A 70,538-nucleotide genomic window follows, 5' to 3' on the forward strand; every position below is an offset into this window, starting at 1 on the left:
TCTCAAATCAAAAGTTACATTTCCCATTTAAAAATCACATTAATCTGATAGTCGGGGCTTTTACACAGACATGTTTCCTGCTGGGTTTTTAACTAGCAACCAGCATTACGTTAGATATTTTAGTGTCTGTGTACAACTTATAAACTGCAGCAGAATCTTACTGAAATATATAATGAAGTTATTTTTTTATTTAAATACCTAGTTGTCTGTTAAGTGACAACCACTTAACCAGACTCAGATTAATACATCAATATCAGTCGTTTGTTAGCGCTCAGACTTTTTGTTTATGATCGTCCATAATTTTGACCTTATTGCTTAAACTGTTTATTCTGACTCTGTCTCGTGTACAGGAGCAAAAACGTCTACTTTTACTCATGTAGGCTTTGAAGGTGACATTTGTCAATCTCAGAAACTAGGTACATTTTGAGCCCTACTCGTTGGCTTAGTCCAGGTTAACATTGTCATGCAACATGTGCTGCACAGCCAGTAAAGACAGTGGTTCCTGTTAGATTGCTGTGTAGTGAACTGTTACGGAGCGACCGCTGAGCTGCTGGAATCGCTGGAGGACCACTGCAAAAACGATTATCCAGACACCAATGGGCGCCTGGCTGCTCCCACTAGCAAAGCAATCACTGTGTTATTTGGTAGAGAATGAATTACTGAACATTTTGAGATTTGATGCTTAATCCCCAAATGAATGGCTCAGAGTATTAACGTGCTGCACTACTGTTTGTGTGTTGCACCTTTTTTGTTTGTCATTTATTCTCCCCAACCTGCCATTCTGTGTTTTTTAATCTTATATTATATGGATTTTATAGGTACAAGCAGGAACTGTTTGTTATAACAGTCCCTACAGTGGTGGCATCAAAGGATTGTCGTCTCCTTGGCTTTGTTCTTTGTAGTTGATCCAACTCTTTGCTTTTACTCATCTCCTGTGGCCATGTTTGATTTGCTGTAGCCTTGACCAAGGCTCGGTACTCAGCAGTGTCACCCCTGATTACCAAGAAGCACAGATCTCTACAGAGCCCTGCAGAGGGCAAAAAAAAAGAAAAAAGCATCAGAGATCGCAATGGGTAATCACGTTTTTTTTTTTTTTTTTAAAAAAAAAAAAAAGGGGCTGCAAAGGATATGAGAATCTTTGTACAAAGAGGTGTACTCTAGCAATATGAATGAGTTGGAAAGGCTGTGCCCTGCAGGGATTTCTATCATCTCTCTCAGAACTTGATACCAGGTTGAAGACGAAGCTTGCACCAGCTTCTTTTATCTAGCCTGAGATTGGTGATTAGATTGAGGAGCCCGGCAGAGGAGACGCAAGTCCTCTCCTCCACACCAAGAGGAAAAGCAATGTTCCACAAGACTACACATTCATTACTCAAAATAAATCTCCATTAAACAAATGCCACAAGCATAATTAGGCTATAGGAATAATTATAATTGTGATTAGTTTCTCCATGGGCCGACCTATGTAAATTGTGATTGACACTCGGCAAATAGGGAATGCGTAAATCTGGCATTGGAGATACACAGACACATATGGCAGCAGAATACTGAGGAGACAAAGGGATTGAGGGCATGGGTGGCTGTAAACATGCCTCCGCTGCACATTCACAATCCAAGCTTTACAAGGCTACACAACCAGCATGTGTTTTGTATAAGAAATAAATCCTCAAAGAAAGGATTACATGCACTCGGCTGCAAAGGCATCGTACCACAGCAGTCCAGCAACAAATCCAGCCATTATGAGGGTGATAATCTTTACATTTTATTTAAAGCTGTAGGCCTCTATTGAAATAAACACTCCATTTGAAATGATACAAAACAACAGCACCACAATGTACAGTCCCATATAGCAGTGGCATAATATTCAGATTGTATGCCTGCGTGTGTGTGTGTGTGTGTGTGTGTGTGTGTGTGTGTGTGTGTGTGTGTGTGTGTGTGTGTGTGTGTGTGTGTATTTTTGTTTTTGTCCTTTTTTTTTTTTTTTTTTTTTTTAGATAAAACAGGAAAAATTATTAGTTTAGTGCAAGTAAATTTGACATATGATGCCGAATAAGTTATTTTGGGTCTATTAGAAAAACAACGTAAGATTAAATTATGAGCCAATTATGGCATACAGTATGTAAGGCATAACCGTGTCCTGTCATTTAATAACAAAGGGACGACTTAATTAAAATGGCGAGATTCAAAACAGACTTGAACTGTGTCTCAGTTCCATAGTGAGACATCATAGGAAGGACTTTGTTTATAACACAAGAAATCAAAAAATTAAAGGAGAAGTCTGCCACTAAAATAAAAGACATGGATTTGTTTGGGAACAGCACTATCCTATGGCAGTAGTCTCTCCCAGCAGGACAAGATGCCCCAAAAAATGCTCAGAAACTCAAAGTATGAACCCCAAAGTCTGGCCTTCAAGTTTACCAAACCCAGTCAGATCCAGTGTCCACCGAGGGTGACCACGTCGCAAGAAACTAAATGAGAGGCAAAGCGTAAGTTTGTCAACTAGTAAACTCAGTGCATTTTACAAAAAAAAAAAAAAAAAAAAAAAATATATATATATATATATATATATATATATATATATATATATATATATATATATATATAATAATAATAATAATAATAATACACATATGCAAAACTACACTGTTCAAAGATTTAGCATTGATCACACAAAGAACCTTAATTGACTAATTAAACTTAACTAATTCAATTAAATACATTACTTGAGCACCATTTCCTGATCAGCTTAAACAGAAGCTTAAATTTATTTTATTTTTTTTTATGGTCTGAAGCAAAAGTCTCTGTAGACTTGAGTATTTCTATTTCTAGCACAATGTAATATAAACTGTAATTCCACTGCTGCTCTGTCTGGTAATTAGTGTGAATGCTTGAAAAGCATTCACAGTATTGTTCTTCTAATCTTTATTATTAGTGTGAATGCTTGAAAAGCATTCACAGTATTGTTCTTCTAATCTTTATTATTATATTTTATCTATTCCGTACGTTTTTTGAAAGCCTACTCCTTCAAAACCGTTCAACTTAGAAAAACCATTCAAACACCGTTAGATTCCTATTCTTTTGGACATGACTGCTTCTACTTTTCTCATTTTTAACATTTATATTTTTAATTTTATTCAACTTTATTCAACAAAAATTTCCCATGTATTTCAATGGGGAGACCCTTCAAATTCTCATTCAACTTACTCATTTTTAAACTCTTACTACTTCCACATACATTGACATAGAGCCACCATTCAAACTTTAAAACGAAGACAAGACATTCAACTATTCAACTTGTATTTATCTTTTCAATATCTATTATACTTTTTCTTCAGTTCCAGTTTAAGTTTCATGATGTTTTTTCACCCGTTTCAGAGTTTATAATGGGTGTGTATGGGACGGAATGTTGGGGCTAGAGTGAGGCAGCTCAACTGCTAGAGTGAGAGGAGCAAAAAAATTAATCTTAAAATCTTTTTTAAAACTGCTGCTGTGTCCGCAGCGTTTGCTCTACAGGTATGATTTTACCCTCAAAACGTAGCCATCGCTGTCCTCTTTCGTCCAATGTGTTTACTATTGTACTAGGTGTTATGGTTCTTTCATAAATGCCACCAATGCACAGCCTCCTCCCTCCAACTCTTCCATAGACACTAATGTTAAAATCACTCAGAAGGTTCGTTTGAAAATCAGAAGAGCATGGTGTCTTTCCACTGTCACCACGTCCATATAATAAGCTCCACAGGCATGAAAACTGAGAATTAGGTAGACTAGACATTGCTGTCGCTCACGGTGAAAGAATTTTGTCAATACGACTTTTACTTTTCATTTGGGAGCGATTTGTTTCGGCCTGACTTTTCTGTTCATTTTAAGCAGCAAAAGTGAGGCGCATGTCTGTGTACGTGTGTATGGAGCCCTTGGGTGCAGTCACTATAGCAACCAGGCTCACACCTGCCTGCTTAACGAGCTCTCTCTCTCACTCTGCCAAGATTCATCTTAAACACTTCTCTTTCAACTGCTGCTGTCTCCACAGTGTTACAGCCATCATTTTACCCTCAAAACGTCGCCATCGTTGTTCTCTTTCCAACATCTTGTCTTTCAAAGCTCAGAGATGTAAACTTTTTAAACTGTGTGGATCCAAGTGGAGGGATCACATTTTAGTCATTCAGTGATTCAAAGAATATGACCTTTTAATATTCTTTCAGATGTTTTCTGACTCTAAATGTTCTTTTCTCATTTCTTAGGTTTTTCTAATTTACAATTAAAACATTTTCAGCTTTTTTCCAACTTCTTCTTTGTAACCTTCAGCTTTTAGCAGTTCAGCACTTTTGTTTTCAGGTTAAATTCGGTTTTTTTTTTTTTTTTATCTCATTCAAAATTTTTAACTTAAATTCAGCAATTAATTCATTTCAGTGCATACATTCAGATTCAAGCATTCACACTGCAGTTTCTTCAGAAAATGCACTTTCTAGTTATATTTTATTATCTATTCCGTACGTTTTTTGTAATCCCACTACTTCAAAACCATTCAACTTAGAAAAACCATTCAAACACCGTTAGATTCCTATTCTTTTGGACAACACTGCTTCTATTTTTCTCATTTTTAACATTTATATTTTTTATTTTATTCAACTTTATTTAACAAAAATTTATAATGTATTTCAATGGAGAGACCCTTCAAATTCTCATTCAAATTCATCCTCTTTAAACTGTATCTACTTCCACATACATTGACATAGAGCCACCATTCAAACTTTAAAACGAAGACAAGACATTCAACTATTCAACTTGTATTTATCTTTTCAATATCTATTATACTTTTTCTTCAGTTCCAGTTTAAGTTTCATGATGTTTTTTCACCCGTTTCAGAGTTTATAATGGGTGTGTATGGGACGGAATGTTGGGGCTAGAGTGAGACAGCTCAACTGCTAGAGTGAGAGGAGCAAAAAAATTAATCTTAAAATCTTTTTTAAAACTGCTGCTGTGTCCACAGCGTTTGCTCTACAGGTATGATTTTACCCTCAAAACGTAGCCATCGCTGTCCTCTTTCATCCAATGTGTTTACTATTGTCCTAGGTGTTATGGTTCTTTCATAAATGTCACCAATGCACAGCCTCCTCCCTCCAACTCTTCCATAGACTCTAATGTTAAAATGGCTCAGAAGGTTGGTTTGAAAATCAGAAGAGCATGGTGTCTTTCCACTGTCACCACGTCCATATAATAAACTCCACAGGCATGAAAACTGAGAATTCAATAGACTAGAAGCTGCTGTCGCTTACGGTGAAAGAATTTCGTCAATACAACTTGGACTTTTCATTTGGGAGCGATTTGTTTCGGGCTGACTTTTCTGTTCATTTTAAGCAGCAAAAGTGAGGCGCATGTCTGTGTCCGTGTGTATGGAGCCATTGGGTGCAGTCACTATAGCAACCAGGCTCACACCTGCCTGCTTAACGAGCTCTCTCTCACTCTGCCAAGATTCATCTTAAACACTTCTCTTTCAACTGCTGCTGTGTCCACAGTGTTTGCTCTACAGCCATCATTTTACCCTCAAAATGTCGCCATCGTTGTTCTCTTTCCAACACCGTGTCTTTCAAAGCTCACACGTTTAAAGTTTTTTAAACTGTGTGGATCCAAGCGGAGGGATCACATTTTAGTCATTCAGTGATTCAAAGAATATGAACTTTTAATATTCATTCAGATGTTTTCTGACTCTAAATGTTCTTTTCTCATTTCTTAGGTTTTTCTAATTTACAATTAAAACATTTTCAGCTTTTTTCCAACTTCTTCTTCTGTGTAACCTTCAGCTTTTAGCAGTTCAGCACTTTTATTTTCAGGTTAAATTCGTTTTTTTTTTGTTTTTTTTTTATCTCATTCAACATTTTTAACTTAGAATTCAGCAATTAATTCATTTCAGTGCATACATTCAGATTCAAGCATTCACACTGCAGTTTCTTCAGAAAATGCACTTTCTAGTTATCTTTGTTTCCCTTGGGATGCGACCATACATTTGCACATTTTTATTTCAAGTTGACCTTTGTAAACTGGAGCCAATCAAAATTTAAGACTTCGTCAAAACCCAAACCAAAAGATCTGTTACCAACATTCTGGTGCTAGACAACATTAGGTACCCCCAGAGGTCGCACCATTACAAAGTGTCCCCAAGCACTAGGCAGATGGTTCTACTGTCCAGGCTACCTGTGCTGCTTTCTGAAATGCTGATTGTTTCTTTGTGACTGTAACTAATTATATTTTATTTAACAAATTCAGTATAAAACTATTACCTTTATAAAGCCAGAAGAGTTTAGAAAGATGGTTCTAGTCCGCATGCACACTGACCATAAAAGCAGCCATCGTTTTTGTTTTTACAGACACGTTTAACACCTGATGCAATAGGACAGAGGATGCCTGTAAACTTTGATATGCTTAATCTCCACAAACAGCAGTCAATCAGTCACATAGCACAGAGTCCCCGTCTAGCTCTTCAAAAGGAAATGATTACAGCCTGGGCCTTGATCCGTCCAAACTGCTGCAGGATCCTGCTGGCGGAGCAGTCCAGATATTTGTGTGGAGATAGCAGAGCCTATTATTACCAGGCTGCGGTTGCTGCTGAGGTTCCACTTTATGCGCACCTTTGATCTCCAAAGATATCTTTTAGAGAAACAATACCCAGCCCAACCCATCCTTTTGAACTCACCAGGTGGGGGCAGCAGTGCTGATATCAACTGAACAGGTGACTGGTGGAGGGAGGTGGTGTCTAGTGTTTTGTATCTTATCTGCTAATACACTGTGTGACTGCTTTGTCAATACATATGGTAACACTAGTGTCAGCAGCTTTGCAATATATTCAAAAAAGGGCCACCCAGCTTGCACTTGGTTCTTTCCATTTTAATGGACCAGCTAACAATAGCAGATAAAGGCATTGATAGAGAAAGAAAAACCATCCAACACTTCTACAACCACAAGGAGACATTTTCAGGCTATAGGATCTAATCCTGCCCTTTGGAAACCAATTTCCCCAGAGACACTTGGATTCACACAACCAGAAAAACAACATTAAAAGACCACAAGATAATCAGTTATGATATGTTCACATTTATTGTGCAGTGACTTTTATATACATACATTTTATACACCTAATTTACATGAACAGAAATAAATTAATCTGCTAATGTTCTTTAACTCATCTGGCTTTAGTGTTGCCATTGACTGGACACAGCAATCGTTGAAGGAGAAAAAGCACAATAATTCCAAGTGACACATGAGTGACAAGGCAGTAATATGAGTCAATGTAGTCTAAGTTTCAGTAGTGTTATATTTTTTACGCACATAAAAGAAGCAGTTGGTAAGAGTTTTAGTGTTGTGAGTTTGAACGAATGGAGAGGCCAGCATGGAGCTTTGCTTCCACAACTGGATGGAGACAAATGAACAGATGTTAAAAAACTTGTTTAAAACGACACTGTCACACTTGTCTGAAGCACCAACATTTGGTTTTATCTTTTAAATATAGATTAAACACTTTCCATAGTGCTGGTCCTCTGATTTTAGCTTTTAACTATATCAAAGTGTTATTTAAGAGACTAAGTCAGAAAACTAATAACGTCAGTCGTTAGCTTAAATCATTTTTTAAAAATGGCTTTATCTTAGAGAAAAGATGTGCATTATTTTGCACCAATGCATTTAAGGGGGTTTAATGTTCCATAAAATATATTTATCTTTTATATATTAATGAATTAAAGATATTTCAGACACAATTTTAACTCTGGATTCCTTTTACATTATTATGTGTTGTCATTTACTTGTGGCGATGCATTTGATGTGAAACTATTTTTTATACAACATGGTCAAACAGACGCCCCCTAGTGTCCAAAACATCTCACAAACTGCATCTTTAACATTAGATGACTATTACTATTGTGCTACATACAGTATTGTTCACTGACAGACACACAAGATAAAATACAACTCGGCTTAGTAGTGTGTTCTTTATAAAAACTAAATCTAAACGAGCTAATGTGAAAATCGTCTTAAATGTGTACACTGTAGTGTGTGAAAACGATAAAAAATACATTAACTGGAGCGGCCAGGTACCCACACACATTAAAGTCTGGCATAGGAAAAGAATAAAAATGTAAACCACTTAGAGATCATCTCTAGGTTTCCCTGTGACAAACTAAATACAGACATCAATTTGCTCTCAACTTTTCAGTGTTGAAGAACCTGACAGGAAGTCTAACTTTCTACTGCTAGCTTATGATAAACACTGACACTACCTAGAGTGACATGCCTATGTAACACGAAACAACACATCAGCTCCAGCCTCCTCTTTTACCATACAGAAACACAGAAAGAATTTACAGGATACACTGATGGCTCTTAAGCACTACAATGCTGCAAGCAGCAAAAACTCTAAGCTATCAAAACATGCAGCCTGTGGTGAGTTTCTACAGTACTATTCAGAAGTTGTTGGTGGTAAATGTCTTTGAGAAAACCCAGAGTTTGTAGATCGTTTTTATTACTATTATATCTATCATAATATAATGATTTTAAACATGGCTCTGTTGTTCCATTAGCCTCACTCAAAATCTTTTCAGACTCTCTCAAATAAAGTGAACAAATAATCGCATGGCAACCGCACTGGAACATCTGATTATTGCACACTAGCACTGAACTTGCAAATGTTCATGCAGAATGAATGAGAAACACACTCCACTCAAATCAGTGTTTGCTCACTATGTGACAGATGACCGTAGAGTTCTTTGGAAGACTGAAAATACATTGTTTGAGTCGGGGAGGGGGGTACATGACTACGTGGCACATCACCGAGACATCTAAAACTCTTTTGTTACAACCTAAGGTGAGAGAGAGAGAGATGCTGTGATGTTTTAGAAAATCAGTTTGGGGATCTGACACCAACCGACCACGAGTGGTTTACAGTACGGTCTTTAAAACAGTAGAAAAGGAGGCGTGCCGGAGATGATAATTGCACTGAGGGGTACGAGGGGACGAGAGCATATGTGTGAGGGAATTTATCAACCTCTTTTTCAAGCAAAATCTAGCATTGCATTTAAAATATAATACATCCATATTCAACATTCATGGCATTGTTTCTGTTAAAACACAAAAATATTAAAGACTCACAGGAGGAGTCCCGGCAAAGACAACATTTGATGCCAGGGGCTCATCTGTTTGGAGATGAGAGTTTAAAATTCTTGTATAAAGTAAAAGCCGAAAAAAAAATATAAATAAATGCAATCTTTTCAGACACACATTTTCCCCACAAACTACTCTGCACACTGTAGACTAAGTGACGAGACAAGTCGTAAGGCAGAAGGATGAAGAGAAGGACAAGTGAGAGTGAAACGGGGGCTGTTGTGATGGGTCCTGTGTTTAAAGGACAGTGTATCATCTGCACTCGAGCTCACGGGGACTGAGATCCTGACCTGTAGCTCTTGAAGCTGCCGAGCAGACTCTGCACGCCTTTCTTGACGCGGCGAGCCACAGAGTCGGCGGGAGGCGTGGGCAGGCAGGAGGCGAGGCTGGGCGGACGTGCATCCAAACATTTCTGGTAGCGAAGCTTGAAAGAGAACAAAACCACAAACATGGATGTCTAAGGTGACAAAGACAAGACTTAACACTGGATTCCACAACTGTGCCAAATTATCTTTCCACTTAAGGACAAACAGGAACTCTTATTTAGTTTAGTCTAATGCTGACTCATGGTGAGTGTTTCATGTGACTCACCATGCAGGCAGCCTGCACCGCCTCACTCAGACTGGCCGCATTGGGTTCACACCAAAACATGTGACAGGTGAAATCGTGGGGACCTTCCGCCATGATGAACGCAAAGGTGTGGACGTCCTTCCCCACACCCATGAAAGACAGGAAACGCACCCTGCACTCTGACAGCACCTCCTCATCCTAGAGTTTTAAAAAAAATAAAAAATACAAAGGTTGTCCAGTCAAAAAAAATTGTTTAAAATGTGGAAATCTTCCGCAGCCCACCCTAACCCTCAGACACAACTCTGATCATCACACGAGGAAAATCAAGTACTTTATAAGTTCTTTTCAACTAACAGCAATATACAAGATGAGTTCAGGAAAACAAATAGGTCAGAAAACAAAGTATAACACTTGGTATGTGGCTTTGCTTCATCTGTTCAGTTTCTCCTTACAAGCTAAATATTTCATGGTAATTTTAGAGTAAATCGCAAAATCCTAGTCATAGAAAAATCATTTGATTTTCAAAGCAATTCCAAAAGAAAAACCTTTAAGTTTATCCTCTAGGATGGTTACTGCAAGTGATATATATCAGAGTCCAGACTATGAGAATCACTGCTATTTCTCACAAAACTTTAAAAAGAAAAAAAGAAAAGAAAAGCGGACAAAAGCAAAAAGGACTGTTCTTACAAATATCTCTTGTGTGTGTAGCTTAATGCACCCAAATTAATTAAATTACTTTTAATTAAAGTAAAAAGTAAATAAAATGACTTATTCCCACAGAATAGAGTTAGGTTTAGGGTTATCACTGATGATGACTTCATCGCACATTTTAAACATACTGATGACAACTCAGAAAAGGATCAGTGAAGATGACAATCAGTCAGACTTTAATTCACCATACTGTTCTGTCATGTTCAGACTGTTTTCCAATACCTGTCGTGAAAGTATTGTGAGGGTGGCTGGTGCAACATTCACAAAGACAGGAGTCCAGTCATTTTTATCTCTGCCATTCATTGCCGTCTCTAGTGCTTCATTGACTATGTCCATACCTGAAAAGAACACACACAGAATATATGATCAGCACATCACAAACACGGTCAGCATGACAAAGTACAATAGAAGTATTTAGCACAGCAGTTACACACTTTAAGGCGTTTTCTTACCAACGGGTTTAGCCACAGGCTGATTGCCCAGGTAATAAACACGGAAGCGCTGGAAGAGTTCATTTTTTGGAGCTGGAAACTCTGTTAAGAAGTGAGGAAACATTATGCAACTTGTTCCTATGCTTTCAGAAATTAGGACATTCAAAGTGTCTAACTTTGCTTTACCTTCAACAGGGATGACCACAGGTTTGCCTGGGTCAGAGTTGAGCCTGCTCACCCCTGGCTTGGAGGCCTTTCTCTCCATCATTATCTGAAGTTAAATAAGGGAAAGAAACTGAATTTTAATAAAATAAAATAAAAATTAAAAAAAAACCTACCACAAAATCAGCTGAGACTCTTTGAATTTATAATGACAAATCTAATAAGAGCTAACCTTTGAACACATCTCATGTAAGCTGGTGGCAATGTTCTTGGCGGGTGAGTCGCAGCGGAAAACGTGACACTTCAGAACTTGGGTCAGGTTGTCTCGTGCGACATAAGCAAAATCCCTGCAGGAGAAAGATTATATACACATACCGAGTGGCTTATTAAATCTGCAGTTTTTAAAAAATACGGTTTTAAAAAATACGGTTTTAAAAATACAAGCTTACGTGAACATAAAACACAGACAGACACAGGGCTGGGCCATGTGTAATATGTAATGTAATGTGCAATGTAATGTGTATGTGTTAGTCCCCATAGGGAAATAGTTCCTCTGCATTTAACCCATTCACCCAGTGAAGCAGTGGGCAGCCACCAATGCAGCGCCCGGGGAGCAGTGTGTAGGGACGGTACCTTGCTCAGGGGTACCTCAGGGTAGCCGTTCAGTGGAGTCGAACCCCCGACCTTCCGATCATGGGGCCACCACTCTACCTACTGAGCTATCCCTGCCCTTTAAATCATATCATGTCGGCCACGGTAATACTGGTATAATGTTGGGCAACGATAAGAAAATGAAATATCGTGATAGAATATGGGTAAAACGCGCATGCGCAGTGCCTTTGTTTTCATACGCACATGGCAGAAAAAGCATGGAGGCGACGGAGAATGAGAAGGGCGAAAGCGGAACGCTGAATGAAACAGATGAACCAGAATTGGTTTGCAAAGCACTATTTTTGGTAGAGCATGCTACCGTGTTTTTTGGAAAATACGGCACACTAAAAATCAATCCTGTGATTTTTCTGAAAATCGACAGTGCCCCTTATAATCCCGTGTGCCTTATGTATGAATTCTGGTTGTGTTTACTGACCTCGAAACGATGTTATGTGGCACACGGCGCAAATCTGTCAAATGTTTTAGTACAACTTTGCTAAGCTACAAACCCGCACCGCTCGATGGTCGGAGCATTACGGCTATTGTAGGCAGGAGCCTCGCGGAGTGATATTTACTGTGCTTCAACATAATATTACCGTATTGTGTGTGTGTGTATATACAACATCTTTTTAGGTTTTGTGGATATTATACATGGTTATGCTGAGGATATGTCGGCCAATTTCCACTGGAAATGCCTTTTGGTTAAACTGTCAGCAAGGAATTTGCATTTGCACTGTTAAATTTTTATATAACTTTAATGCACATAAAAAACTGCTGCTTGTTTAAGTGAAAACACATTGATATTTTTTTGCACTAATAAAGTTGTTAGTTTTGCACTAATAAGGCTGGGGCGCACTGACAGAGGCGAGGCTGCTGGACACTGGCGCCACCGGACCCTCTGAACACCTCCAGTAGGCAACGTGTGAAGTGTCTTGCCCTATATCGTTATTGCAAATTTTCAAATGTATAGCGTGATAAATATTTTGGGTCACATTGCCCTGCTCTAGACAGACACACACGAAAATAACAACAAAATGGCACACAACAAGAATTATATACAGTTTTTAGAATAGTAATCATTAATGGATACCTTTCCCTGCTCATGATTGAAAATGCAGCATGAAAGAAAAGAAAGAAATACACAATTGTTAAGAAATCAGCAACAGGAGGCAATGTTATTAAAAATCCAGCAGAGGGCAGCAGCATGCTGCAAAATAAAGACTAACACAGCCACCATGCCAGACCTCAGAACTGCAGCGCATCATTTTAAGTCACTGAGTAAGGACTCAATGCAAAAAAACATTCAAATATGGAAAACAAAGCAGCTTATTCAGTCAGAAGTTATGAAGAATATTCAGCAACTCAACTAAACTAAATTTCACTCAATGCAAGAAGTCATCACAGCAAACTTCAGTTAATCTTAAACAGAGTAGGATTTCCACTCCATTTAAACATTTTGGCATCCATCAGGATAGTTATCAAGATTGTGATATGCAAGATATGATCTGCCCCCCTCCATTTATAAAGTGGTGTTAAATTTACTTAAGCTTAAAATACATTGTGCTTGTCACTATTCAAAGTAACTCAAAAATTGGGAAATGCAAAAAAAAAAAAAAAAAAAAAAATCCAATCACGTTTACATGCCCTCCAAAGGTAGATTTTAACCTAGGAAAAAGCCTGGAGATATATTTAATTTGAGATTTAAATAGCCTCATTAGAAACATGCTGTCACTGAGCACCTCAAACAAATTACAAATGCGAGCTACATTTTAATAGAAAGAAGAAAAAATGCATGTCCAATTAAAAAAAAAAAAAAAAAATTATATGAGCTTAAAGTTAAAAATTACATTTTTTAAGTATCATAAAAAACAGCAGAGCCAATGACATTACATTTGTTTTCAAAACTGACTGAAGAAGGCAGTTAAATACATTTTATAGTTCTGCCATTTTCAATTTGCCCTTGTGCTGTGGACACTGACCTGCCGTTGTCTCTGCCGACACCCCAGACCCGGATGCTGCCAATCGGCTGAGCATGAAGCAGAGTCTGGCCCAGCGGGTCGATCAACTTCATGGTGTCATTCTCCAGGACCATTAGCATGTCTTTACCCTGTCACAACACATGTTTCAGTTTGAGTAGTCAGACTAAGCACACATTTCTACAAAATGTTGTTACCCACGGTACTTCAAGTATTTCTCTTGAATTCAAAACACTATTTTAGAAATGGAAATGGAGCATTATCAATCATTTTCAATCAAATCATCAAAGACAAATTGTGGTTGGAACCAACCACTAAATGAAACATGTTTCTGCCCTGCACATTCAAAGAAATTCTTATTAAAAAGAACATTACATAAAATGTCATGAACATATCTGTGTGCGTGTGTCATTACAATCATCTTACCTCTCCCCAGATCCCAGCGGTGTCATGAAGGTTGTGTTTGTGATAAGAGAGCTGCCTGATGCAGTTGTTGACAGCGACGCTACTCTTGCCAGGTGCCATGTCGTCCTCAGACATCTCAACCCAGCCCAGAGAGCGCACTGCGAAACACTGACAGTACAAATGTGCTGCATATTAGTATAAACTAGGACACAAAAAACTCTTTAATATGCAGAAAACTATTAATCTTTGGTAGGTAGGTAAATAAATAGATAAATAATCAACGCCCCTACACATTTCATATGTCCTACATCTCTGAGACCCATTCCAATGCCAGTTTTCTGTGACAGCATTTCTAAAATGAAAACTGAGACCCAACTACTCTGAACATATTGAAAAAATCGAAAATTAAGCAGATGATTTACCTTAGTTTCTAAGTCTGTGCAGAGTGGAGCAAGCTTCTCTTCATCCTCAGATTGGGAGCAATTATAACTACAATGACAGAAAATAAAGTTAAACATCTCCAAAATTAACACTGACTAATTAGAAAGTTTTAACACCACATACTTCAGGTTGATAGATGCATAGCGTAAAGTTGCTCCTTCAAACTCCTTCAGACTTTGATCAGATGCAACTTCTCCCTCCTCCTAAAGACAAACATTTATGTGCAGATGGAGCCATTTGATCACAGAGCACATGTGCATGAAAGGTATGTAAATTCTGTCATATTGTCCAAAATACTGTAAGGCTTAGGGTTGTTCCTGGTGACTAACTTACTAGTCTTAAATGGGAGAATGCAAAAACTTTTAACTAGTGAGCTAGTCTTAAAGTTCAGAAAAAAAATGAAGTTCTAATTCATTCTAATGAATTAGGGTAAATAGTCTCCATTAATAGTCAGATCTTATTTTAAATGTCTGAAATGTGTGGCATAACACTGCACACCCTCTCTGTGAGAGGGCTGCTGCTACCTAATGTGATTGTTTACACCTGAGTTTACCAAGTGTCTTGGCAACCTGCTGCTTGATTGTTAGATACTGTGTTGTTATTTGTTTTTTATTGATTATTGCACTGTAGAGGCTGGTGAGAAACAACATTTCGTTTCAGCCTGTGTATTTCTGCAAATCCCATTCGAAATTACAATAAACTATCTTGAATCTAGGAACTATCTAGGTTTGTTAGCAGATTCTGAATAACATTAAATGTGCTAACCAACAACTTTCATTCTTCAGGGATGTAAGCATCCCACCTAGCGAATGTAGTTAAGCATTGATTTATTTGAGTATTACATACAACTATCCTTGTTCTAGATCAAAGTACTGTAGAACATCTGTCTAACTTTCCACCTTATAGATTGATAAACTGAAAAATTTGTCTAACTAAGCGATGACAGCAACATTTAATCTTCTAGGACTCGTTACGCACAACCCTACTAAATATACTCAAAAAGACATTTCAAAGAGGTGAGTTGAATAAAACTCTAGCCATGATTTTACCTTCCACAGTTCCCCGTCACCAACACCTTCATCAGTGCTGGACAGTTGGGCCCAAGATTCCTGGAAAAATGTGACAAGACTTACCGTTAACAACAGTTTGACTTGTCAGTGCCTCTGTCAAATTAGGATGCTGGTTAGACCTCACCTCAGGTTCCTCGCAGGGCGTAGTCTCCAGGGACATCGTGGAGGACATCATGGAGTCCCCAACTTTACCCAGGGGTGAAGGAGGCTCCCACTGAGTGGTGCCTGTGGGAATGTGCCAGTAGTACGTCCCCGATGTATCTCGCACCCTCATCCATCCCGAGGGCAGGTCTGTGTCCGTCTCAAAAGCGCTGGAATCCCAGAAAGACTCTGAAGGGCGGGAAGTAGGAGACTATAGGTAATTTCATCTCAACTAAATGCATGCAAATGTTAATTAGATAATTAATATGCAAAGTAAAAAAACATTTTACTTTTTTTGATTTGGTCAACACAACCAGCCTTTGGAGGCTTTGGTGAAGATGTAACAGCTGTTCTGCTTTCTAAATTTTGCCCCTGAGAACCCCCCCCCCCCTAATATTGCAGTATTTTTTTTTTTTTTAAAGAAAGGCTTAAACTAATAATAACTAAAAATAATCTTTCTTTAAGTAATAAAGTATAGCATCTGACAATCAAACTGGAATTTAAATAAAGAGATGATAATTCACTATTTCCAGGAGTCTATCTTCTTTACTGATATGTTTAGCAGCCAACTCATCCTGTGTTGCTTCTATTTTGACCGTTTTGGCTTTTCTTGTTAGCTCCAGTATGATGCTAATAAACAGGGTGTATTCTTCAGATTTTTTAATATCTGCACAAGCTACAACATATAAAGTTGTCTAAACACCTTGTGTGTTTTGTTTAGTTTTTACCTCTGTTGCCATTTGGAGAGCTGTCAGCTGTGTTGTCCTGAGACAGAGCAGGCCAGCTGGACTCTTCATCACTTGGTGTCCCGTTCATGTTGGAAAAAAGCAGGCAAGCGTTCCTCCCCACTCTCTGAGACTCCACATTACTCTCTTCTTCTGCCAGTTTCTCTCCTCTGGTGTCACCTGATGTTTCTTCATCGTCTTCCAATTTATTTTCCTTCTCTTTATCATCCTCTTCTCTCTCTTTATCTTTCTCTTCTGTGGGCTCCAGGGTGTCAATGAGAAGCGGCTCATTAAGGATGTTCTTTGACTCCTCCTGACTGAGACCAGGGGTCATTGCGATTTTGGGAGACTTGGTCTGCTCCTCGTTACCCTGTTGATCTTCCTGAGTGGTGTTCTGGTGAGGGAAGTCTTCCCTGTTCCCATTCTGATTGATATTGCAGTTGTGGTCTTGGTCCTGCTGGTTCTCCGCTACTTTCCGCAGCTGGTTTTGGCCTTCCTTGACCCACTTGGCATTGTTGCCGGTGGACTCCTGGTCGCACCAGTGGCTGCCGTCATTCAGTTTGTTCTTTAGCTCTTCGTCTTGCTTCTGTTTATTCACAACATATGTCATATCTTCATCATCATGACCACCCATGGTAACTGTCCATGTAGCTGCTCTGACAGAGAGAGGAAAAAATACATTAACATTGCCTTTAGCATACTAGTTAGCAGTGATTTTAGCAAAGATTCTCATCAAGGTTTCTTAAATATAGAACGACCACTTGATACAAATACATTCAAATATTTCACAGTGGCCATTAAATGTTGAATCAGCGAAGTAATAATGTTCAAATATGAAGGATGAAGTCCGTTTCTTGTTCGTGTATTCCGGGTTGGTCATTTTACTGGCAACTTTCACTGTTTGGTTTCAGGCGAATACAAAACGCACTTCAGCAGCTTCACCTTCCATTTGCCAACACGACCTTTTTCTTTTTAGATAAACGGGCGCTGTAAAGAGCCTGTATCAACCTGGGTCATTATTTAGGTTCACTCACATGATTGTTTAATAAAACCTAGGTAAATACCGTGTTTTTACTTGTTAGATAACATCGCCGCAGTTGGAAATAACGGGCACCGTCCGCCATCACCGACATCTTTGCTAGGCTAATGTTAGCTTCTCGGTTAGCTAGCTAACATTTCCAAACTGCAGAAGCAAAGTGACTGCAGCAGCACTGTTTTTATTAAACATTTTGACTCACCAGCTCACCAAACTCCTTTGTCGTCGAAATGCGCTAAAATGTGTAGCGTAACTACATATTTCCAAAGATCGTGAGGGCTCTCGCTCGGTTTCTAGGTGGTGTTTTCTGTCTGTGGGCTCGGCTAGTGATGGAGGGCGAACCTGCGTCACGGATTAACGTCACGGCCAGAGCCCACTGCTGCCACTCAGGCACAGAGCAGGAGGCAGACCCAATGAAGGAAAACCGGTCCTTCACACTGTTTTTGGAAATATTGATTAGACGCTGAGCGGGGGGGGCATACAGGTCGCAGGGTAAGCAGCTCCCGGTCTAACCAAGAAAGAAACCATAACAAGTAAAATAAGAAAAGAAGGCATGCAAAATAATCACAGGGAGATGAAGATGACATCAAAAAGAAGCAAAGGGTGGCCAAAAACAGGCTCAAATTGAATTTAACAACCACAGAGAGATGCAAAAGTGACCACAAAACACCTGAAATTAATAAAAATGACCAATGTTAGACGCAATAAAAGAATCAATAAAGAGCTGCAAAATCGCACCACAAGGAGACGGAAGGGTTCCAAAAAGGTGGAAAAATACAAAAAAAAAGAAGAAGAGGTTTTTTGTTTTTTTGCATCTGGGTGTGTTGATCCTTGGGGCCTTTTACATTTTTGTTGTCTCTGCATTATATGGGTTGATCCCAAATGCGTTAAATGTTCATATTCATATTAGCAGACCACTTTTTAATAAGCCCAGCTTTTATCTATATTAACGTCTTTGGCCAAAAAAGTACTAATGCAACACTGTAAAATACTTTGCTTTGTAGTAGCAGTAGTAAAAGCTTGAAACATATATATATATATATATTTAAAAAGTAAATTGTATTTCGGTGCCTCAACTCCACTTATATCATTGAAACTAATAATGTACTGCTACATGTCACTGGACACGTTTGGAAGAAAAACTGCCCTTAAATGAAGAAAGTACTGAAAACATTTCTCAGTGATTTTGGTCCATACTGACATGACACTGACATCACACACTTGTTGCAGGTTTGTCACTTGCACATCCATGATGCAAATCTCCTTCCACCACATTCAAAAGGTGCTCTTTTCCACTGACATCTGGTGACTGTGGAGGACATTTTGAGAACTCATTGTTGCATTCAAGAAACCAGTTTGAGCGTTTGTGACATGACGTTCTATCCTGCTAGATGCACTGCGGTGATAAAGGGATGAACATGGTCAGTAACAAGACTCAGGCAGGTGGTAATTGGCTTGAATATTGCAACAGAAATCAAGACTCATCAGAACTGTTATTGTCTAATTTTGGTTAGCCCATTTTGGTTGCTTGTTCTTAGCTGACAATAGTGGCACCAGATACGATCTTCTGCTGCTTTAGCCCATCTACTTCAAGGTTTGCTGTGCAATCACAAACCCTCTTCTGCACATCTTGCAGTGAATAGTTATTTCAGTTACTACTGCCTCCCTATCAGCTCCAAGCCATTGTCGTCTGACCTCATCAACAAGGCATTCTTGCCCAGAGAACTGCTGCTCTTTTTTTTCAGACCATGCACAACTACACCAAATTCAAAGCGACTTAAATCATTTTTCTCCTGCATTCTGATGCTCAGGTTTATCTAAGCAGGCTCTCTTCACCATGTTCATATGCCTAAATGCACTGGATGATAGCAGATATATGCATTAGCAAGCAGTTAACCTGGAGAGTATGTCCAATACTGGGAAAGTATGCTTTCTAAAATAGTGATAAACCCATAACTCTATTATTGTCTCATACTACTCAATGATGTTTTACATTTCTGATCAAATTTGTATGTCAACACTGACTGAGATAATGAGACTCAATACTACAGAAAGCTCAGAAAGCCCTGTTCCTCATAAGATAAATGTTACGTTTAAATGTCAATACAATGACACTTATGTCGCCTCTCTTGAAGAGATCTATTTGCAATCTTTATGCATTTCCCACAACAATCCTGTCATGTCCAGTTCCCTCCAGAAAACGCACACATTCAAGTTGTCCATATGTTTTATTTTTTAATATACTTATATATAAATACATACATTTGCATATGTCATTCTTGATTTTGGCTTCAGCACAAACAAGCAAGCTGGTGGAGGCACAGAAAAGACAAAAAAACCTTGAGTGGGATATAAAGCAAGAAGTAATCCAGTGGATCAAATAACAAATGAGAGAACACAAACACATGTTAAGTCAAACCCTTGATGAAAACCAAAGAACTGGGTGAAGTGTCCCTGACAACACCTAATTTTGACTGCATCTATCTTATGCTTTAATAAATTACATAATAGGGTGCAGTTTTCATGTTGGTTCACAAAGAAATGATGTCAGCAATGAGCTGACATCATTTCTTTGTGAACATTTCTTTCATATTTCATCATTTCTTTCATACACGATGACACAGGCTGACTGACGTTTTTGTTCAACAGTAGAGCAAACAGGATTCAAATAATGTATCAGGGGAAAAAATAATTACTGAAAGATTAAGCAAATAAGTAATGCCGATTACATTAACACAATTACCAAGAATTCCATTCCATTCTGGGTGAATTTTTCCCAAAAACTCCAAGCTTTTATGGCCAGTTGTAAAACATTGGGAGGTTGCACAGGATATAGCCGGTCCACGAAAAGGCCAAGCTCATCATTACCACTATGCAGCCCAGCTAAAAGGCACAATGCTGCTTTTTGTACATGCGCTCAAGGGCACTGCTCATTCATATTGTTTTATTATCTAATACGTTTAAATGTTCAGCTTCAAACATTTGATGATATTAATACAACATATTCCCACAAGCTTTTGGTTAATATGTTATCCATATGTTATGGGCCATCATTGCAAAAGGAGCAGTCACCTTAGAGGGAGACTTTTTAATACAGCGAGGATCAGCATGGCAGGCCCACCACTGAAGGAATTCAACAGAAAGTCATGCTGACCTCCACGGGTTATTTTGTCACTTGAGATTTTACTCAGTTCAATATGATTGCAGTTTATACAGTGAACAGTAAATACTATGCTTCTGCAGACAGTGTCAGCAGATCAGTAACAAAACTTTGATATCACTTTAACAGAAGAGGAAAAAAAACAAAATATAAAAAGGAGTGATTTCTGCTGAATTCATCTCACAAGCAGAAGGTACAGTGGTGTTGAAAACAGCGGTAGAGTGTGAGAACGAGACTTTAAGGCAATATTGGTAAGCACCACACCAACATCTCAGAGTCAAATCTGGGTTAAGATATCCTGTTGTTCATCAGTTAGGTAAAGAAGGTCAGAAGAAGTTTTTCACTTGTCCTGCATTTTTTCCAGAATTGGCACAATCATGTCAAATTTAGGCCTCTTTGCTGGATCTTCGTTCATGCATATCTTCATGAGCTTGCAAATGTGGGGAGAGATGCCAGGGGGGATAGTGGGCCTCAACCCCTCCAAAGAAACCTATAAACCAGAACATACAGACACCTTAAATCCATTAAACTAACAGGTAATAACTGTGAGGTCTGTCTGCAAGCTGCTGATATCCATTTGTTAATCTAATAAGCAACAGTGCTGCTAACCTTCATGCCTATCTCCATGTTGGACAGGTCAGCAAATGGCACTTCTCTGGTTACCAACTCCCACAGCAGGATAGCAAAGCTCCACATGTCTGCTGACCGGCGGTTGATCTCTTCTGGCTTCTTCTGAAGGGCTGAGCAATGCCAAGAAAAATAAAGAAGGTTATAGAGTAACGTAACGACATGCCACATCCTCAGACTACTGTGGAGAAATGAAAAGTTATTGCAACGAGTGAGGCTGTTCCTTCCTTAGGATGTGCCTAATTTGATAACATCATGAATAGCTGATCAAAATCACCACCTTGTGTCACTTGCGGTGTATTGTCAATGAATCTGCAGAACTCAGGTACAAAATATAGTAGTCAATGGTCTACTAATCTGCAGCAAATAACATCCAAAAAAAAACTGCATTATAAAACAAAATTGAGGCAATTTCTGTTTCCATTCTTGCAAACTAGTGTCTGCCTGCAAACAGCAGCAGACAAGCAGAAATATATACAGTATAAAGTGGGGAATCCTAAGGAATGCATTTTGCACGACAGTTCAGTATTTATCTTAAAAAAAAGCTTGAACAACATGGAGCTCTGTGGGCTTTTTGCCTGTGATCTAGCATCGTATAGTATATGTTGCTATGGAAACCAAATCTTGTAGATGAAGAGAAACTGAAGACATTTGAGCAGCTGATTTCACAAAGGAAGGCAGCAGGTTACAGATACAAAGCGCAGCACAAACCTAATGTCAGATTAAATACATTTACTTCAACAACAGTGTGTTGTGCCATCTGTTTAGTCTTACTGTAAGGTTAGTACATGTACATCAGCTTGGATTCCAGGCTAAAATAAAATCTAACTAAACCTCTGTAAGTGTGTAAGTGGCCATGTTTCTTTGAAGATTGAACAGCCTGTTTAAAACCAATTACCAACCAGCCATTAAACCAAATTCCATAATCCTTTAGAAATGACTGAAATGTAAATATCATCATGTTGCAAAAGCAGTAGAAACATATTGTTGCAATTCTTCTACAAAATGATACAATAAGCAAACTTGCTAATATGAGGAAAAATCGAAGCAGTAGTGCATTTCTATTATTACATATTACAAAAAATTCCTGAATATAAGGCATATTATTAAAATCTGTTACCATGCCAACTCTGTGAATTTGTGTTTTAAACACAAGAAACACTCCCTTGCATATCACAGCATACATACATGTTGTTTCTATGTAACTGGTGGTGATAAATCCCCTTTATCCCATCCCCCACACGCTGTTTCTGTTTGCTTCTCTGTTGCAAATGTTCCCTGGTTATTTTCACATTTTGTAATCAGTTTATGTTTCGAGCTAACTTTGATTTCAATCTATCTCCTGGGGAAATCAGCTGCAAATTACATTTGGCTCAGAGACAGTCTAGAGTTTCCTGCATCCATCATTCAAGTGCAAGCTTGTGTGGCTTCAGCTGTCACTTTGGATCTGTGCTGTATGACTGATGCCTACCCTCAGGGGCTACCCATGCTGGCGAGTACATCCTGCCAGGACACTGGAAGGAAAACTTGACGTCTGCCATGCTGATCCTTGCCGTCATGTCCTCATCTATCTGTGAAAACGGAAAACAAAGTTGACTTAGACGCCTCAAAAAACTGTACCACACATCTCTTATTCATAGTTTTCTTCTTCTTACCATTACACTCTTGCTGTTGAGGTAATGGCGAGGGATCATGGGTTCAAGTGTGTGTAGGAACGCCATTCCATTAGCAATGTCAAGGGCAAACTTGACCGCCTGTGTCTGATCCACCACAAAATCTGACAGCATGATGAAGAACAAGTAATAACAGGTTTAAGCCATGTCTTTCACTACATTACTGGATGACAGTGAAATCACTACTGTAGAAAAAGTGATGACAACTTAATGACCAAAACAAATACTTAACTCCAATAAATCACAAATCCCTACAAATCACCCAAACTGGTGACAAGTATGGCCTGTGACCAGAGTAGAGATACTCACTGGTGCCTTCATGCAGCACATTGTAGAGGGAGCCATAAGGCATCCAGTGTGCGATGATGATGGGGTGAGGGGCGGGAGGAGACTGACATGCTCCCAACATGGGTAGGACATTCGGATGGGAAAATATCCTGGGATTCAGCCCAAGAGGGAAGGACAGGGGAGACAGACAGACAAAAAAAGGCAAATCCACAAAGGATTTGACATAAAAAGTATGAGATGCACCTCCCCACAAAATAAAATTATACACAGAATTTGGCTCAAGACAGTGCAAACAGACAAATGAGTGACCGTGAAGGCAAAAAACAAAAGAGTCTGTAGAGAAAAGTCAGGATTATATAAGAACCTGAGTTTGGGATACTCCTCATTGAAGTCTCTGCCTTTCCTAGTGGTCCAGTCACGAACTTTTAGCAGTTTAATGGCAATTTCATTTCCCTGCCAGCGCCCTTGCCAGAGCTATAGAAGAGAAACAAAAAAAGTGAATCTTTAATTCATCATTAGCAGTTCTGCATTAACATTGAGCACAATGAAACACAAGAAGAAATTACCTCTCCAGACTGGTTCTCGTTTACTTTAAGGGCTAGAGAAAGCTGTCTGTAGTCAATGCCTGCCTGTTTGTTCAATGTTCCATTGCCTAAAAACACAAAACAGAGACATAACTCAGGACGCGAGTTAAAGCTCAGACAAAAAGCCCATTATTTATATGAAATCTGAAAAATCTGTGGAAATTTCAAAAGCCACATTAAGATTAATCTGGAGACTAGCACAGAACATTTTTCCATTTCATGCAGCACTCTGTGCAAAACTGTGGGTGGAAAGTGGTCAGCTAATAAATTGGTTTTTGGGTTGCTGGGACTCACGGGGACGGGTTCTGGTGGTGCCTTTCCAGAAACTGTCCTTGAAGGGAATTTTAGTCAAGTTCTGTCCCATTTTCTCAGCCTTTTCTGTATTGATAGTAAAATGAGAAAGTCAGTACAGAGCAACAAAGCTGAAAGATGTATGACTGACGCTGACATTTTTTTTTTTTAAAACCAAACAGTCAAACCACATGCATACCTCTGAGGAGTTCACGGAGGTGAGGTTTCCCTTTGTCCAATGGAGTTTCCCCATACTTGTTACAGATGCTCACTAGAGCTCCATTAGTCACAAGGTCCTGAGAAAAAACAAACGTTATCAACACTTTAAAAATACTTTAAAACACACAGGTTTTTAGCTTCATCGCCACCAGGGGGCACACTAACCTCAGCTACTTGGTCTTGTCCCCAGAAGCAAGCATAATGCAGTGGTGTGTTCCCGTGTTCATTGACGGCATTGGTGTCTGCTTTGCACTGGATCAGCTAAAAGAAGGAAAAACAACGGATTACATGCAGAGAAAGGCTGGTCAGATCTTGTTTAGGCTGTACACAGAGATGATCCCAATGCTGCCAAGAAAAATCATGCACGGTTGTTTTGCCTGTAGACACATACCAGAGGTATTGAGACGTGTCTAATATTAAACTCAGTAGCTGCTTTACAACCATTTTAAAATCGACATCGTGGAGCAGAAGCCCCCCATTATATCAACAGGACTGTGTACAGGATAATACAAAATACCTTTCTTTCTTTTATGGACAAACATCAACAACTTACAGCAAATACACTTACTGCCACAATGTGTTTGCTGCACTTTGAAAACCCAGCTGTGTTTCCCATAAAGAAAAACACTGCAGGTTTAATATGCTGCATTGAAGTCCCTGCCATTTGCTTTGCAGCTCCAATTTTGTCTGTGCATTTATATGTAGCAGTAAGCACATTTTATATTCACGCTTCAGTTTTGTCTGTTACAAAAGGTGCAAGTACAAGAACAGACAAGACATGTTTCAGCTGTTCAGATGATATCATTTTAGCTTTCACAATATCCTGTGCTGATGAACCAAACTTGCAGGGAGAGCATCATTTTGAAACTTGTATATTAAGATCTTGCATTTGCTCGCTCTCACTGCTCCGTCTCCAACCGATAACACAACCAATTTGTATGGAAAACCATTTTGATCCCCACTGCTCATTTCAAACTAACAACTGCAGGGATGATATTTTTGTTTTGTTCTTTTATATATAATCAGCTCATATAGAGAATAAGGCTTAAAGTTAGGTGCGTGACTGCTTTGCTACACAGATGTGCAGACACAGACAACTGTATCCAGAAGTTATCTGCTAGGCTTCACTTCTGCAAACTCTAGTCTGGTCCTCTTGACCATGTTTGTATTGCTGATACATAATGAGCCTGAAGTTTATGCTGGCTACAGTTCTAGTATTTAATAATCTGTTAATTACCACTCTTAAACAGACCTATAGACAGTATTAAACACAGATATTGCTTTTGAGTCAGAAAAAGAAAGCCAATGCCTAAAACCTGTAATCTATGTGAAAGCTGCCAGATGGCTTATGATCCTATAGAAGTCTGTGGGAAAATGACTTTCCGTCTTCACCTCTGCAAACATTTTCCTGCTAAGTTTATGGTCTCAGTCACTCAGTTTGGGCCATACTGAATTAAAAAAAAAAAAGAGTCTAATTTGGAAATCTCAGCCATATTATGTTTCAACATAGAGGATTATCTGTGGTATAAAACTGCACGCTCAACGGCAAATGACTTGTCAATCATGATTCATTAACCAATTAGCATGTAGTTTCAGTAGAGTCAGGTCTGCCCAGCCTCATCATATCTGTTTTTTTTTTGCAACCAAGACAGCAACAACAGAAACAGTCAGCTCATGGCTTCAAAACAGGAAGCCAGAAACCAGTGGGTGATGAGGGCACAACAGTTGCATCCATCTTTTATACCGCCTATTGTTACGTCCATTCAATCTATGAATGCAGCTTGCTCACCAAGCACTACTATCACTCCATACATAAAGAAAGCGGCAGTAGCCAGAAAGCCAAGGGTGAGTCCATAAACTAATGGGTGATGTCTGTCTTTTATACACAATCCATGACACGTTTATGATACATTTTATGTTATAGCCACAGTGGAATTCATCCAAGAGACTCTAGACAGAGTTACTGTGCTCCAGTGTTTACAAGAACTCTACCTTTCCCACAATGTCGCGATGTCCATGGCTGGCAGCCAGGTGCAGGGGTGTGTCGTCTCCCCGGTTCATGACATTAATGCGCGCTCCTCGCATGATGAGCATGTCCACCACATTGGAGCGACCCTCTCTGCAAGCCCAGTGGAGAGGGCTGAAGCCATGGTCATCTCTACAGGGGCAGAAGCAATACAAGCTGAGCACGTGTTTTTATACAAAAACCTGCTTAGCATAACCTGAGGGACAAAACATCAGCAATTTTCCACACAAACACCTCTGTGGTATAACTGGTAAAAACTACAGCTGTTTTGGGAAATGGGTTTTTGGTTTGACAAGAAAACTTCATAAAAAAAAAGAAAAACCCAGATCCTCAATGTAAAGATATACATGTTAAGTGAGATTACCAGTGCCTCAGTTCATGCTTAATTACCAGTGCAATGAGAAAACTGAGCTAAAAAATCTAATAAAATACATTTACACAACTGTTGCTTTAATGTAGATAACACCGCTCCAAAGAAAGGCTATGAGTGAGTTCTATGAAAAAAATTGAATGATTAATCCTTCACAAAGCCTGAATTTACTGCAAAAATACTTATTATATTTGTTCCCAATAATCTGTTATGCCAGTGATGTGAAGCTGAGTTATGTACGCATGGTAAGTTTATTCATTTTTACAGTCATTTTCTGCTTCTGTAAAAAAGGAAGCTCATGCGACTCAGTGACAAAAGCTAATAAGCCTCTGGCACTCATCATTCCTGTCTCGGTGACAGCAGCAATGCCACATGTCGCACAGTGGCCTCGATTATATGACAGACACTGATGGAGTGTCTTCACTGTGAAACACAGTAACACAGAGATTAAGACACAGGAAGAGCGCAGTGACAGAGTCGATCACGAAAAAGACTGGACAAAAAAACAAAAAAACAGCAGCGCTGAAGTCCTTAAAAGGCTCAGTGAGCCGTGAGTATGACTCTGTCTCATCACTCCACTCACTTCTACCAGATCATCTGGACTACTATGATGGATTTTACTTTCCATGAGCACAGTGCTCTTTTTAATATCTTTTTCACTTCTTCCGAAATTATAAGTAGACAGACAGCATAATAATAAGATCTGAGAACTGAGGGAGTATTATGATTCTGCAGGAATTTGAACCGTCTGCCCCAGCACTCAATTCACTGGCTTGTATTCACACAAAACAGCATCAAGAGTCCCACAGAGACCCTCAGTCCCACAACACACATCTAACTGTGTGACCTGCTGTGGATCAACTCGGAGAGCAATTTCCTCTCAGACCAAAAGGCCAAATCCTGAAAACTAATTAGCTTCAGTTTAGGAGAGAAAAACTACCCACACACTCTTCTAATCTGATTAGCTTTCAGTGCCAAGCAAGTCTGTTTGGGGGAGGAAGTGGAGCATCAAGGTTCATATACATCTTCTTTAAAATCAAGAAATTACAAAATAAGCAAAATTGTGCTCTGTATGGGCTTAAATGTTCTGTTTAACAACAGCTGCCATGGATGGATTAGCTTTAAAACATATTACTCCTCATCTGTCCTGAGAGTTTTACATTTGAATTCTCTTACAAATCAAAAGCTTCTCCAATGATACAATGTGCTGCTTTTTTCAGTTTTATGTCACTGAATAACTTTGAGTTGTGGCTTTAAATAAGAAAAATAATAATAATTCCCTATAGCCTTTGACAGTGTGATTTTCTTTTAGAGTTTCCTGAGTTGATGCACAACTTGTTCAAATATGACTTGTGCAAAACATTTTAACAAAATAAAGATTTTAGATGAAGTTATTTCCCTTTATTTTTCAAGATATAATATCTTGAAAAATCTAAGTTCAGTTAACTCATTTTTATTCAAATATTTATATAAAACAATTTTATTCTAAAAAAGTACACAATAATAGCTCAGGTCCACATATAAATGCTCAAAATGTGCTGTGTTTACATCAAGTACGGTAAGCCTCAACACTCTGGTCTCTCTGTGTATTTTTGTTACAGGATGGATTTTCCCTTTAAGCTACCTTCATCCCACAAACCCATGAGGACCTGAGTGCCAGGGTTTCCTCTTGCTCACTCCCTCCTCACTGACTGCAGTAATTTATTTCAGGCACTTTCACCTGCCAGCAGAACTCATCCGGGCAGACTGAAGAGCCAGAGGAAGCGTCCCTGTCTGCACCTTGTATGTCTGCACTGACATCCCCACTGGCTCATATAACAAGCCTCGGCTAAAGAAAAACAGATCCACTGAAATATCTAAAAAGCAGCTACGGGAATAGTAAATTAGTGTTTTTACTCTTGAAAAACTCATTTTTCTAGTATTCATTTTATTCATTCAAATATCCAATGACAAGAAGGATCATTCTAAAATAAAAGGTACATAAACTACAGTAGAACTACCACAGCCAAATCACAGTGCATTTCTACCTAATACTTTATATTCTGATAGATGGGAAATTTTATCTCTTAGTGTTACAATTAACCTGATCATGTTAAATCCCTTTTGCAGTAGCTGCATACAAGAATAACAACCTGATACTAGCTACACTAAAAACAGCTAATCCAGGACTGCATCTACATATTTTTATTCAAATGTGCAGAGCATTTTCAAATTGATTGTTTAACATATCATACAATGTTTTCTCTACCATTAAAAGTTAGAGAGGGGAATTTAAAAGAAAGTATAATTTATTGTTTCTTTACTCAATTAATTTGTGTTGGTTTTACTTCAGTTCAGACACATGGAGCAGAGCACAGGAGACACAGTGAAAGTAAAGATCACATTACTTGAGTTAAAGCTTCTCTTCACTGCAGAATTGATCTTTAAATCCTCCTTCTCGTCCACAGTCCTGAATAAGCAAGCTCCATCACATCTTAAAGACCTCAGTCTCACATTGACCCAACAGAGCACTTTGCTCTCAGACTGCAGGTTTTGAGCCTTCAGCTATGAGGCTGCTCTCCTGCAGAACCAGCCTCCAGTTTGGGTTCAGGAGCCAGACATCATCTCTACTTTTAAAATTAAACTAAAAAAAAATCTGTTTTGATAAAGCTTACAGTTAAGGCTAGATCAGATGCCTCTGAACACTCCCTTAATTATACTGCTATATGCTTGGGCTGCCGGAGGACGTTCCATGATGCACAGAGCGTTTCTTCTCCACAATCCTATTTTCCCTCCTGTTGAACTGACATACAGCTGTTTACTGTCATTAACTTCTTTCCACTCACTCCCACAGTCTGTTTTGTTCTTGGATTTCTATGCTCCTTTTTCCTTTCGTCTTCCTGTTAACCTACCAACCAGTTGCAGCAGATGGCAGCCCCTCTTTTTTTAGATGGAAATAATAATAATAGTAATTATTATTATAATAATAACCCAATAAGATAAGACCTGAATCAAACCTTATGATCTCTGTCAATGCTCAGCACTGCTTGTTCTGAATCCATTACTACCCATTTGAACAAGAATTTAGACCACTGTGTTTCCAGTTACCCACCATCAATCAACCACAGCAGTCATACTGGTCAATGGAGCTCTATGTTAGAGGTAAAAAATGCTTGGACATGGTACAGATACCTTACTAGGAGTCAAACCAAAGAGCAAAACTAAATATTATTATAGTACTATCACTTAATCTGTCAACGGTCTGACTTCAAGCTTTCCCAGAAGTTGAAGACACTATGGATTTAGGGAGAATAGGGAATAGGGAGAAAACACACATGTGAAAAAGTCTTTGCCTCCTTCCTGTTTTCCTAGTGTTTTTCATATTTGTCACACTTACATGTTTCAGATTATCAAACAAATTTTAATATTAGACACAGATAACCCAATTAAATACAAAATGCAGTTTTCAAATGATGATTTCATTGATTAAGGGAGCAAAGTTATTCAAACCTACCTGGTTCTGTGTGAAAAAGTAATTGCCCCTCTTGTTAAATCTTGAATTAACTATGATTAACCCCCCTTTTTTTTGGAGAGCTGAGCTTAAAAAGGCGGTTCTGAAAAGACGAGGAGGTCAGATTTCCTCCACAGTACTGTGAAAGACTCATTACCAGTTATCGCAAAGTTATCGCAGTTGTTGATGCTCAGGCTGGCCCAACCAGTTATTAGGTTTGCAGGGAATTTACTTTTTCACACAAGGCCATGTAGGTCTTTAATAATAAACACCTGCATTTTGTGTTAATAATAATGATCCACCAACCAGTAAAATGGTACTGTAAAAAATACTCAGAGACAACATCCGAACATAATGACCACATTATAAATATTTAGGAGAATATGTTTTAAACTTTGCAATTAGAGTCTTCTAAACTTGGCGGCACCAGTAAGGGGAAATGAGTGGAGCTATCTAATACCACAGGGAGACATACAGGAAACATATCAGTAGAGAAGGGGGAAGGTGATGTGGGCTGCTATGGCTTAACTGTGCATTCCTCTTTTGAAAAATTCACTATACAGCCCCACATACACAAAGATTTTCTGTCTGTCTTTTCAGCCCTGCCCACTATAATAAACTCCTCCCCTTAGCCCTCAGTTCTGGTAGGTGGTAAATGCTTCCGTTGAGGCCCATGTGTTGCTCCTTGTAAGGAGATTCTGCATTCCACTACTACTGTTCATGTGGGAGTTACATCAGTGTAAACACATCGTCATTGTAGAGCATAGAAAATATCTCAGGGAGGGTTCTGTCAGGCAAGAGCACAGTGAGTTTACTAAAACACAGAAAAGGAAGGCTTGAGGCTCTGTAGTGTCTTATACACTGGAGGACACACATCAGCCGGAAAAGGGAACTAGACGTGTAATCAACTAATGGGCGAGTCGCATGCATGAATCCACACTGGCTCAATGCAATCAGATAGACTCACAAGAAGTGGAAAAAACAAAGCAAACAGGAAGCCAAAGAAAATGAAAAAAATATAACTTTCTGAACAAAGTGTATGTATAGACAGACATATCTTGTTTGCATCTATTTTTAGAATAGAGCTATATTTTCAAGTTATGATGTATATTCTCAAGTTCCTCTTTTATATTTAGAGCAAACACGTCCCAAATAAGAAAAGAAAAAAAAGATGCTGACCAAATAGCAATTTTAACAACATTAAAATATTTCTTGAAACATCCCTGTGCCTCTGACGTTACCAGTTATCTTTTCTGTCAGTTAGCAAATGTTTTCTTGGTTACAACCATGAAACGCTCATGTCAAAAAAAAAAAAGAGGACGACCACTAATCCAAAAAAAGCTCTTTCGTTTTCATAGTACTAGCAACATAATGAAAGCTTGACAACTATGTCATTTGCAAATGAATAACTGTCAGTAAAAAAAACCCTACCACAAGTCCACTAAAACAGAGAGAAATGGAGAAGGAAAGAGAACAGCTACCACTTACACAAGGAACATAATTAAATTGACTCATTTATTATTTCTTTGTTTGCTTTGAACACAAACACCGGTAGTCTAAATCTTAAACGGAGCTCTTTAAAAAGACAAGATTCGTGGGTGGCCATCCAGACTGGACTGCCAAGTTTTTCCCAATGTAGCCAGCTTAGGATAAAAACAGCAGCTCAGGACTCTTAATCTGGAACTATTAGACAGAAAATGCTGTGTACTAAATGTGTCATGTCAGAAGTAAAGTACAATATTTTCTGCATCCAAATCCATCCAAAACCAAGTTGTATCCAGAGCATGCAGAGCCTGATTTTAATTGCTGTGACTAACTATACCATCACAGCATGCTTCCTGTCCAACATCATGCTTTTGATTTACTGTGCTGGCATTCTAAACATAAACATGCGCACACAAGGAAATGGGTTCAATGGCAGTCCACAATCTCACAGGGGATTGAAAAGGCGGGCTTTCAGACTGCGCCAGAGAAGAACTTTAAGAATAAAACATTTTAAATAAAACACAAGATCACATTTGAAATTTTGAGTCACGCTATTTGGAATCACAAATTCATGTTTTAGCAAGTCACAAGCAAGCAGGCACAGCTGCTTGGGGATATAAATGAAATTCTTAATTAGGATTCCAGTATCCAACTTTCATTTGAAATAATATGGACAGAAGTGACTGATAAATTCTGGCTATGAAAAAAACTGCAGCTCACCCTTGATTGAGATCATTCTCTGTGTTGTCCAGCCATAAACGAACTGCCACTGCATTGCCTTCCCGGCACTGAGTGAATATATCATCCATTTTGGCTGGTGTATTGTTTTTCTTCTAGGACGCACCCGTGGGAGCAGATGCAGAACTAAACTGGGACAGACAAGAGTTGCAACCCGATGGGTTCAGGCACGTCCTGGCCAGCATCAGTCCCTCATTTGGGACAGTATGAACCACAATCAGAGCAGCACCAACACGACCCTAAAGAAATTGATTTAAAGAAAAATGGTCACTCAGTTAAAATTATTTCTTAAAAAAAAAACAAAAAACAAACAAACTGCTGTACAAACCTAAAAAGGAGAAAGCCTACAGACAAGACAACCTAGTGTTGAGTAATCTCCAACTGAGTAATACAGGGTGGGTATGCCGTTTACAACACAGTGACTCACAAAATGTAGCTGTATGAAAAAATAGCCCTGGACACCATGGACACCAGAATAGATAAATATAATCATCCAGAGTCAAACTGAAGTCTGTATTCCTTTAATACACCGGCAACAGACTAATATATTATATTGATTATACTAATATATTGATAATAAATCAATCACTTCATGGCCCTATCAAGTTTACAGTCTGGATTTGCTGCTCTTCTTTGTAGAAAGAAAGTGGTTGATTTTTTATTATCTTCGTATTGGTTTTGCAGCTCTAATTGATTGTGAGACCGGTATTAGCCAATAAGTGGGACGGTATAATATGATAATACAATATTATTATTATTATTTTTTCAGTATGGTCACAACCTAAGTTTCACGCGCCATTGATCCACGCAGTTTATACCATTTACACTCCCAACAATGTTGTCACTGCCTGACTAGCTGCTTTGCTATCCGGCTAACACAGTGTGGGTAAAGCTCACTTAAGTCAGCCGCCTAGTTCTTCTACTCCTGGCAGCACCACCGACTGCTTTTACTCCACCATATGGAAGATATATATCTCGGTTAGCTCCTCACTATAAACTTGCATCTTCTACGTCGTGAAATAAAATCCAATTGGGTCTGTGCTAACAAGCTAACTATCTATCCTGCCGCGGGGGCTGTCCGTGTTTCTCTCATTTAACGGTGACCGACTGAGGATTTCACTCGAACCATCATTTAATAGTTTAAACAGGTCAAATTAAAAAAATTAATTTACCTCCATGCCTTTAAACTTACCGGATATATTAGCTTGTTGCGGTGTATTGTAGCTGTACAGAGGAAAAGTTACAAGCCTTGCTGTGTTACCTTCAGCATTCAGAGAGCTGTGCGTCCACACCCGTACGTACGTGGAGGAAGAAGAGACAGAGAGAGCCGCCTATAGGTTGCAAGGAGAATTGCAACGATTTAAAATTCACCCCTGAGGTCAGGATTTTTTTTTCTTGAAATAATTACATTTTATGTGTACAAAAATCTAAAATACGAAGCTCAGCTCAGGATTACAATAAATGCCACCATGTCACTACATGTAGTCTATAACATGTTGCTCTGAGACCTAATGCTACACACTACAGACTCAGACAGCTGATGTCAGACCTCCAGCTAGAGCATGTATTGAATTCAAATCAAATTCAAATTTTATTTGTCACACACTTAAGGGAGCGGAAGCGCTTCCCAGACCTCAACAGTGGGAAGAGTCCATTGTTGGGATGGGAAAGGTCCATCATAATCTTCCTAGCTTTATTCTTACACCGCTTGGTTTAGATGAACAGCAGGTCAGGAAGCTCTGATCGAATGATGCGTTCGGCCGAGCGTACCACTCTTTGCAGATCTTGTCTGTCCTGCTTGGTGCTGTTACCAAACCAGGTGCAGTTTCCCTTCAGGACGCTCTCGGTGGTGCAGGAATAAAAGTTCTTGAGCACCCTCAGTGGCAGATGGAAATCTCTAAGCCTTCTGAGGAAGAAGAGACACTGTCGGGCTTTCTTAACCAGGGTTCTAATGTGGCAGGACCATGACAGGTCCTGAGTGATGTGGACACCCAGGTACCAGAAACTGTCCACTCTCTCCACTGGCATGCCATTGATGATCAGGGGCTCATAATTCCTCACCTGCTTTTTAGTGAAGTCCACGATCAGCTCCTTAGTCTTGCTGACATTTAGGAGGAGGTTGTTCTCCTGGCACCAGGTCTCCAGGTTCCTAATCTCCTCCAGGTAGGCCTTCTTGAAGGACACACACACGCACACACGCACCGTTTTGAACCTTGTAAAGGATCTGAGTTTTACAGAGGGTCAGTTTAAATTGTCATATCAAATCCTTCTGAAGTGACATAGGGCTTTCTACTTATTTCATTTAAAAGCAAACAAATGAACAATGTAACGGAAGGAGCTTTCCTAGTGGGTCCACTTAAGCGGTAAACATGTAAATAAAACTGTCTGTTGTTTGTAGTGTCTGCAGATTAAGTTTAAATTCTCCATTCTTCTGTCTCTAATCATAAACACAAAGACATGTTACAGACACATTTTGGGGTCTGTAAAGGGGAAAATCCATCCTTAAACACAACATTTCTTGTCATATTGCATGGTATGTAATATGATGTTTAAGAAGGTTTTTTTTTTTATTACAGGTGATTAAGAACATACATATGGCCTCAGTGGTCTGGGAATCATTCCCTCCTTCTAATTTACTAGTTTTAAGTAAACAAATAATTTCAAGTAAAGTAAGTTTCAAATTTCAAGTAAAAAGGAAAAATGTTTTTTTTATTTTATTTTATTTATTAAACCCAGTGTGTCCTTTTGCGTGTCCCTAATTACAGAATATAACAATTATGCAACAAATATATTGTGTATTTGATATGTAGGTTTACTTAAGTCAGTCCGTCTGTTTATTGTTGTTTAGATTGGATCTTACAAATATATATAATATCCTAACAAAAACACTGTTAATTTTGATTATTCAGAGACATGTTTGGTGAGAGAAATCTTTGTAAAACTATATTTTCTTGAAAATCGTTGGAGCCACTGAAGAGTTACATTTTTATTTTAACTATTTTTAAGTTGTTTTTAATAATACAACTTAAAATCCTTAAAATTAAGAGAAGCTGAATGTTTATCCACGTCATCACGGAAAACGCCATTTCCCAGATATCTCCGGTGTGCTTACGTCAGTTATGTGCGCCCGTAACTCTGTTTTGCTCCCCTGACGCGCATGACACCGAACCAACGTGGCTTTTGCTTGAGAATAACTTTATTTCTTTTAGGTATTACGTGTAGTTACACGTTCATTAGATAAAAAGGTTTCATGCAAACAGCGGGAAGAGTTCCTCTGACACGTAAATCAACTCGTTTTGCTGCCTGAGAAACAAACTCGTGAGTAGCTCAGACATCATTTAGGACTATAGGTTAGCTCTCTGATAGCAAAGAAGTGCGCTCGAAAGAGTTTTTCATCTCCAGTAGCGGTTTACAAAGGTGTGCGTTTTTCTAAAAGGACACACAGAAACATGTTTAACGAGGATGAAGACTGGAATGATGAAGAAGAGGGTCAAATCTTGAGTAAACCTGCCCTCAGTAACACCAAGAAGACAAGCAGTGGCATCAATGTGAAGGTACGTGTTTCTTTTGCGCTTACGGAAAACTTAGCTTTTTATTCTCGCAAAGCATTACTATGTTTCTACTTATCGTAGTCGCTACTCGTTTTAAAAATATGTTATTCAACCTGCTGTGATCCTCTGATCAGCCCAGGGTTGTGGGTAAAAGCAGCCTGATGCGGACACTGAAGACTCTGGGGTCAGTACCAGAGTGGAAGAGCGACAACCATAAACAGGACAGTGATGAAGACTCCGAAGAAGCTCCATCAAACATTAGGACAAAGAAGAAGAGAAGAAAAAAGAGAAAACTTGCAGAAAAAACAGAGGAGCAGCAAGAGAACACAGACCAGATCTTAAAGGAGGAGAAACCTGCACCAAAAAAGAGGAAGAAAAACAATAAAGCTGGTGGGTAATTAGCTGGTTATAAGCTTAGAAATCTGACACAGTGGTTTGCCACATTAGAGTTTTTAATCCAGCATCTGTAATTGGAGTGTTTGGATGTACAGTATTATGCAAAGTCTTGAATCACATCTCATTTCTTTGTATTTTTTTAAGAAAATGAGAAATTAGTTCATCTATTTAGAGGTCGCCACTGCAGGCCATTTGTTTCCATCTCACCCTGTCCCTAGCATCTTCCACTATCAACCAACCCTCTGCATGTCCTCTGAGTTCTTCCTCTTTTTCTCCTGCCTGGGAGTTCCATCTTCAGCATCATTTGTCCAATATGTCCAGCATCCCTCCTCTGCACATGTCCAAACCATCTCAGCCTTGCCTTGCCTCTCTAACCCTATCTCTAAACTGCTCAGCATGCTCATATCTAATCCTGTCTAACTTTGTCACTCCCAGTGAAAATCTTAGCATCTTCAACTCTGCCACATCCAGGTATGCCTCTTATGTTTTTGTCTTAAAACTCTACATCACAGCAGGTCTCACTACCATCTTAAAAAATTTCCCTTTCACGTTTCAGGCTGTCCTTCTGTCACTCGTCTCTACCCAGCCTGCACTCTCTGCTAATTATCTGTTGTTTTTGATGATCTTGCCCTGGTCTTTTAACTTGTCCACCTTCATGACCTCTATTTCTTGCATCTTCACTGTTACACATTGTTAGGGTCCCTGGGTCGTTGACCCAGTGTTTTGTGTTTTTGGTTCTTTGATTTTGTTATTTCATTATATTCTAGCTTTGCTTTACGGGTTTTAGGATTATTCTTAGTTAAGGTTCTCTGGGTGGGGTTTGGTTAGAGTTTTAGTGTTCTGGTTTTCTGTCTGTGTAATCCTTAGTTGCTGTCTCCCCTGTCTGCTATATCCCCGTGTCCAGTCAGTGTCTGTGTCTGCCCTGGTCCCACGTCTCTGTTCCCTCTGTTGTAGTGACTGCATGTGAGTCTGTGTCTTTTGTTCAGTCTCTGTTATGTTTCCTGTTTTACTTTGAAAGTCCATGTCTGATGTTAATGTGTCTGGTTTTGCTTCCTTTGTCTCGTTAGGCCTGATTTGCCCCAGCTGTGTTTCCCTCCTGTTACCCATTCCCTGATTGCTCCCTCTGTGTATTTAAGCCCTGTGTTTCTCTGTGTCCGTGTCGCGATCTACCGTTTATTTTGCTGTGTGTTTTGTCAGTCCACCGGTGTTAGTTTATTTTGAGTTTTTCCAGTTATGTTTGAGTTCAGCATTAAAGCTGTTTCGGTTTAAGTTTGTCTCTGGAGTCTGCACCTTGGGTGCTATTCCTGTCCGCACACAGCCTACTCATAACACACATGTCCCCCTCTCATTCACACACATGTATTCTGTCCTCCACCTCTCCAGGCTCTCTTCCACACACTCTCACTACAGATCACAGTGTTATCTGAAAACACCATTGTCCATGAGAATCCTGCCTAAACTCATCTTTCACCACTGGAAACAAGAAGGGAGTCAGATGTAATCCAGTCACCACATTAAACCTATCTGTGCCTCTTACCGCACACCCCACCACAGTCTCTGTGTCCTCATTCATGTTCTGGACATCTTCACATACTTCTGTCCATATGTCCATACTATATGCTTTCTCTAGAGCCAAATAGACACAGTGCAACACCTTCTGACCTTCTCGATGCTTCTCCATTGTGGTGCAAAAATACTATTTTATGTCTGTCAATCTGTGTTATCTTTGGCATTTTTTTGTAGATTCAATTCAATAAATGGGGATAAATTATGCTCTTGCAACAGGCTGCAAGTAACAATTCAAAATTAGTTGTGTTAGATGTCTTTCTTTGCCCTGAAAATGGTCAGGTGGAAGGATAGAAATGAGTGAAGAAGCAGCCAATGTCCAAAGAAAAACTTAAGACTTAAGTCTTTCAGAAAGCCTGGAGAACTATTGCTCAAGATCACTACATCATTGCAAAAGTCTGGCTCCTTGGAAGAAAAACTTAAAGAAATTAGGGGTCACTGAAGACTTTTGCATAGTACGTAGTACCAGCCTCAATCTTTCCTGAGTGTAAAATATTGACTAAACTGGTTTTTTGTTTTCTTCCAAAAGGATCTTCAAAGGCAAATGGCACATCTTCAGGGGAGGAGAAGAATAAAGAAATGACTGAATTGCTGGTGAATGTAAACACAGAAAAGATCAGCAGAAAACAGTGGAAAAACAAAATGAAGAACAAGAGGAAATGTAAAAATAAATACCGCCAGAAACAGCCTGAGGAGGAAGTAAATAAAGTAAAGTCTGTGGGTAAACATGAACTAAAGGAAGTAGTTAAACCTGATTCACATAGCAACAGCAGCACTGGCAAAAACAATCAAAAAAAGAAAAATGAGAAACACCCTGAGGAGGCGAGTAATGAGAAAGAAACAAAGTGTGTCCCAGTTCAGAAATGTGTGCCTGAATCTTCTGCTGATGGATCAGAACAGAAAACATGTGAACCTGCAGTGGAGATTAAAGTTAATCAGCAGCAGTTCCCCAAGAAAAGACTGAAACCTGAGCAGAGCAAAGCTCAGAGTCTGAAAAGACAGAAGCTGCAGAGGATGCTGCACAGCCAGAAGACCGAGCACCACGAGACTCCTGCAGAGCAGGAAGATAAGCCAGCAGAGTCAGAGGAAGAGGTGAAACAAGACCGCTCTGCCTCCCTCAGGTCCCGGATGGAGCAGCGGTTGGAGGCCGCTCGTTTCCGCTACATTAACGAAGTTTTGTACAGCACGTCCAGCGGCGAGGCGAAGCGTATGTTCAAGCAGGACCCACAGGCTTTCTGGATCTACCACAAAGGTTACACGGCTCAGGTTCAGAGGTGGCCCGCCAATCCAGTGGACGCCATCATCTCTTATATTCAGAAAAAGTGAGGAACCTTCAATTTTCTGTGATGTTAATGCATGAAATAGAATTTTGCTCACAACCAAGGAATCTTCATGATTACAAATTTATAAAATTGTGCCAAATTTTTCAAATGTGTATGCCTATAGCTGGCATACACATTTACACCAGTAACACAAACAAGCACATTGTGTTCTTTACTCCCACCCTTTTAACCTTTGGGCCAGTAGAAGCTGTGATATGACTGTGAAACAATCAGGTAATATATCCATGAAGTATAAACACTGAAATGTTTTAGAATACAAATAGTTCCAAAGAGCACAGCTGGGAATATCCATTTATTTAAACTGCTTTAGCATTAATTGAATTGGGGGTTGGAGCACAGACCACTTAAAGTGCTCTCTGGTCAAGAAAGTGTGAGACCGCCTGATAATGGCTTTGCTATAACAATCCTTGGGCAGCGTTTCAAACAATTAACCTGATGATAACAAATCCCACCTCTTTAAGACAAGTTCATGTGATGAAAACGTCCCTTGGAGGCAGGGAAAAGCTCCAGAAAGCTATGAACAGGACCTCTGAGCACAAAAGGTTTAAAATTAAATCTTAAATGTCTGCACTGCAGTGTGTTGTCTGACCGAATAGGTTGGTTTGTCAAACAATTCACTGTGCACTGATGGAATTGTGCTTTAAGATCTTTTCATCACAGGATGATCTTTAAAGTGGGTCTTTGATGCTCCTTTCCACCTCCATACTTTTTCTTGGACTTTACTAGAGTTGCTTTGCCTGATTCACCCTTCAAAATAATACTTTTGATTTTAGCCCCTCTGTTCGTCACCTGTCTAAACAAACTATTTTATCTCCTTTCCCTTTAAACCAACTTTCTTCTGAATTGCAAACCATCTTAAGCACAAGGACTGGACAGCAAGGCTGCGATTTTCACAGAGCTGTGTGCCATTAAACAATGTGACATTGTGCATATATAAAAAAGAGAATAGGGAGGGGTTTCTGTCATTATTAGGCATCATATTCACACTAATGGAAATCCTCAGTTGGGTTCCTGTTTGCATAGAGCATGCAGTAGGGTTGGGACACTCACTGGCTCACCATAAATTCACCTGCAACAGAGACCACATCTGCTTCATTTGCTTCAAACGTTTGTGTTCTCACACGCGCTTGTGTTTGGTAATGTCTGGAAAAAGTTCAATGTTTGCAGTGCATGTGTAAAACTGCTTAAGACAGGAGATTCTTAATCACCTCAGCTCAACATCTGAACGATTCATCATATTTTGAGCAGAAAGCACGGTGTGCTGTGTACACTGTTACTTTCAGACTTTTCCCAAAACATTTCCAGACCATCTCTGTTCATCTCAAGAGTAAGAAGGAATTCTTCATGTAGAACTCCGGATGCTGACATCATTTATCTGCTGTAAACGGTAAACAGAAGACATTACTCTGCTGCACACTCCCGACAGCGAGGACTCACGCAGCTGATAATTTTGCACTGTGGGTGTTTAATCGATGCCTGGTTTTGCTGCTGTGAGAAGATTGCCTCGTTAACATCAGCGGTTTGTCAGAAGACAACAGTTCTGACTAAAAGAAACACATCTACTGTACTGTTTTTCTTTTTGCAGACCTTCCTCTCTCGTGGTTGCCGACTTTGGTTGTGGTGACTGTAAAATAGCGCGCAGCGTGAAGAACAAAGTTCATAGCTTTGACCTGGCAGCCACCTGTGAGCTGGTTACGGTCTGTGACATGGCCCACGTGAGTGTCTTTCTGCAAAATACCCACACAATTGCACTGCGATTGTCGTAAAATGGAACTAAAATGAAACACCCCGTGTCTGCAGGTGCCTCTTAATGACGCCTCTGTGGACCTCGCTGTGTTTTGCCTGTCCCTCATGGGGACCAATCTGGCGGACTTTTTAGCAGAGGCCAATCGAGTGCTAAAAAAGAGGTGTGACAAAGATTCTGCATATGCATGTGTTTAATGTCGTGCACACACTGTGTTTCTCATTGTTTTTTGGCACCTTTGTTGCAGAGGAGTCCTTAAAATAGCAGAAGTGGCAAGCAGATTCGACAACGTGCGAAACTTCATCACTGCACTGTCAAGTCTTGGATTCAAGATGGTGTCGAAGGTGAGAAAAAGGGGTGATGCTTGGGACCATGTTTACAGGAAAACAAGTACTTCTTCCTTCTTTAAAAAATTAAAGCATGTCACAGTTATAAGATGAAGGTCTGAATTAAACATGTATAATATTTACTGTGTTCAGGTGTATTTTCTTTCTTTGTCGTTGTCCTTTTTTGTTGCTGAAAAATGCTTAATAAATTTGTCACAAGTAGATCAATGTCGTCTAAACAACTGAGTCTGAAGAACACTTGGACCACGTGATGAGTAATCGCTTAAACATTCATGTTTGTCTGCTAGAATTACCGTTATTTTGTCTTTTTCTTCCTTTCAGGACACAGAAAATAGTCATTTCTACTCTTTTGAATTTGCGAAGACGGGAAAGACTCCAGAAAATCTGAAGAAAGTTGGACTACAGTTGAAGCCTTGTGTTTACAAGAAGAGATGAAGATGTAATAGGAATTGATAAACTTCTCTGTGCATCAGTACATAACTGGACAATGCTTCACGGGGTCACAGTTAATATACACTTAAATGTATCATATTTTTTGGTATATTTTTGATTATTCATTTTGCATTTTGTTATAGATATGTGATTTTTTTTTCATGTAACAGAGAGGTCTGTTAGTCTGTATCATCAGTATCAACATGGACGCACATTTTCTCATCACACAATGCACAGATCATTGATTGTATTGTTTACTCAAATACTGTAAATAAGAAATGTTTTTACAGTCCTGGAGTAAGTCACTGCGTTGGGTACAAAATCAAAAATGAAACTCGAGGCTGCTTGGTGACAGAGTTTTCTAAGAGAACTCTGTAAGTGCTACAATTGCTGTGGGAAAACCTTTAAAAGTCTTTAAAAATATAAACTTTTAAAAATAACTGTGTGTGATGTCTGTGATGCTTCAGACCCAACATGCCGTTCCCTAACCCTATTACAATTACTCTATATGAACAAACAACTGACTCCATAATTATTTTCCACAAGAGGGCATAACAGTGCTGCAGAGAAGCTGCAGTTCAGTCTATTTACATCTGAATCACACATAGTACAGAAATGTATTTATAGCTTCACTCCTTTTGTCGTAGCAGATGGTCCTGACTAATTAAGCATTGCAAAGACACTAGAAGGACTTGAGCAGTGTGACAGTCATCAGTATGTGGGACTGTTTGCTGTGCTTGTAATGAGTTTGTTAAAACTAAGAAGTTAAAGATGAAAGATATTTACTTTGGAATCACTTTAATGACAGATCAAAAAAAATATACATCTGAAAAGAAACTGTAATAATGAAAAATTCAAGTAAGATTTAGTTTTTTTCTAAAAGTGCAAATTTTATGCATTTGAATAAAAAAGCCAGCAAGTGCCCCAAACTGCAGTTCCTAAGTGCTTCAAAAGTGAGTGACTCATGTTGAAATATTTACAGGATGGTGAAAAAAAACAAAACAGTTTTGATTTCTATGGATGCTTTTCCCTTTCATAACAACTCAAGGGTGGATGCATTTTGTATTTAATTTGGTATTTAATTATTTTAAATAAGTCATCCATCTTATTACGTTGTGTGGGTCTGCAGACATAGTTGTAACCTGTTCTGTCACAGAACTGGACTTTTTGTGCTGTCTAGTATTATGGCCTGATAAAAAGATACTATTAGCTGCCCCCTTGTTCTCTAGGGCAGGTGCTTTAATTTTCCCATAGGGGTTTGTGTCTCCTGCAGGAGTCTAGTATTATGGCCTAATGAGTATTTTATTAGTCTGTGACTTACTGCTAATTACCAGATATATTACAATTTATGAATATGAATAGTTTGTTAGCACTCCACCCTCTAGTACAAATATGTGAGGTCATGGCTCAAAAAGCTATTGTGGTTACACTAACACAGAGGCTTCAGAATGTGGAGTCTAGTATCAATGGGTGACTACGTACATCCTTTATACAGTCTTTAGTTTAAACAGTAAAGTCATCAATGCTAATCTGCTCAAAATCTCACATTATTCAGGATATATACACAGTTTTTTACTTCAATGCTACAGAAAAACAAAACACTTGAAAAAAAGAGTGCTACAGTTCCACTAAGATGCCACACCTAGTTTGTGCACAACTGGATGTGGTTTAAAAAGCCCCGCAAAGCATTGTTGTCTTCACACTGTACTCTTGACGTCAATGACTATGGAGTAATTGACCATAGGAGTGCCCTCTTTGCTGTCTTTTTCTGTTACTGCTGGCTTTTTCACCTCAGGGGAGCCGGGGTCCTGCATGAGGGATGTCAAGGCTGAGAGATACTCCTCCTGAATTATACGGAGACAGATGGAGATACGGAGGAAAAGAGTTGAATTTAGTTTTGGATTTGAGACACTTAGCAAAGCTGGAGAAAATTATCATATTTAAATGTACCTTGTGCTCTTTCCTGCTGTTTCTTTGACTATAAAACAAAAAACAGAGGTTGATGGTGAATTATCTCAGTCTGGTATGGCAACCTGACTGTGGCAAACAGGAACAAACTGGACAAGATTGTCAGAACAGCTGGAAAAATCTCATTAGATAAACTGTATCACACTGCTGCCTTACAGAGAGCTCAGTCTATTGCTGACTAAGAACGCCCTCTTTAATCAGATTTGATCAAATGGCCCCAGGACAACATTATAGGATGCATTTTGTGCCAAATCCAATTAGTATGCTGTGATGTGATTTCTGTAGTTTTGCTAATGTTTTATGTATGTATATGAATGAATGACTCTTGATGACTATCAGTATTTTTTTATATAAATTGATTTGTGACTTGGTGAACCAAAGACAATTATTCAGTTCAATTTAAATAAACCCTGTTTTAAATTATTTTTTGAGAGATTTCACCACTAGATGGCACTGTGACATAACTGGCCACACCGAGTCAATTCAAATAAGCAAGCTGCAGAGGTGAATGCATTATATGTGACGGGAATATCAATGAATACGAGTGGTGACCCAAGCCTTCATCATTGATCTCTGGTGTCAAAAGCAGACGCTCACTTTGTACACTGCGACCTCAGTGACACAAACCCAGTGATGTCCTGCTGCTGACAAAAAAAATGTCCCCATGCAGCACTGGAGATGAGGGAAAGAGGAGTGGGGGGTTGACATTAGTCCCAAAATAACTTTCCTCTGTGGGGAGTCATGTTTTCTTGTTGTTCACTGGGTGCCTGACCTTCCCAAATTAACTTGACAGGACCCTCCCACTGGAGCATGGGATAACGCGCCTAGACTCCGTCAGCCAATGGCACCTTCACCAAATGTTCCGGTCAGAGTGACAGGCGTATTGAAATAACCTGTAAACCACTCTTGTGCAGCTCTATTCACAGCGGGGCTTGATCTGATCCTGACAGACATTCTTGTGAGAAGTTAGATTTGGCAGTGAATGTGGAAATGTGGAAGCTTCTGGAGGCAGAAACCATTAACAGTTCTAGGACTGTGAAAGATATCCCACATCAGTACTAAAAGATGTGACTCTTTCTCCAACAGCAACAGGATTAAGAGATGAATTTGTGGATTTTTTTTCACTGGTGAATGGCAACTTGAATTTTATTATACTAATAACTTCCGAACATGTGGACCTTCTGCACATTTCACCTTCCCTTTTGCAAAGTGTCGGTGATGATAATTGGCCAGCGAACAGCAGTCTGCTGCACAAATTGCCAGAAGTAACACCGCTAAAAGCCAGAACAGGAAACTGGAAAATAAATCTGTTTTTCTGACTGCCTAACAGCCTCTACCTGTCTGCAAGCAGGGCTGTGGTGGCAGAGGCACCTGTCTGCTTCAGCCACATTACTTCCTGTTTGTGAATAACAGCTTGGTACTGGGGTTTTGGTTAGTTGGGTTAACGATCCACACATCCTGTTTGTCTAGTACTCTCTGTACACTCTGTGCCATCGGCAACATTGCCCTCATTTGCCCGTCAGCGCATCACCTGCCGAGTTGCTGTTTGTCACCTGTGGAAGCGCTTAACTCACCAGCACACACAGAGGATGATGACAGAGATAAGAACGAGGGCTAATGCTGAAGAGATGCAAATCATGGATGTGAGAGCTGCAACACAAAGCACACAAAGAAACTGATATCAGCTAAACATCTCAGAAAACCTCACAGTGAAACTGGTTACGCACGTAAGCATGCCGATATTATCAGGAGCTCTCTGTTGTGTCATGTTTCTCTGAGTGCAAAAGCCCATCATGGCAGACACGTACCGAGCTGTTCAAGCCTAGTTGTGACTTCCACCTGAAAGCTGACTGTAGCAGTGTGGTGACAGAAGGATGCCCAGCAGGTGTACAGGCCTTTGTTCAGCTCTGCAAGCTCTGACTGGAAGATCATCGCAGATCCCTCCGTTTGCACAAATGAGCCATCACTCCTGAAATACCAGGGGTTTACAACTGAGTTTCTCTTTAAGTGACATTTTTGGGGAAATATAGCCATGTGCTGTATTGCTGAGGGTTAAAAATAAAACTCTAATCACTCTAATGTCTGTACAGTAAATAGGAGGCTGTAGGTAACTGGCTTAACTTTGCTTACAGAGTGGAAGCAGGGAAAGAGCTAAGCTGGCTCTGCACCACTATCCCTAAAGCTCACTTTAACACTTCACATTGTGCCAAAAACCCCAAAACAAAACCAAAAGTGTAGAAGTTTCCATTATAGACATTACATGCCAGATCATTTCTTAGCTGGTAAAATCATCTGAAAGACTGAAAACAGGTGGAAAGTTGGTTAAGAAATCTCTGCACATTACTCTGCATTACAAAAGTTGTTCACACGTGGTTACAAAAAATCAACAAAAAATGTACAAATGGACAGAACCAGGGTAATTATTTGCCTTTATTTAAACGGTAAAATACCCCCTAATAAATCGTGCTCTATGACAATGTGTTGCTTCTTCTACTTCCTTTACTACTGTGGGAACACTCAATTTTGTGTGTTCACAGGAACTTCCTGATCATGATTAGGTGGTAGATAACAGATATACCTCCTGCCAGTTGAGACTATAATTGGACAGGCTACTGTTTTTTTGACAACAGTAGGAAAGTTAATGCACCTGGTACTAAAGGTACTGTTTTTAGTTGTTTGCCTGCTCCCAGATAAAGCAAAGTTAAACTGTCTCCTTGCTGTTGTTGGCTATTGCATTAAGCTCTTTATGTAAATAACTCAACTGATATTTTCAGAGAGCTACTTCTTAATTGTGGGAGCACAGATTTTTGTGCAGTGCACTATGTTCAGCTTCCTCATTGTGAACAGGTGGTTTGAAACACCGGATACAGCACCTCTTACAGCTGAGCTCGTACTCTGGTACGTTGCCTTCAATTTCGAGCAGTATTTTCTGGTTGTGACGATTCTTGTCGAGGGACAGTCTGTATACAACAGGTTGATCGCTGTAGCGGCTTTGCAGAGGAGTCGTGAAGTTCAGGACTCTCAGAGAAGAGATATCTGGCAAAAAAACAGTAGAAATATTTAAGATGAACTTTGTGCGTTAGTGTTCAATCGAGTATTGTTTCTGTTGCTCTTACAGTATCTGGGCATATGAACAGTCCTTCTCTGTGTGACCCCTGGTTCAAAATGGTACACACAAGTCAGGTTTTGCCCCTCATGACGGTTCAGCGGAAACTCATAAGTCGCCCTGACATTCATTGAGTTTCTTTCATATTCTGAGTGTACAGAGGTTTGCCTTTCGTTTTTTTCGGGAAGGTCCCATGCAAGGTTTGTCTCGAAACACTCTCCTGTGCACTCGCACACTGCCAGCCAGAGATGAGAGTCTTGTTGTCTCACCACAGATGCACTCAGCAGGGGGGCTTCTGAAAAAGAAAAGGGGGGTGTCAGGAAGGGGATGAGCAACCGCGTGAGGTTGTCTGTGTCATAGAAGGTAATATTTCTAAGAAATGACTAGCGTACTGTGCACGGGGATGTTTATTATTCTTTCCTCTTCTGCCTCCAGGCTCGGATGCTTTACTATGCAAGTCAAATTCTGACCGGCATAGAGAGAGGACAGGAAGTGCACAGAGCTGCGAGCAAATACCAGACCATCAGCCTGCTGTTTGGTCTCCACCAGGCTATCGATGCTGTTGTTGGTGTTCCTTACGTGCCAGGTTATAACTGCTGCCGGAGGGGCGCTGTCCACAGAGCATTGCACCTTTGTGTACTTCAGACCTTGTCTCCACTCAGTGCTGGTGTTGACGGTGATGTTAGGGTGAGCTGTGCAGGAAAGAGAAGTTAAACAACAGGAAGCGGAGGGCTTCCACTTGATGAAAAAAATTAAATCTATGGCCACATATATCCGCTACTGATAAGAAATTAGGGTTGGTTGGTTGATTTGTTGAACATACCACAAAGAGGGAGTGTTATGCTTCTGTTCTCTGGTTTTTCAAATGCTGGGTGATTTATCACACACTCTGCAGTGAGCTCCCAAGGCAAGCAGGGAGGGAGGAGTACAAACCCCCTGACAGAGTGGCTTCCATTATGAGAAGTGGAGTTGAACCAAAAGTCTTCAGACACACCCTCTGGTAGAAGCCAGGACATGTTGGCTGCAGGAACAGCATCATCTGCTGAGCACTCAATCACTCTGCGTCCATCTTCAGTCCGCAAATCAACTCGTATTGTAGGAGGAACTGATGGGAAACGTATAGAGAGAAGAGTTCACATCAATATTTCATAGTCAGATAATAGAGAAGGTCAAAGCAGAGTTTCACCTACCTTGTTGTATAGGTTTAACAGTGACATTGAACCGCAGCACTGCTGTAAGGTGCTGATAAAAGAAGGTGCATTTGTAAAGACCAGCGTGTTGAAGATCCACAGGGCCCTGGAGTCTCAGGCTCTTGTCCACCAGCTTCACACTCTCAGGCAAGGGGCCATCATCTCTGGAGGGCAAATATGCAAAATATGCAGGAATTCAGAAATGTTTTCATTTGTCTTAATATAAGAATACAAAAGGAAAACAAAGCTTGAATAAATAAACATTTGAATCAGAAAATGTATCTAAATATGGTTCCTGCTTACAGTCACTTGTGGTTTTTATGCCACCAAATATGCCACCACTGAAACTACCTACATATCCTGTGGAGGATGTGTATATTCTTTCACTGTATATATACATGAAAAAAAGTGTGACTGAAGCTTGTTTTTATTTTTGTAAAAGCATATTATTTTTGCAGGTACTGTTCATTTTTGCTCCTTTTCTTTTGGTTATGTGGTTAGTTTCCCAAATATCTGAACCAGCCCATCCAGCACCAACAAGTGTTTCTTTGCAGGTTACTCGACCATGACCTAAATTCACTCAGTTGCTGATTAGATATTTGCACTGATTTCACAGTTGAACAACTGCACCTAATACGGTAAAATAGGGAAATCAAACACAGTACGAGCACTTACTGATGAATATACTTCTTATTTTGTCATTAATGGGCAATTTCCCCATACTTTTTTAATAAGTCATTTTTATCTGTCTTGCACATTATTTTCCATTATTTGTGCACAATAATGGAGTGGACTTACTTTGTATCAGATTCTCAACCTTAACCTTCCCTAACATGATGAATTTCATCATCATGCCAGCTCATAACGCAGTCTGTCTGTTATAATTATCATTTTTAGAGTTCGAACACTTCTACAATATATGAAATTGATGTAGTAGCCCTTTGACACCAAATATTTCCTACTTTTTGCAGATAACATTGTAGCGTGGCACGTTCCCTTCGACCTCGAGTCTGATAACAGCTTCAGTCTCCTCTTCCTGCAGCTCCACATCTTCAAAGTCATTGCTGTTCCCTTCCAAGTCTGAGTACAACTGACCTGGAGCCAAATCTGTAGATTTAAAAAAACAAAAACAAACTCTGTTCCTCTGTTACCTCTTGAGCATTAGCAGTTTATTCAACACTGATTGTACTCACAGAAAACTGGCAGTGTTAGGGCTTGTGACTCCTTTTGTGTAAATTTAGGATGGTCAAACACACAAGTGATGTTGTGACCCCCGTATTCTGTTACGGGGAGGCGGACTGAGACTCTCTGTATGTCTGAGTCTGTGTCGTTTTCTCTCGCCAGCTCTTCAGCCGTGTTCAAAGCCAAAGAGATGTCAGTGTCAGGTCTCCCTCCAGATGAAATGCAAGAGACCACCCAGAAATCATTTCCGTCTTCTTGCTGTACCATCTCTGCTTTAATAGTCACATTTGGCCTTGCTGCAGAGCAGGAAGAAGGGCGAGAAGAGTTATTTTTCACAAGCTCTAATGTTTTTTCCAGCAAATTAAAAAGTCAGATAGCAAGTAGAGGCTCAGGGTGTTTTGGTTAAATAGGAAGCTGGGGCCGGATGAGCTGAATGTTAGCTAAACACACGCCATGAGGAGCTTCTGCTTGGGTTTGGAGAATGCTGACTTAGGCTTATCACCTGTCCCATCTGTTGGCTGAGCTGCAGCTGAGAGCAGATGTCTGGCCCAGCTGCTACCCAACCAAAGCTGAGAGAACCGCAGGCTTTAATACGAGGAATCAGCATAGATCAGAGTCTATTATCAAATACGTAAAAGTTTTGGTGTTACGCAACAGTCAAATGCCTCTAATGAGCAAGTGGGTCAACACCTCATAATAAATTGGGTGCTGGACAGGGGTGTGCACACATTTGGAGTGAGTTAATGCTCTTTGGCTTTAAAAAAAATTCAATATGTTTACACATAAAGTTATGTCTGCATTTAACCACTGCAGTTTGAAAATGACCTAAGCTGCTGTGCTTCAGTGAAGTGGAAATGTATTATGGACAAATGAACTGGGTGGTGTGGCTTACGTTAATAGGACTGTTACTAGGTCTGCCACTGAAAGAGCAGTAAGAGGCTGTAATGCTGTACATATTAGTATGATTGTATGAAGAGAGCATTTAAAGCTTTATTACCAAACATATACAGTGGTGTAAAAAAGTGCTTGGCCCCTGATTCCCGATCGCCTACTTTTTGTATGTTTTTCACACTTCAATCAGATCATCAAACAAAAATAATACAAGTAAACACAAAATGCAGTTTCTAAATGAAGGTTTTTATTATTAAGGGGAAAAACAATCCAGAACTACATGTCCATGTGTGAAAAACTAATTACCCCCTAAACCTAAACCTAACTGATTGGGCCACACTTAACAGCAACAACTAAGATCAAGCATTTGTCATAACTGGCAATGAGTCTTTTACAGCCATGTGCAGGAAATTTGACCCTCCCATCATTGCAAAATTGTTCTAATTCAGCCACGTTGGAGGGTTTTCAAGCATGAACTGCCTTTTTAAGATCATGCCAAGGCATCTCAATCGGATTCAGGTCAGGACTTTGACTATGCCACTCCAAAGTCTTCATTTTGTTTTTCTTAAGATCTTCAGAGGTGGACCTCGTGTGTTTTGAATCATTGTCCTGCTGCAGAACCCAAGTGCACTTCAGCTTGAGGTCACAAGCAGATGGCCCGACATTCTGTGGTGAACGAATGTGGTCATTTACCACAGCAAGTTCCAGATTCTGACGCAGCAAAACAGCCCCAGATCATCACACTACCACCACCATATTATACTGACTGTTTTCTTGTGTTTTCACTTTAAATTTGTGTGATTCATTTTTGAATTTGCATCTTCGGTCAGTGAAATTCATGGACTACATGGTGTTTTAAATAGCCAGCAAGGGGCCACTAATATAGATGCAAAAATATGCTGATCGACATACAGCTTCATTTAGACTTCTGTGTTCATATGTAGTAATCAGAAACTCCTTTTATCTCTACACCACAACCTGCTGTGTAATTCAAGTTGTTGTGACGGAGTTCTGGTTATGGGATAAGTTATGAAGTAGGACGTAGTTATGACGTAGTTATGAGGTTATGACGTAGATCTGATTTGGGTGTAAAAGTCAGGCAAAAATGGCCCACAGCTCCCCTGCTCTATGACCGCATGAAAATCTGTAATTTTAAGTCTTGCTGAATAAAAATTAAATGCATTTAGCTTTTATCTTTCTATGTTAGGATTTGAAGTGGAAAAAGCAGGTGTAGGTTGCTTCGAGCTTGTCATGTCTCTGATCAGTGTGATCACCACCATCATTGTAAACAGATGGATGGCAGATCATCGGATTCAGCAGCTGCTCCTACACTACATATGACGACAGTCCAAGTACTAAGGGTATTTATTTGCTGGGAAGAGAGCAAGGAGCTAAGATTTATTAAGTTAGCAATGACATGTACATGACATGGTGAAATTTTCCATCCTGAGTGAAAGAAAACTTTTATAGTATGAGAAATCTTTCTTGCTTTGGTCCAATACCAGTAGAGCTAAAGCATCTAGGTGTAGTTAATGATCCGACGTCCTGCCTTTGCCTGTGAATACTGACAGTGTGAGGGGTCTCGTCATGGTAACCACGCTTTCATGACAGTCAGTGCAAAGTTGCTGAGGTATAATGTTTGTTTGCTTTGTGGTTGCTCATTATCATTACTGACTCTATAATAGTGTCAATGAGGGTTGTGCTAAAGAGTGAGTCTTTGCAGGTGCACTAAATTACAGTGTGGATGGTTTTATATTGATGTTTGCTGTATTAATCTGTCTTTCCTGTGAGCTCGGGGTTTCTGTATGTGTGTTTAGCCTATATTTTCATCTGAAATGTTTTTTTTATTATTATTATGCTTTCATAGACCAAGATTATATTTTATATATATATTTTTTAATATTTTTTTTTATAAGTTTTTAACTTACAATCATGAAAAACTAACTTATCATTTTATCAGCTCTGTAATAACTCAGAGTGCTGCTCTGCTCGTATTGGTCATCCGCACTGCACCCTCTAAATGCAACATGTTCCTGCAGCTCTGCAGTGCTGTGGATAAAACAGAAAGGTGCTGCCCTAAAAAAAACAACAACAAAAAAACCCCCATATCATGACCCAAATGCTAAAATGCTCAGTGGACCTGGGAAGAACTGCAGAGTCAGGTAAAGTACGGACTCGTTACTTTGACCCCCCGTCCTGCGCTTTTTATATCAAGATATTGGTTATAGCAGCTTTAGCGATTTGATGAAATCTATGAAACAAAATATCGTGATTAACTGGGATGCTGGATTTTTAGCTTTAATGTTATGCAGTCGGATTTTCACCAGGTCAACAGATGCAGGTGCGCATCTTTTGACCTGCTAGACTTGAGCCATTAAACTGTACACTGCACCATATTACAGTACTGTTATTAATTAGTTACTGGGTCGTTGATTCATTTTTGCTTCCATATACTCAGCTTCAATGGAAGAGCGCATTCCCACATGAATGCATAGCACTGTGCAACGTGATTTATGGTCTGTCACCGTGCATGTGGAGCAGAGTGAGAAGGAACAGGCTGCGTAAAAGCTCAGCAGGAGAAAGTTATTGTGTTGCAAGATGCTGAGTCATGATGCATGATTGCAAACGTATGAGTGGTAATGCAACACAATATGTCACCACCTAGCAACAGGGACATAAAAACACAACAACTCTGATGCTCTTACTGTAGGTTTCCACCCTAACTGTGGTGACCGCGGGCTGTGGGAGGGTCTGGTGTTCAACCACACAGGTCACGTTGTCCTCCTCCTGCAAGTGGGTGGGAAAGCGGAGGACGCTGCTGACGGTGAAGGTGTCATTTGAAGGAAGGGTGTTATTCACAACCTCGATGAAGGGGAAATCTGAAGGAGGATACCCATTCACCAACCAGCTGATCTGGGGCTCAGGCCTGCCATTGATGGCAGAGCATGACACAGACTGATAGTGAGTCCCATTTATGGTCTCTGCATTCAGATTGATGTTGATTTCTGGTTGAACTGTGAACAAATTGAAAAATAAACACGTTGAGTGACATAGGCATGTCTCAGGATAATAATGCATCTGATTAATTAAAATCTGGTGGTGCATCAGTTAACACCTTTTAATTTTAGAACTGTTTGTGGCAACTTCATCGGACTTATTTGTTCTCACAGAGGTGAGTCGATTATAGAAAAGAAATCACATGTTATTGGCGTAGCTTACCTACTACAGTGACGATTACAGTGCCAGTGTAAGTATCTTCATGTGATTCAAACTCACAGGTGTATTGTCCTTCTACTTCCACACCGGTCACCCTAATCTGAATTGTGAGGTTGGTGAGAGAAACTGGGAGTGAAAAGTTATCTCTTTGAAATGGTCTCCCATTGATAAATCCTGCCAGTCGCTTTTTTTTTTTTGAACTGATCTGTTGTTTCCACTCGCTGCTGTCAACAGGATCGTCACCCAGATAGATACAGCTCAGATACATGTCCTTTCCCAGGACTGCTGTGATGCTCTCAAAAGGCTCTTCACTCGAACCTAATGAGAGATCAGAAGTTCAGCTCAGAGATCTTGAAACTGAAAACATTGAGAAAGCAGAAATGCCTTGAGGGGGAATGGGTTTGATGAGAGGACTGGGCACAGGGTGATAGATGCTACTTGTTGTGTTGACTCAGCCTATTGTCTGTCGCTAGTTAAGAAAAACTGTAATCAAAGAGGTAGACTAACTAGGTCAGTAGTGATAAACTCCTCAGTCATTTCTCAATTAAAAAAAGACATAAAATCGTATAAAAATAAGGCTAAAACAGACAAACAGACTATATTTAATTTGTTACAAGTAAAAGTAACTGAAAAGAAAACTGGATGAAAATGGAAAGTTTAAGGCTCAGTTTGAAACAGAGGAGGCAGACTGCGTCGACAACGAGCAAGCTTCCTTTTTTTAATCCACAAAGTAACACAATCCAACAGGACAATCCAAAAATACAAGGAGTGAGGAAACAGGAGAACACGAAGAGTTTCAGAGGACAACACACAGGGAAGCATACACAGGGAATGTGACAATGATGAAGACGGGACTATTTATACACCGAGGGCTGACGGCAGAATGAAAAACAGGATGAGAATGAGACACAGGTAAAAGTAATTAACACAGGTGAAGACAGTCAGAGACGGGAAGTGAAACTAATACATCACATGAAAGATAACCAGACCTCAAAGGAAGTAGCCAAAAGAGAAAGAATAACAGGGAGGAGAAGACTCTCAGGCACAGAAAGATGACAGAGGAAACTATAAGTCACCCATAAAATAAACACAGAAATTAAAGACTCATTCGTAATAATATCACCAGAAGCAAAGCTCACAGTCTAGAATAATAAAGAAATTAAAACAGTATTCCCAGAATTTAACAGGCCCTAAACTGAAACCCCAAACCCCAAACCCTAGGATCATAATATTTTTAAAATAAAAGATCAATAAAAGATTAAGCGAATTAATTGTCTTCACTTTGTAAAATTCTGGTAAATTATTTGTTTTTACAGAGAAAAAGCAAAAGACAAGAGGTTAACTTGCACACAATGACAGTAATAAATAAATGCAGCCTTGTCTCCTGCCTGTGTATCTGATGGAGGACTCCATTATGTTAATGAAATGAAAACCATCCAAAATAAGATCCACACCCAGACAGGGTCCTCTGCACTGTTTAGAAATCAGCCACAGTTAGGGCATTTCACAGGAGAGGGCATTTAATATAGGCTGGCAGGTTTTAGCACTCTCAGAGAGGACAGTGTGCAGACTTTAATGCATACCAAGTCCCCTTCTCTCTCTGCTTCCTCCCCAGACTTCATCAAAGTGCACTTAAGGACACAGCTTGCTCTACCAGTCAGCTGGAGCCAAGAACCTCTATTCAGCTTAAGGTACATGATGAGTAAAATGACGACAGCTTACTGCTGCACTACTTCATTGAAAACCTCTTAATATGCAGCCGGCTGCTGCAGTCTAAACTGTTTGCATCAAGCACTGTTAATGCTGTTGGTCTTACTATACATCACAGCAAATGGAAACAATGTGGAGAGGCTCCAGAGCCTTTTAAGAGGAAGAGAAAGCAAGAAAGAGAAATAAATATGCTATATCAGTTCAATTATGCCTGGTGGGCTCGTAATTCATTTGCCCTTGCAGGTTAGTGCCAAAATAAATGTCAGCCAAGAATGGAGAAGGCACACCTTAAGGATACAAACTAAGTAATAACTGTGAAAGAAAAATCACACATTCTTCTACTGCATCATATTTCCTGAGTCCCAGGGGCTTCTTTTTCTCACCAGACAGCAACAATGCACCAGTGGCACAATGCACACATTCCTCTGCAGACTAGGGATGTGGTAAACAAATAAAGACTTTCGACTTTAGAAAATGAAGCTCTTTCACACGTTTAAACTTTCATCTCCAGCTGGAAGTCTCGGTGACTCTGCAGAATGAAGGACTGCACCAAATCAAAGGGAAGAATCTTTAAATAAGTACATCCAGGAGAGGGTTTTCCCCAAATGTTAAAGACCTCATATATTAGTTTTAAAAGCCTGTAAAAAAAAATGCAGTGGTCACACCGAGGAAGCGCATATGATTCCTAATAAAGAGTTGCCTACCAGGTTGACATTACAAACATACAATCAGGAATGTGCTGCAGAAAAATGTATTATTTAGAACTTTGTGATGCATCCAGTGTGTAGTTTTATTGCTCATTTGTAATTATAGTTGGACTAATCAGTAAGGAAAGCCAGTAGCACTGCTGGGTATAAATGCCTCAGGTTAAACAAGAGCTTAAGGTCCAGTAAAATGAACACATAAACAGCTGATTGCAACAGATGGATTGTAACTCTGCAGACTTACCCAGAATTTCCAAAGAATGAGCAACATGTAAGAGAAGACCCAAAATCAACAGCCATGAGCATCCCATGGTGGTGTCATTGACTGAAGCAGAACTATAGACTAGCTGTATGCAGGGCACATGGTATTTAAAGGGTGTGTGTATTATGTGGTTTATGGTTTATGGCACACACCCTCTACAGCTGATATTCAGTTGTGTGAGCCTTGCTGCCACTTGCACACCTACAGACTGTACATGCGCGCACACACACACACTTAAAAGCAACTTCTTCAGTTTGCAACAGTAGGTGTTCTCTTGTGTGTTTTGCATATGTCTTACAGTTCTGTTTTTGTCAGCATCGCTATACAGGATGCGTCTGTTCAGTTACTCAGCCACCTCATATAGCACAGTATCTTGGGAAGTGGTAAAGCTATGCATCCCATCCCTCCTGGGGCCTGCAGAGACTGCCTGTCTGCGAAACAGCTCGCTATCATTCATGCCCTGCAGTTTGTGAAATCACTCACTTCTGGTCATTGTTTCGTGGCATAATGCTCCTCTAATTCACTTTGACTCTGTGTGTTTTATGTTTCTTCTTTCACAAAGACTTTTTCTCAGCATAATTTACCACCCTACGAGGAAAAATAAAAACCAAACAATTGTGGTAGAGAACAGCGAATCTTGCAGAGGCTCAGCAGTGCACAGCTTGTCAGAGGTTGCCATCTTTCTCTAAAGTTGATTCACTTTGGCACTGACTCATGTGGACCACAAGAGGAAGACAGTGAATGAAATGACCTAACCGAAAAATTGCTGTCAACACATTTTTTTTTTTTTTGATCGTGTGGTTTGTAACGGCTGTTTTTGAATTATCCGGTATGAAACTGCCAGCCATAGTGAGAACTTTTGTAGGCTATGAAACTGGCTTTACAACAAAGAAAATGGTAGATATCTCATCCTCTTTCGCTCTCTACCTCACATACTCACACACCCATACAGAGTAGTGTTTCCATTACTTCACAGGACTTTACATTTCCTGAAGACTCCACCATAGCTACTACTTGTCTAACCTGACGCTTACTCTGATCTTAAATCAAGTCCCCACCCTAAAATTGACATATTTACATTATGTAGAGGAGCTTTTAACCCCAAAAGGGAGGCAGCTCCCTGAACTATAACAGTGTAAACAGATTTATGGAAAATGAGTTAAGCTGGTTTTATGGTCCTGACTTTGTGTCTTTTTATGTAGTGCTAAGGCTACTCAGAGAGAAAAAATATTGGAAATTAACCAACAGCAAAGTTATGGACAAGAACTTCCTTGCAGTTCTATAAAGATCCCTTCACGATACGTCTTAGCTCTTAGTATTATTCTAGCTCATAGTGTCTCTTAGTATTTAGTTTTGACTCACGTCTCTGTTTGCATTTGAGTCCATTTTCCTGATTCAACCTTTGGCCGTGACAACGAGAAACCCCTTCACAACTGCCAACCAAGTGAACAACACTTTCCAGGATGTAGAATAGAATAGAATAGAATTCAACTTTATTGTCATTGCACATGCACAGGTACAGGGCAACAAAATGCAGTTTGCATCCATCCAGAAGTGCTTTAGTGATATAGATATATTACAATATAGTATAGATATGTAAGTATATTACAGAAATGGGTCTATTATGGTATGTTATAATGTACACGGTATGAAGTATGTTGTGAATATTCTATAACTATAAGTATGTACAGGCTGTAATGAGTACAAGCTGTGTACAGGCTATGAACAGGATATAAATATGAAAAACTATACAGAATATGAATTAAATAACTTTACAGAAATCTGAGATATACAGCTATACAGAAGTGGGAACTATGCAAGTTGTAAACGGTTGTAGGATTAAAAATTATCGAATGTACAGAATGATTATTTACAGAGAGCTATACAGTAGTGCAGTTAAGATAAGTGAGGGTGTAGATAGTTTCTACAGAGGCTATATAAAGTGCTAGTGGTTGTGAGTGGTGGTTCAGTCCATGTTATTATTGTGTGTTTGAGGGCACAGTTGTCCATTGTGGGTGTGTGTATGTTCAGTCCATGTGTTAACGTGGGTCAGATGTCAGGAGGCAGAGTTCAGGAGTCTGACAGCTGTGGGGAAGAAGCTGTTCCGGTACCTGGTGGTCTTAGTCCGGAGGCTCCTGTAGCGCCTCCCAGAGGGCAGGAGGGTGAAGAGTCCATGTGATGGGTGACTGGGGTCTTTGATGATTTTCCCAGCCCTTTTCAGACACCGCTTCCTGTAGATGTCTTTTATGGCAGGAAGTGGTGCTCCGGCGATGCGCTGGGCAGTTTTCACGACCCTCTGCAACGCCTTCCGGTCCGAGGCAGAGCAGTTCCCGTACCAGACTGTTGTACAGTTGGTCAGGATGCTCTCGATGGTGCAACGATAGAAGTTCACCAGGATGTCTGAGGACAGGTGGTTCTTCCTCAGAGTCCTCAAGAAGAAGAGGCGCTGGTGAGCCTTCTTGACCAGCTTGGAGCAGTTGGTTGTCCAGGTGAGATCCTCGGAGATGTGGACTCCCAGGAACTTGAAGCTGCTCACACGCTCCACAGCCGTCCCCTTAATGTGGATGGGTGGATGTGGGTCAGCATTCCTCCTGTAGTCCACGATGAGCTCCTTGGTCTTCTCGGTGTTAAGCAGCAGGTTGTTTCTGTCGCACCACTCAGCCAGACGATCCACCTCCTCCCTGTAGGCGGCCTCATCGTTGTCACTGATGAGGCCAATCACCGTGGTGTCATCTGCAAACTTAATGATGGTGTTTGATGTTAGGCATATCAATATCAGTGTCTACACTAAAGAAGACTGCATTAAAGTAAATACAGGGGGTTTACTGCAAGGTGCAAGCCACACATAAGCTTCAGTAATAAAGAGGTAGTGTCACTACTGTGACACTACTGTTTATTGCCTGGCAGAACATTAAAAATGAGGAAGCCCAGCATCTGGTGACGTTCTTTTTTTTTTTTTTTGCCTGTCCCGTTTGGCTCTTTTGCCATCAGAATTGTTGTCTAAAGGCAAAGAAAGATGCCCAACGGATTTACTTTACCAAATTGACCATCCCAGCCTTGCCGTAATGGTCCATTTGATTCACCTTTTATTGTTTATTTTATTTTCACTTGCTGAATACGGGACAGACTTGACTGGGGGAAAGAAGGGGAGAAAGAAAGAGGGAAAGAAAAACAGCTGAGAAGAGGGACGGGGGAGAAGGGCAAAAAACAAAAACCAACAGAATGAGCAGAGAAAAAAAATGCAGATATCGATCACCTGGATCACCTGTTGAGAAAGAAAAAAGAAAACAAGCAGAAGAGAACAAGAGTAATAGAATAAACAACATCACAATGATATATGGGAATATGACAGTAAATACTAAATATTAAACATTATTGTGCAGCACATAAGATCAACAGAACACAGTGTGCTTTGAGGTAGGAGCCAAAAAGGGTGTAGTTTGTGGGTGTGATCACCCGTGTGTACACCTGTGAGCATGGACGCGCTTGTTTTTTTAAAAGGTTCCTTCATGTAATGATCTGCTAGAGGGTGTGGGGGAGCCACTGCCCCGTCCTCCAGGGCATGAAGCAGGTATGGAGGAGATCAAAACTCCAGACATCCAGAGGCCCCAGAACACAAGAGACCAAGGAAGACCACATAGGGCAGCCGCGCCACTGTCCCAGAAAGAGCTGAGGAGAGTCCCAGATGAGGGGTCACTCAGCAGCCGCGGAGCAGAAGCCAGGGGGGGTTGCAGTGACGCGCCCGTGAGCTCCGCCGGCAGCCAGCTGTGACTGAGTGACCGAGCCCCAGGCCGAGAGGCCGGGGGCACCCCACCTCCGAAGTGGCCCGAGCGAGCCCCAGGCTCCAGGCAGCCGCCAAGGAGTGAGCCGGTGTGTACCTGGTGACGTTCTTGAGTTCAAGGCTCATGGGCTTTCAACAAGGTATGAGAAATGAACATTTTATTTTCAGTTATTTATTTTGTCCAATTACTTCTGATCCCCTGAAATGAAGGGGTTGTGTTAAAAAATTCTTTAGTTCCTCACACTTTCTTTTTGTTCAACCCACCGAATTAAAGCTGAACATCTGCACTTCAACTGCATTTGAATTGTTTTATTTAAAATTCAGATGCAGATTTTTTTCACTTAATACAAGATATTTTAGCTTGAAATAAGTGAAAAATCTGCCAATGGAACAGTGAAAGTTTTCTAGTTTCAAGATTCACGGTCTTGAAACAAGTTCATACATCTCATTGAAATGTCGCTCTGTAGCTGATTGTGTCTTATTTTAAGTGTAATGAGATAATATTGACTAGAAATATGACAAATATACTTAGTAAGATTTTGAGTTTTTGCAGTGAAATTAGAAAAAAAGTTGTCTCTGTCCAGATATATATGGACTTAACTGTACATGCGATTAAATTCCGATACTCTGATTAGTGATAGAATTGAAATCGGATAATCATAAATAGACATAAAAGCAGAACTGTGAACTTGGATAAAAAGTCATATGCTAAAGTAGAGGTGAATGGTGATTGGTTGAAAAAATGACTTGAACAAATGCTGCAGTACAGTGGCTTGCAAAAGTATTCGGCCCCTTTTTGTCACATTACATAATTACATAATTACGCACACCCCACTTTGCAGTTATTTATTTGTAAAAAATGTTTGGAATCATGTATGATTTCCATTCCACTTCTCACACCACACCACTTTGTGTTGGTCTTTCACATGGAATTCCAATAAAATTGATTCATGTTTGTGGCTGTAATGTGACAAAATGTGGAAAAGTTCAAGGGGGGCGAATACTTTTGCAAGCCACTGTATACACTTGTTATTATTACACAATTTCATTATAAGCAGAGAAAAGATACCAGCAGCAAAAATACAAAAATAAATGCTACAATAGTTTTCCTGTTTTTTTGGACACTGCACCCCGGTGTGAGTATGGTGTGAGTATGTAAATACTACTTGTAGACACAGAGCATTCATTAGGCTCTGGATATGATAAGTATGCATCACTCTCTGGACTATGCATCTTAAAGTATGATCTAGAATCAAGAATCTTTGCAAATATGTGGGGAATATACTGAACCACTGTAGAGGCATAAAGTGAACTTTTGAGGTGGAAAACATCCATTCAAATGCCATTTTATTAAATATTGACATTGTGTGTACTTTGGTTCCAGTTCAAGATCAAATTCACATGTTTAATCCTTCAAGTGTAACAATCTCATTCACATTTCATGCTAACTGGCAAATTTCAAGCACTGTATCATTTGTTTTTGAATTTCTTTTTAATTATTTTGAACACAGATGAAAGGAAACTGCATTGTGATGTGCAAGATTTACTATCTGTAATCAGGCAAACCAGATTATGAACCACACAGACAGATGAGAGAGATTTTGTCAGTGGGATCTAAAGAAGATTACGGCTCTCATTACTTCCAGTTTTGCTCTCTGACTTGATTCTGACTGTGGACGATCATATCTCCGGAAGGTAAAACTCAGTTCAGTCTATTACCTAAATTACATGCAGCATTTGGTTTTGAGGGCAAACACTTGACACGAAGTTGAGTTTTTCTCTTAATACCTGCTGGAATCACATGGTCATGGATGCGGAGGTAATTTTTCCTGCTAATTAAATTACCCGAAGCAGTTTTTCCAGAAAGATGGAAGGAGGCTGAGGGAAATTTGGAGAAGGAGCCTGGAAACCTTCAGTCTTTTGCGGGTGTGCCCTTTGCTGTCTGCGAGCCAATGCATTTTACTGACAATGAATTGTCAACATTTCACAGACGGGGTATTTATTGATTTCACAGCTGTACAGCTGGCATCCTTTTCCAGTGGCTGTCTTTCTCTTTATCGCTTTCTTTATGGTCACATATGTGGAAATTCAGCTGGATAAAAGGTAGTTGGTGATCAGCCAGTAATAACGTGTGTGCAGTAAAGCATCAGGAAGCCTGCCTGTGAAGGGCTGCGTGGTAACCCACTTAACTCAGTGGAACCTTATCATCAATTTCTGGAGAGGAGGAAAGTAACTGATCATCTGCAACGTCTCCTCCTGCTGTTCTTCATTTACAGATGAACTATGACCAGGCCCTCCAGCCCTCCCACACACACAAAGGCACTTTAACAGATTCCAGCCTGACATGCAACTTGATTGATATGCCACTATCAATCCGAGTTGCATACCAGCATTGGCATTCACGTAAAGGAGAAAATTAAAGTCACCCTATATATACGATAAGCATGCATCATTCTCTAGACTATGCATCTTAAAGTATGATCTAGTATCAAGAAGTTTTGCAAACATGTGGGGCATATACAAATAGAAAGTGAGAGGGGAAAAAAGAACTCAAGTCAGTCAAATAAAAAAAGAAAAACTGTGTTTTGCTTCAATGAATATCAGCTTTAAATGTAAATAAACATGGCCTGTTATTAAAAAAATAGGCTAACATTTTGGGTTACATGCTTACTCATTTCTTTTTCCAAAGAGATAAAGGAGATTACAACCAATTTCTAATAGTAAGGTTAGCTTGACACAGACTGGAACCAGTGGTAACAAAGGCAGCCTACCAGCACTAAACCTCACTAATTGTGTCTTATGCATCCTGACTTTTAGTCCATACAGAAAGAGAATTGCTTGCCGGTAACTAGAACAAGATTAGCCAGATTGCATGTAACACCTTATTAATGCAATGTCTCACTCTTGGCTAGATGAGACATGCATACTTCTCTATTTCCATCACATTTTTGGCTGCCTTGTCTGCTGAACACAAAATAGTGACACACCCTAATCAGCATCTGTTAAGTGTAGGCTGTGTGCAGGCAGGAGTGGTAGTAGGAGGACCCAATGTGCAGACACTCGGAGGAGGAACGTGAACTCAAAACAGCTTTAATGCTGAACTCAAAAGGGACAGAACAGAAAACAAAAGCAGGACACAGGAAACACCAGAGCCCAAGAAAGTATCCCAAACACAGTGCAGTTCAGGGGGCCGACCGTGCGCACGGCAACGGCGGCGAGGTGGAAACAGTTCAGGGGGCCGACCGTGCGCACGGCAACGGCGGCGAGGTGGAAACAGTTCAGGGGGCCGACCGTGCGCATTGCAACGACCCAGGCATCCTAACAGCATCAGCATTAAAACCACCTGCCAAATACTGTTTGTGCCAGCAAAACAGCACTGAGCCATTAGAGCATGGACATACACACCAAGACCTTGGCATGGATCTTTGGGGTCCTGTGGGTCTCAGGGCCAGTTTTGAAGGAGGGGTTTTGAAGGCCAATTTAAAGCTTGACTAATAGTTCCTCAAGTTGGTCCTGAGCTGCTTTTGTTGTGTGACAGGGTGCTGGAGAAGGCCATTGGCACTGAGGAGTGTTGATTTTTCATTTCACTTGTAAGTGGTTTTAATTTTGTGGATCAGTGAATAACTGCAAATATTATTTAATTTATTTGATTTAGTTATTGTCAAAAATATTTTCAACAAGATATAGCAAGATAATGTATGGGTCAGGGCAGGTCTGGTACTTCGGGCCCTCAGGTTAAGAGGAATCATCTAACTCCAGCAGCCAAGCAGGTAAGCAAAGAAAAGGCTTCAGGGGAAAAGGGTGTTTTAGCAATGTCAATCAAGAATAAGAGTAGGACTGGGGGCCATGGCGGGTAGACTACCTGGAAGGAAGAAGGACAACAAATGCTAGACAGGAAACGAACAGCTAGAATGAGTCTGAGAGACTACAGCACACCGGGTACGATGACTGCGACGAGTGAAGGTTGGGGTCAAAGCTTTAAACTGCAGGTGAGTGGAAATGGAAACAGGTGCACTGGCCGAGGAAGCGCGGGAAACCTCTGCACACCACGCCCCCAGGAAGAACGTCATGCATACTCGCATTCACGAGAGAGTGAGAGAGAAAGAAAGAGATACTACTGTCAGTATCACAAGTTGTTCGAATGCTGCCAGGCAGGTGTACAGTGGAAACTGTGTTGCTAAGAGTAGCAACGGTGAAAAAAAGCATGCAATGTAGACAATCCATAGAGCATGGTTTTATCATCTATATGTATCTAACATAAAAACAGTTATAATGCATAATATCCCCTTCTATAAAATTAAACTAGTTCCCTGATGTTCATTTTCTCTACTGAATTATACTACAGATGTTTGTGCTACATAGTCCACCTTAAATCACAATATAACACCTGTCTAAATATGTAAGTCTTCTCTACAACAAGTTCAATACACATTTTGTATTATGACTTTCATGATGTGAGGATTTATTACAAGAGTGTAAGTTCCTCATAAATCCTCGTAGGATTAGGGGGTTGTTTCCCGTGCATTCTGTTGCAGCGATGCGTCATATTTTCTCAAGTCGCAATTTTTGTTGTCATGCATTTTCATGCATCCTAATTCATGGGTTTCAGTCATCTCTAAATCTAAAGGGCGGCTCGCGGGAGTTTGATGGGGGTACATGGTGCACTCCGCTGTTGAGGAGGTGCTGACCACAAAAGCAACTGTGCACTTGTAACCACGAAAAAGATAAACACATTTAAAGCAGAACAGAAGCCAACATTGTAACGGCACCTTCAAAGATCTGCTAAACATTAAACATAAAATTCTTCTTAAAACATATATCAGGGCACTCATGACTTCAATTCATTCACATAACTTCCTGACCTTGTTGTGAGGAGCACATAATGGTCGCTGACGCGTTTTATCAGCTCCTATAAAACAGTACACATCGACAATGAATCATAGGCATCTCAGGGATGTTTATGACTTGTTGTCTGACAACCTTCTAAAGTCACTTTAATGCTTTGTAAATCCATCACTCAGCAGCGTGACATTATACACTGACTACACACGGACACGCTGGCTTCAGGCACTTTGTTGTGTGCCTGCAGCGTAAGATGACTCATTCTGAGACACTGATTTTGGTAGAATCATTTCTAAATCTGAAAGGTCATTAAATATAAACAGACGGTACTTATCACAGAGTAGAAAGTTTTGTGCAGGTGCATGCTTATAGAGTTGAAAACTTTCAAATGCTTGAAACATCCTCTGCCATTTCTTTGTTCCTTTTCCTCTTTGACTCATAACGTCTCTGATCAATCTCTTCTTCTTTGATGCCCAAGAGTGTTTTAACTGTTGAGGGGAGCTGGTTGCTGAGTGCTTAATGGTTATTTAGTTCGTGGAAATTACTCAAACAGTGATGCGGGCTGTTCTAAAGATGATGCATCTTAATGTTCAGGTCATGAACCATTTATGAACTTCAAGAGTTGAGGCTGGACAGTTGAGTGCTTTATGGTTATTTAGTTGATGGAAATTACTCAAACACACTCAAGTAGAGTGAGGAGGCATATCTGGTCATTACAGTAAGTAGTGGAAGTGGAAGTGAGGAAAGAGGGTTAGTAATAAATGATGTGCTTTGAAACATGTTTCAGGGAAGTATAGCTTTTTGTTTTCTGCCAGCTGAACCCAAAGCTTTTGGTGGCTCGTGTGTAGATGGGAGGATTGTTCTCGTTCCAGGGGTGAAAAAGCGAGCTGCTGGCTGAGCATCAAGTGAGAATGTAAGCGAAATGGACAGCAGATGGTTCTGGTTCATGCACCGGTTGTTTGGGATGTGCTGAGCATGACTGGGCCGGTGCACCCCTTCAGACCTGGCACCGGTCCTGGCTTTCCCCGCCACAGCACCAGCAGGCTGAGTCTGTGCTAATGCAACCTACAATACTCCCATTAGAGGAGGAGGTGAGTTACAAGGTGCATCTAGAGAGACAATGAATTTTGGGCCTAAATAAAGCAATCACAAAGTCCCAAATAAATAATAATAAAAAATCAATCTGAGTGGCCGTATTTTTATCTTGTTACAAACCACTAAACTGTAGCTGCTGCTGTTGTTGTTGTTGTTTTTGCTGCGGCTAAGAAATTATTGTTACAGAACCCAAAGGACACGCCTCAGTAACCACTTCCCTTAGCCGCCCTGTGAAAAGGTCAGTCACTGGTCACCTTGCAGGGTTTGTACATATTTAAAGCCAAATTCAAGACGTTTGATCTGACATTCATATGACTCAGCAGCTATAAATTGACATCATTAGCTATATGCAAATAATCACAAACACAAGGAACCATGATGCATGTACTGATTGTAACACTGATAATAGGTTTTGACAGAATGTGATGTGAAAAGTTGAATCACTACAGAGCGCCAAAGCATGCTTATGAAACTGAAGTCAGTTCTCTATTTTATTTCAAAACCTGAGCGTCAGCGTCACATTCTGGTCCCAGAAACATACCACCCAACCACAACAGTGTTGGTTCAAATCTCACAGGAAACCTTTGTAACATTCGATCCCCTCTCTCTTCTTTCTGCTTCTCTGCTGTATACTTTTGAATAATGTTTCCTAAATACAGTCAAATATAAACAGCAGGTGAAATCGTTATGTGCAATGTGAAACTACTCACTCATATTAACAACTACAAAGAGATTTTTCACAGACTAAGCTGTTCCAGTTGTCACTGTGGAAGATTTAGGTGTTTTTCTGCCCATTGGTTTGTTTTTTTGTGATACAAAGTGTCACAGTTTTCCTTGTCTCTCAGTTTTTCGGCATTGTTTTTTTTTAGCAGCTGCATGCAGATGTTTTCAGCTCTCTGCTCAGCATCAAGCAACAGACAGACACGATTAACAAATAGGTGGTGAACATACTGTAGCGTTTAGAGTCAAATAGCTCCTTTGGGAGTTTAGAGGATGAAAACAGAGCTGGAAGGAGAGTAAAGATGGGACACATGTCTACAGATGGATGTAAATCTGCAGATTCATGTCATTAGTGATGGTGAAAATGAAGCTTTCTGAAGCGCTCAATCACTAATTGGAGCAATTGCATTTTTTTCCCGTCCTCCACATGGATTCATTCATGCCATTTGGGCTGCACAGGGTTCTTTCCTTTTCTTTCTTTCTTTTTTACACTTGAAAATTAGCCAGATGCTCTGTGCCGTTCCTGTCTGACTTCCTGCCCCGATCATCTGCTGTGAAGCCTGCCTGACTGATGCACTTTCATTAAAAACAGGCACATTCTTCAGCAGTGAGTTGCTTCTGGGTGGCTTACCTGGTGGAATCACAACTAATGTCATGAGTGAGCGCTATGAACTCCAGTTCCTGGTGACATCTGCTGGTCACATTCTCAAGCAGGCCCCTCATCATGTGACCACCATACTCCAAAACCTCCACAGTTGTATTTCAATTCAATTCAGTTTTATTTATATAGCACCAAATTATAACGACAGTTGCCTCAAGGTGCTTTACATTGTAAAATAAAGACACTATAGTAATACAAACAAAACAGAAAACCCCAACAATCATATGACCCCATTTGAGGAAGCAGTTTGGCGTCAGTGGGAAGGAAAAACTCCCTTTTAACAGGAACAAATCTCCAGCAGAAAGACATAAACTGTGAAACTTATCCAGAGTGTACCCACTTGATGACAGCTCCCCCACCCTGACCCTGAATGTATAAGCAGCTAAGAAAATGAATGAACTGATGGGTTGGTAGCTTGCTCTGTTATTATGTCTGGCTTCGTGACATCTAGGTTGGATTATTGCAACTCCCTTTACTTTGGTCTTAACTCTACTCTTCTCCATAGATTGCAAACTCAGAATGCTCCCGCTTGTCTCCTTACTGGTAGTGGGCGGTGTGTCTCTATCACCCCTGTCCTTGCCCACCTGCATTGGCTTCCCATTAAGTATCGCATTCAATTCAAAATCCTGCTGCTCACCTTCCGAATTATTAGCAATATAGCTCCAAGCCACCTCATTGAGTTACTTAGATTATACACCCCTACTAGAGCACTAAGATCATCTTCTCAGTCACTTTTGGTGCAGCCGACATCCCGGCGGAAGACTAGAGGTGACCGAGCGTTTGCATTGGCTGCACCCGATCTATGGAGTAACCTCCCCATCACTATCTGCAAGTCTGATTCCATTCAATCCTTCAAATCGCGGTTAAAACCCACTTATTCAGCCTCGCCTTTTCTACCAGTTAATGATTGTTTGTTAGTTAGTTTAATGCTTATTTCTATCTTCGGTCTTCTCTTAACTACTTTTAATCCTTTTTTAAAATTTTTTTACTGTTTTATCTTTTACACATATTGTTCTTTCATGCTTTTATATGCATTTCTTTTGCTTCTGTGTTTTTAATGCTATTTAACATGCTAGCATGTTTGTACTTTGCCATAGCCTTCATCCTCCCTGTTACCTCATCTTACCCTCTTGTATGTTAAGCACTTTGGTGCACCACTGGTTTTTAAACGTTCTATATAAATATAGTTTGTTGTTGTTGTTGTTGTTTACAATAAATGACACATGAACTATAAAACTTCAGATTTGTTGGCCCTCATAGACTGTACAGGGAGTGCAGAATTATTAGGCAAGTTGTATTTTTGAGGAATAATTTTATTATTGAACAACAACCATGTTCTCAATGAACCCAAAAAAACTCATTAATATCAAAGCTGAATGTTTTTGGAAGTCGTTTTTAGTTTGTTTTTAGTTTTAGCTATTTTAGGGGGATATCTGTGTGTGCAGGTGACTATTACTGTGCATAATTATTAGGCAACTTAACAAAAAACAAATATATACCCATTTCAATTATTTATTTTTACCAGTGAAACCAATATAACATCTCCACATTCACAAATATACATTTCTGACATTCAAAAACAAAACAAAAACAAATCAGCGACCAATATAGCCACCTTTCTTTGCAAGGACACTCAAAAGCCTGCCATCCATGGATTCTGTCAGTGTTTTGATCTGTTCACCATCAACATTGCGTGCAGCAGCAACCACAGCCTCCCAGACACTGTTCAGAGAGGTGTACTGTTTTCCCTCCTTGTAAATCTCACATTTGATGATGGACCACAGGTTCTCAATGGGGTTCAGATCAGGTGAACAAGGTGGCCATGTCATTAGTTTTTCTTCTTTTATACCCTTTCTTGCCAGCCACGCTGTGGAGTACTTGGACGCGTGTGATGGAGCATTGTCCTGCATGAAAATCATGTTTTTCTTGAAGGATGCAGACTTCTTCCTGTACCACTGCTTGAAGAAGGTGTCTTCCAGAAACTGGCAGTAGGACTGGGAGTTGAGCTTGACTCCATCCTCAACCCGAAAAGGCCCCACAAGCTCATCTTTGATGATACCAGCCCAAACCAGTACTCCACCTCCACCTTGCTGGCGTCTGAGTCGGACTGGAGCTCTCTGCCCTTTACCAATCCAGCCACGGGCCCATCCATCTGGCCCATCAAGACTCACTCTCATTTCATCAGTCCATAAAACCTTAGAAAAATCAGTCTTGAGATATTTCTTGGCCCAGTCTTGACGTTTCAGCTTGTGTGTCTTGTTCAGTGGTGGTCGTCTTTCAGCCTTTCTTACCTTGGCCATGTCTCTGAGTATTGCACACCTTGTGCTTTTGGGCACTCCAGTGATGTTGCAGCTCTGAAATATGGCCAAACTGGTACCAAGTGGCATCTTGGCAGCTGCACGCTTGACTTTTCTCAGTTCATGGGCAGTTATTTTGCGCCTTGGTTTTTCCACACGCTTCTTGCGACCCTGTTGACTATTTTGAATGAAACGCTTGATTGTTCGATGATCACGCTTCAGAAGCTTTGCAATTTTGAGACTGCTGCATCCCTCTGCAAGATATCTCACTATTTTTGACTTTTCTGAGCCTGTCAGTCCTTCTTTTGACCCATTTTGCCAAAGGAAAGGACGTTGCCTAATAATTATGCACACCTGATATAGGGTGTTGATGTCATTAGACCACACCCCTTCTCATTACAGAGATGCACATCACCTAATATGCTTAATTGGTAGTAGGCTTTCGAGCCTATAACGCTTGGAGTAAGACAACATGCATGGAGAGGATGATGTGGACAAAATACTCATTTTCTCAATTCTGCACTCCCTGTATATAAAGATGGACGTACCCACAGTTGCCATGATCCGGGTGAGTGCAGGGTTTTTCCCATGGTTCCACCTCTGGGTGCTGTCCACACCTGTTGGCAATCAAGACCAGCGCTCACGACTACTCTTTGCCAGATCTTCAGCTAACCTCTGTTAGTGTAGGCCGCCACAGGTCTTGTGATTTTATTCACAGTGCTCTCTCTGCTCACCCTGTGCTTTGTCTGCTTGCAGTGATCCACCCGGTCTCCACGCTCAAATGCTGACAATACTAGCCTTCATTTGGACGATGGTCTTCTCAGCAGCTCTTTCAGTCACAGCTCATGCTCACTTCTCTCCCCTGGCTGCCTCCCTGCCTCAGCTCCTGGATATCTTGGATAATCATCTGGCTTTATCTCTGTCTCACTCGGACCACTTACCCCTTCCACGCCAGTCCTCCATCTGCAACAAGTAAGACAATTCATGTCCACGTTTTGCTCTTACCCTGAACTGCACCAGAACACCTTCTGAACTTCCTCCTCGTGTTACAGGGACTCTGGGGCGCCCCAGAGTTCATGTTAATATTGTTTCCTAGTGTTTCATGTGTATTGCACAGTTC

The 70,538-nt window shown here is 40.1% G+C and overlaps 4 protein-coding genes and 1 long non-coding RNA gene across 10 annotated transcripts; 2 read left to right on the top strand and 3 right to left on the bottom strand.

Annotated features, from left to right (window-relative positions):
• The first annotated feature begins 2,882 nt into the window (after positions 1 to 2,882).
• LOC120736973 lies at positions 2,883 to 5,472 on the top strand. Its single transcript, XR_005696652.1, has 2 exons — positions 2,883 to 2,931; positions 4,467 to 5,472. It is a non-coding gene; the product is annotated as an uncharacterized LOC120736973 (long non-coding RNA).
• Positions 5,473 to 7,066: 1,594 nt separating this feature from the next.
• apbb1 (amyloid beta (A4) precursor protein-binding, family B, member 1 (Fe65)) lies at positions 7,067 to 17,851 on the bottom strand. Of its 3 annotated transcripts, none has more exons than XM_040037382.1 (15): positions 17,666 to 17,851; positions 16,431 to 17,078; positions 15,686 to 15,891; positions 15,541 to 15,600; positions 14,615 to 14,694; positions 14,473 to 14,539; positions 14,072 to 14,218; positions 13,649 to 13,776; positions 12,760 to 12,765; positions 11,251 to 11,365; positions 11,043 to 11,127; positions 10,878 to 10,958; positions 10,648 to 10,763; positions 9,736 to 9,912; positions 7,067 to 9,568 (listed from the first exon to the last, which is right to left on the bottom strand). In XM_040037382.1, the coding sequence occupies exons 2-15, from the start codon at positions 17,059 to 17,061 to the stop codon at positions 9,413 to 9,415; spliced, it is 2,055 nt and encodes a 684-aa protein (XP_039893316.1). In that variant the 5' UTR covers positions 17,062 to 17,078; positions 17,666 to 17,851; the 3' UTR covers positions 7,067 to 9,412. The 3 variants fall into 3 exon arrangements, with proteins under 3 accessions (XP_039893316.1, XP_039893315.1, XP_039893317.1); XM_040037381.1 differs by having other exon boundaries at positions 16,431 to 17,083; XM_040037383.1 differs by lacking the exon at positions 12,760 to 12,765 and having other exon boundaries at positions 9,413 to 9,568; positions 16,431 to 17,083; positions 17,666 to 17,850.
• Positions 17,852 to 19,672: 1,821 nt separating this feature from the next.
• On the bottom strand, positions 19,673 to 33,737 carry LOC120736972 (integrin-linked protein kinase). Of its 2 annotated transcripts, none has more exons than XM_040037387.1 (13): positions 33,607 to 33,737; positions 32,397 to 32,653; positions 26,298 to 26,463; positions 24,471 to 24,566; positions 24,286 to 24,382; positions 24,090 to 24,173; positions 23,778 to 23,863; positions 23,576 to 23,685; positions 23,233 to 23,360; positions 22,906 to 23,027; positions 22,722 to 22,821; positions 21,233 to 21,363; positions 19,673 to 21,113 (listed from the first exon to the last, which is right to left on the bottom strand). In XM_040037387.1, the coding sequence occupies exons 2-13, from the start codon at positions 32,483 to 32,485 to the stop codon at positions 20,964 to 20,966; spliced, it is 1,359 nt and encodes a 452-aa protein (XP_039893321.1). In that variant the 5' UTR covers positions 32,486 to 32,653; positions 33,607 to 33,737; the 3' UTR covers positions 19,673 to 20,963. The 2 variants fall into 2 exon arrangements, with proteins under 2 accessions (XP_039893321.1, XP_039893322.1); XM_040037388.1 differs by having other exon boundaries at positions 33,676 to 33,696.
• A 1,793-nt stretch (positions 33,738 to 35,530) lies between these two features.
• rrp8 (ribosomal RNA processing 8) lies at positions 35,531 to 42,310 on the top strand. 3 transcript variants are annotated; one of them, XM_040037385.1, is made up of 9 exons: positions 35,531 to 35,732; positions 35,851 to 35,968; positions 36,100 to 36,355; positions 36,797 to 36,832; positions 38,457 to 39,249; positions 40,856 to 40,985; positions 41,071 to 41,177; positions 41,262 to 41,358; positions 41,683 to 42,310. In XM_040037385.1, the coding sequence occupies exons 2-9, from the start codon at positions 35,864 to 35,866 to the stop codon at positions 41,794 to 41,796; spliced, it is 1,638 nt and encodes a 545-aa protein (XP_039893319.1). In that variant the 5' UTR covers positions 35,531 to 35,732; positions 35,851 to 35,863; the 3' UTR covers positions 41,797 to 42,310. The 3 variants fall into 3 exon arrangements, with proteins under 3 accessions (XP_039893319.1, XP_039893318.1, XP_039893320.1); XM_040037384.1 differs by having other exon boundaries at positions 35,531 to 35,968; XM_040037386.1 differs by lacking the exon at positions 36,797 to 36,832 and having other exon boundaries at positions 35,531 to 35,968.
• Positions 42,311 to 42,656: 346 nt separating this feature from the next.
• On the bottom strand, positions 42,657 to 56,133 carry si:ch211-149e23.4. The gene is made up of 14 exons (XM_040037380.1): positions 56,005 to 56,133; positions 53,350 to 53,664; positions 52,836 to 53,144; positions 49,251 to 49,535; positions 49,020 to 49,164; positions 48,058 to 48,221; positions 47,691 to 47,972; positions 47,260 to 47,559; positions 46,878 to 47,162; positions 46,635 to 46,797; positions 45,570 to 45,730; positions 45,336 to 45,411; positions 43,744 to 43,771; positions 42,657 to 43,637 (listed from the first exon to the last, which is right to left on the bottom strand). The coding sequence occupies exons 1-14, from the start codon at positions 56,069 to 56,071 to the stop codon at positions 43,491 to 43,493; spliced, it is 2,727 nt and encodes a 908-aa protein (XP_039893314.1). The 5' UTR covers positions 56,072 to 56,133; the 3' UTR covers positions 42,657 to 43,490.
• Between the last annotated feature and the right edge of the window lie 14,405 nt (positions 56,134 to 70,538).

The sequence above is a fragment of the Simochromis diagramma genome, unplaced genomic scaffold, assembly GCF_900408965.1.
Source record: "Simochromis diagramma unplaced genomic scaffold, fSimDia1.1 OVJJ01000463.1, whole genome shotgun sequence".
Classification (NCBI taxonomy): domain Eukaryota; kingdom Metazoa; phylum Chordata; class Actinopteri; order Cichliformes; family Cichlidae; genus Simochromis; species Simochromis diagramma.

Bases quoted from the DNA above. Each gene is read 5' to 3' on its own strand.
- apbb1 (XM_040037382.1), bottom strand. From the start codon at position 17,061: ATGGGTGGTCATGATGATGAAGATATGACATATGTTGTGAATAAACAG. The intron at 13,777-14,071 runs GTAAGATGATTG...GTGTTGTGACAG, and splicing joins CCGCTGGGATCTGGGGAGAG to GGTAAAGACATGCTAATGGT. The intron at 10,764-10,877 runs GTAAGAAAACGC...TGTTCTTTTCAG, and splicing joins GCCTGTGGCTAAACCCGTTG to GTATGGACATAGTCAATGAA.
- LOC120736972 (XM_040037387.1), bottom strand. From the start codon at position 32,485: ATGGATGATATATTCACTCAGTGCCGGGAAGGCAATGCAGTGGCAGTT. The intron at 23,864-24,089 runs GTGAGTCCCAGC...TTGTGTTTTTAG, and splicing joins CACCACCAGAACCCGTCCCC to GCAATGGAACATTGAACAAA. The intron at 21,114-21,232 runs GTTAGCAGCACT...TCTGGTTTATAG, and splicing joins ACATGGAGATAGGCATGAAG to GTTTCTTTGGAGGGGTTGAG.
- rrp8 (XM_040037384.1), top strand. From the start codon at position 35,864: ATGTTTAACGAGGATGAAGACTGGAATGATGAAGAAGAGGGTCAAATC. The intron at 36,356-36,796 runs GTGGGTAATTAG...TGTCACTCCCAG, and splicing joins GAAGAAAAACAATAAAGCTG to TGAAAATCTTAGCATCTTCA. The intron at 40,986-41,070 runs GTGAGTGTCTTT...CCGTGTCTGCAG, and splicing joins CGGTCTGTGACATGGCCCAC to GTGCCTCTTAATGACGCCTC.
- si:ch211-149e23.4 (XM_040037380.1), bottom strand. From the start codon at position 56,071: ATGGGATGCTCATGGCTGTTGATTTTGGGTCTTCTCTTACATGTTGCT. The intron at 49,165-49,250 runs GTGAGTACAATC...TTAAATCTACAG, and splicing joins CCTAACACTGCCAGTTTTCT to ATTTGGCTCCAGGTCAGTTG. The intron at 45,412-45,569 runs GTACGTGTCTGC...TTTGTGTTGCAG, and splicing joins AACTAGGCTTGAACAGCTCG to CTCTCACATCCATGATTTGC.